Raw genomic sequence first — 69,582 nt, forward strand, 5'->3', positions numbered from 1 at the left:
TTCCGGGTCCTGTCAGCCTCCCGTGCCGCGAACCGGGCCGCGAACCGGGCCTCGCAGCGCTCGCTCCTCCGACTCCCGCGAGTTCCAGTCCCGGCTTCCAGCGCCGCCGGCCCCGCCCTCCGCCGCGCGCGCGCTCCCCGCCCCGCCCCTGCCCCCGCCCCCCCCTCGCGCAGCCGCCCCAGCCAATGAGGTTCGGGGCCGCGTGCGCAGATTCAAACGGCGGCTCTTGAGGGAGGCTAGGCGCGAGATTCGGCGGTGCGGACAAAACCCTGCAGGAGGCTGCGAGTGCTGCAGAGCTGCTCGCTGCGGGGAGAGGGCGGGGGTCGGCGCCCGTGACGGAGCCGCGCCGGGCCGGCAGCGCCGAGGCGGAGGCGGAGGCGGCGGGAGGGGCGGGCGGAGGGCGGGAGCACGCCTCCTGACATGGTGAGGGCATCCCTGGCCGGGCCGGGCCGCGGCTAGGAGCAGCGGGTCTTCGGTCCGCCCCCCTGTCCCCAACCTGACCGGGCCTGCCTTCCTCTGCCGGCCACCTGAGGGAAGGAGCGGGGGAAGCGGCGGGAGGGTCTCGGAGAGGGAGCATTCGCCCGAGGCTGGAGGAGGCTGACCCGCGTCCCCGCCTAGCCCGCGCCTATGCGGTACTTGAAGGATGGCGAAGAGGTCGCGCAGGTGGGTGACATTCCCCCGGCCCGGGCCTAGCGGCCCTATCTGGGCCCCGGCTCTCTCCCTGTCCTTTCCCGCTGGTCCCCACTCAGGCCCTCTCAGGCCTGGACATGTTCCTTTCCGCTGCCCCACACCCACTTCGGCCGTGCTGGCCGGAGCGCATCCATCACGACCGGAGAGTCAGGGCCACTGTGTGTGGGGGACCCTAACAAGTGCTCAGGTTGCTCCTTTGCCCGGGCTCTCCCACACCTCGCAGCCACTTAGAGGAGAGGTTTCTTGCCAGGTAAGTTTGTGCACGTTCAGGGGTTACGCCACCCCAGAAGTGGTCGTGTTTGCCTGGGCGACTAGAATCTGGCTTACCTAGCCAATCACAACAGCATCTCCGTGACAAACCTGGGTGGGCAACATTCTGGGACATCCTCTTGAGAAGGGGACCTGCTAAATCTTCTGTCATCCCCACACTGCTGTTCTGAGCTTTCTCTCTCAGTAGCCGCTGAGAAGATTTTTACGTTGTTACCATCGGCTAAACTTGACCGTAAAACGATGTGTTGAAGTAACTTTGTATTCCGAATGTTCATGTTTGTTTCTGACTATATCTGGGTTGTAACAAGTAGGACACAATTTTCTTGTTGTTAATGAAAGATGTGCTAGAATGTCTTCATGAGCCTTTTATTTTATACCGTTGTAATAGCTACCCCTAAATTGTGTGGAATAATCAGATGACAAAAATCTAGTGTCTCGATTTTCAGTATTAAGGAAACCTGAAAAGGATTTGGCAGAATTTCCAAATATCTCCATTTATCTAGATCCATAGCCTGAGAATCTTAGGGCTGTATTTCCTGAGTTGAGATTTAGTACTGGGAGTTACTACAGAGTTAGATTTAAAATAGCTACACACAAAATACTTTGCTTTATTCATTTAAGCATCTGCCGTGTTTAAGATAGTTCTACAGATATTAACATAAATTTAATAAAGACATAATTGCCTTCTATGTATTAGCTGCAGAATAGGTTGGTCATTGCAGTGGAACAGATGTGCATACACCCACAGGCCCTGCCACTGTTATCATTCTGAGTTAGATAGTTTAAGATTTTAGCAGCATCTTTACTCAATAGAACACAGTAGCCCTTTCCCCCCAGTCTGAGCAACCAACAGTGTCTACGGATGGTGCCACTTTTGGGGGCTAGAAGCCGGAGCATGCAGGTAAGAACTGCTGATCTACAACTTCAAGGACAGAACATTCCCATCTTCAGAAAACATGCAGATTTAAAAATAATTAAAATTGCTGGAGTAATGCTTTAGGCTTTTTGAATTTTGAAGTCTGTTTTTAAATGAAGTAAAGTGAAAAGTGAATGTATTAAGTTAATAAGAGAACCTTGTATATACTTGCTGTGTGTCATTATCTACTTAGAATCATTGTTAATCTTACATGAAACAGTATCTTGGCTAATTCTGTCATCCTCATTTAGTTAAAAGTTACTGTTAAATACTGATATATGAATGTCACATTCTTCTCAGATTTTTTTTGTGTTTTCATGTCACAGTTGATCTTGCTTTCTAATAGTAGGCTAAGGAGAAATGATTTAGCAATTACTTCTAAATTATTTTATTACCAGTACTGGGAGTTTGGCCTCTAAACATTAATTTTACTGTTGACTTTTATCTCTTGCCAGTTAATTAAAGTTTAATTGAAACACTATAGAGCGGTGTAAAGAGTTGTGTGTGGAGTAATTGTGCTGCAGTGAAACTGCACTTCTCCGGGGATACGGATAGAGGATGTGGTGAGAAGTCACCATCGCTGGTGTGCTTCTTTGGGTTCTCGTCAGTGGGTCCCGTGGGCTGTTAAATTTCTTGTAGTAGAGGATAATAGAATGTGAAATATTTGAGGGTGAATATTATTCATTAGGTCCTCTTCTTTTGACTAAGAATCTTAGTGTAGATGAGTTCAATTTATAACAGAAACAGGGTCATTCAATCATTCAGTACTTTGGGATCTCCAAATACAAACTTTTATTAATGTGAATGGAAAATTTTATAAGGATATAGACATAAATTCTTATAGTAGACTCTTTCTATGTGATCTGAAAAATAAGGTCAGCTAAGAGCAGAAAATGTTTACCCTAAATATGAAATAACTGAAAGATATTGGTTCTTTTTATTTTTTAAGAGCTGCAGGGTCTGTCACTGAGATTTGCATATAGGAAGAGGTCATGTAGTATTGTGGCTTAAAATAGTTTTAGAACCCAGTGGCAGTTTTAATGATGTAATTTAGAGATAATTCTTTTATTGGGATATCTGTTAACAACATGCATTTGATTTTTAAGCATTTATGTAAAATAAGTGTAGTTTTATTTTAGTACTTAAATTTTTATCTTTTCTTTTCATGTGTATGCGCACATGCATGCATGCATACATACCTGCTAAGGTGTGCAAGGTGAAAGGGCAGTTATCTGGAGTTAGTTCACTCCTTGTGCTATGTGTGTCCTGAGGGTCACACTCAGGTTGACAGGCTTGACAGCAGTTTAGTTTAGTTTTTAAAAGCTAATTAAACACTTAAAAATAATTACAGTAATTCTGATGCTACAAAGCCTACTTACTAGGTACAGGTTAAGATATTTATACTTAAGATGACCAATGATTAAATTAAAATGATAAGATGAAAACTAGATTCTACACAGAAAGTTTTTTTCCTTGGTAGTATGCATGCATTTGTGTGTGTGTGTGTGTGTGTGTGTGTGTGTGTGTGTGTGTGTATGTATGTATGTATGTATGTATGTAGCAACTTCACTGTTGTTTCCAGAAACGAGTGGAAGTGAATGTATGTAAAACTATGAGAAAGGATTTTTTTTTAGTTAGCTTTGTCTTTAATTAGCAGTATTATTTTTGGAAAGCAGATATAGTCCATTTCAGTTTTTATTTGTTAATATAAGGTATTTGGACTTTTTGGTCTGTAAGGTAGCTTATATAGCTTTAATGTGTATGTTATTTTGAGAACTTTTGTTACCATTCTTTTTTGTTTAAAAATATACTTCTCTAAATGAATTATAAATATTGTCTATTGTCTTTGTTTATTGATAGTTATATAGAACTCTTTTCAGTATGTATTTCAGTGTTTGTAATATTAATGCCCAGATTATCTGAAGTCAAACTTTGTCTTATACTAGTTTGCAGTCTATAGGGGGAAGCCTGTCGTCATGCATGCAGTACATAATATTTCCCACTGGGTGGCCTGATTTCACTTTATTAAATCAGCTTGGTAAAGTCTCATAATTTGAGTGCAGCTGAACTGAAAATAATTAAATATACAGTTGCCCTGACTTCAAAAAGTATAATAAAGATGTTTTTTGAGACAGGATCTCTCTATGTAGTACTAAGTAGCCTCAAATTCACCATCTCACTATGTAACCTGGGCTAGACTTGAATTCATTAAAATCACCCAGACTCAGCATCCCAAGTATTGAAATTACAGATATGAGCCATTACAGGATATGAGCCATTATGACCAGCCTTGTATTTTTTACTGTGACAACTATTTGAGATTTGAGGAAATTTGAATTAAAAATGTGATCAAGTTGAAGCAGTTTTACTAGAACAAATTCTTTAATTTCTCTATTTTTTCAGTAAAAATAAATTATATTTTTCCTTTGTTTAACTCATATATATTAGATTATGTTATTCTGTACGTCTCCCAAACATTTTATCTTAAAAACCAAGTGTAATTTTTTTGTGTTGATTCACAAGTAAAGTCATGACTATTATATCCTATTAGCTTAAACCCCAGTGTAAAATTACCTTTAACCATTTTCCTAGCCTAACATGTTACAGATATTTTTATGCTTCTTTTTACTGTTTCATAATTATCTTTATCACTTTATTTAACTATAAAACAGTTTCTAGTCAGTTGTGGCAGTGCATAGCTATTATATTAGCTCTTGGGAGAAAGGAAGGAGAGTCATTAGTTCAAGGCCAGCCTAGATTACAAAGTGAATTCAAGGCTACCTTGAGATAGTCAGATGTGTCAAAACCAAAAAGAAAATAACAGCTAAGTATTAAACACTTTATAAAAAGAATTTTTCTTGACTTAAATAAGAACAGTAACAGTGATTGTGGAAAACAAATCTTAGCTTGGTGAGCCTTTTGTTTTATAACTAGTATAATATTTTATCTACTTCCTTTGTCTTCTAAGTTAATCATGCTATAGTAGAAATAATTCATTTATTTAGCTACATAGTAGAAAGCTCAATTTTACTGAATCATTACATATCACTAACACTGATTTCTGCAGTATAAAAATGCCCCCAAATGCTGTAAAATGTTGAAAAATGATTAGCTCTGTCTGTAGTTTCTGACTACTGCTGTTGTAGCATCTTTTCATTGTTAATGGTGAAAGTGGAACTTTGACAAGGTTACATATGAAGATTAATTCTTTTCCTTTAAAATTATTTTTTATACTTGTGTATGTATGTTTGTATGTATGCATGTGTGGGTCTGCTTGTGCTGCAGTCAGAGAATAGTCCTCAGGAGCCCTTCCACACCATGTGGAAGTCTCTTCTTCCATTGTGTGGGTCTTGGAGATCAAGCTTAGGTTGTCAGGCCTACACAACTGTCTCTAAATCATCTTGCTGACCCCATCACTCCCCCTTTCTCTTAGTAAATTATAAGCAAAGTTAGGCTTTTTTTTTGTTACAGTTAGTGAAATTGATACATTTCTAGGCTTCTTTGCTACATTACTAGAAATTGTATTATGCTTTCAACAATCAAATGTACATAGAAATAACTTGGGGCTAGGGATGTTGCTTCATGGTATGATGCTTGTTTAGCATAGATGAAGGTTCTGGGTTTAACACTTATCTCTGAAAACAAAATCAACAAAAGAAGTCCATGTACAAAAAGTTTATGCTAAAATTAGGAGGTGGATTAGTCAAATGCTAGGAAAGTCCCAGTGGTAGAGATGATTCTAAGAATCCTACTTTAATGTTCCCTTGTCTTTACCCTCACCCACTCAGCCCAGCTTCCTGAATGCTGAGTAGACGATATAGCTCACTGTCTGAAACTGATGACCATGTTAAGTGTAAAACAGAATACAACCTTGTGAAGAAATAGAAATTTCTCACAGAGTGTGCAGGTAAAAATAAATAACAGAGCTTTAAAGTGAACAAGGTTTTAGAAAAATTACTCCGTGGTGACTAGTGTTTTTGACCAAAGTAATATTTATGTAACTCATATCCCTGAAATATTTTGATAAGAACCTTCAGGTGGATTTTGTACAGATAAGATGTGGTATAGGTATTTTTATGATCATTAAAGATCAACACAGGCACATTTCTAAATTAAAATTTGTTTTGGCATTGAGATAACCTAGTTAAAAATAGTTTTGAATATGTTGTGATGGAAGCTCTTATGACCAGAGAGGAATGAGGATGAAGAGAACTTATGAGAAGCATGCCTGACAGTTTTTTGGGGTGTCAGGAAGTGGTAATGTTGTTAAGGCATTTCCAAGAAAGGTTAGGCTAGATTTAGATACTCTCAGTCAACCCCTTGTGTGCTGAATTTCCTTTAAAAGTTTTTTTTAGCAGGCTCTACTTCTTAAAATTCTACCACTCAGAGGTACATTTGGATTTGAACAAAAAAGAATGTCTTCCCCATCTTTCTAGAGCATTGGTTCTCAACCTTCCTAATGATGCAACCCTTAAATACCCCAACCACAAAATTATTTGGTGCTACTTCATAACTGTAATATTGCTACTGTTGTAAATATCTGATATGTTACCCCAAAGGGGTCATGACCCTCATGTTGAGAACCACTGATGTAGAGCCCTCTCCCTTCTTGTATATACTTTGAGATCATACTGGTATTGAGGAAGGCAGATGTTTTAGATGGACTGAAATGGAATACTGCAAATTTTGTAGTGTAAAGCAGTTAGAGGAGGAGGAAGACTAAGGAAATCATTCATTGATCTTACAAATATTTGAATGGCAGTGTTGTGCTTGGTTTGGGAGGTGAAAATGGTAACTAACCTTGGTCTTTACACTGTTGAGCTTACTGTTTGGTTGGGAAGGTTGGCAAATGTGATTAGCATTAAGATAAGAAAGCAGATACTCTGTAAAGTATGGTTTGGGTCATTGTCCAGCTAAGGAGCTTACTTAGAAACTTGAAATTCTTGGACCTTGAAGCATTTCCATGTTATTGTGTGCTCCTGGTTAATCCCATGATATTTCTGATAGTAGATCTTGGCTGCTAGTAGTAGGTATTTTTTTAAACTAAACCTGTATATTGGTTTGAGGCATAGTTCCACAACAATATTAAGGATTAGCAGATTATTGTTACAATAGAGGCATCACAGCTAACAGACTAGAAGAGTTTGATGTTTTGTCTGCCCCAATATGAAAATTTTTGGTCAAATGGATTTGACAAATGAGAGGAAATTAGGAGTTCCTACAAAGGGTGTGTTATACGTGCATAAAATCTAGAGCTTGTCTTTTAATTTTTTTAAGATTGAATTTGTATACTATATTTAGATATTAAAAGTCATTTATATATTGCATTAAATATACTGAAATCTTCAGACTTGATATTTGAAATCAGAATAAATTTTTAGGAGTTAAATTTAGCAAGAAAAAATAATTTTAAATACCATTTGATGATCAATTTACATACTACTGAACCATCTTTTCTTAAAGGTAAATGATATGATAGTCATCTTACAGTCCTGAGAAGTTAGTATGTTTAGGGTTGTAAACTTATAGCTTGAACCTTGTTCTCATTTCTAAAGGCACTTGAGGTTTGCCTTTTTAACTTCCAGTTTCTTACTATGCTTTCTCCATTTTCCCAATGTGTTATATAACTAAAGTGGCTGGATAGTAAACTGTAGAACTCAACCGTGCCTTATTTGGTGAGACTTTGGGAAGATGTTACTTTTCTAAGTCCAAGTTTTTTGTTTTGTTTTGTTTTGTTTATTTGTTCTTTTTAAACCTCTGAGCATGGCAATACTGGTAATACTCCTCTCTTATAGTTGTGGTTTGTTTTCTTTATGATTTATTTAAATTCTTTTTAGACAGGATCTCACTATGTAGCTACACTTGCTCTGGAACTCCCTATTTAGACCAGGCCAGCCTCAAACAGAGGCTTCCATCTGCTTCTGCCTCCAGAGTGCTGGGATTAAAGACATGTACCATCATGCTTAGCAAGGTTTCTTAAAAAATATTTTGTGTGTGTGTATATGAGTGCTTGCCTGTATGTGTGTGTGTGTGTGTGTGTGTGTGTGTGTGCACACAAGCACTGTGTGTATTCTTGGTGCCTGGGGAGACCAGAAAAGGGTGTTGGGTCCCCTAGAATAGGTGGTTGTGGGTTCTAGGAACCAAATCCAGGCCCTTTGTAGGATCTGCAAGTATGCTTAACCCCTAAAGGATCTCTGTAGCCCCTGTTGTGAAATTTTTAGAGGGAAATTTAATAGACTGCTATAATCTTTGGTACTTGAAAAGTTTTAAATAAATGCTAGTGTCATTTTCAGATGCTCATTACTTCTCAGCCCTCTGACTACTCAGTACCATCTACTCAGATTATCATAGAGCCTTGCCTCCTTTAGGGTTCATTCTTGAAAATTCCCTTTTCCTTATTTCACTCCATATCAACCCAAGCTCTGATTTTTTCACTATATCAGTTTTCATGGGTCATCTCATGTCCTCAACTATTTTAATTTTATTCTCTCTCTGTATGTGTGTTTATATCTGTGTGTGTACACATGCACACATGTTCATGTGCTTGTAGAGGCCAGAACACAATCTTGGGTGTTTTCCTCAATATATTCCAGTGTATTTTTTGTGATAGTGTCTCTCACTGAACCTGTAGCTTGTTGATTTTCCTTTGCTCACCTGTCCTCAAAGCTCTCCTTCTTTTCCTCAAATAGTTATTCTCTTGCTTTCGTGCTACATATGTTCCGGTACCCTCTATTGTTCCCATCTTCTCCTTTAGGACTTAATTTTCTAAACTTTGTTTAATCTTGAGACTATATTGTTTATTCTGAGTAGCTTCTTTAGTCACACCTGCATATATAGACTTAGAGCTTGAATTTAATAATTTAAATAAAAATTTTGAGCTTACATATTATATTATTTTGTAGTGAGGATGAGGATGACGACCTTCAGTATGCTGATCATGATTATGAAGTACCTCAACAAAAAGGACTGAAAAAGCTCTGGAACAGAGTCAAATGGACAAGAGATGAGGTAGTTACCTGGCAAAATTTACTAGTCTCATATTTATCAGTTAATACTATTATAGTTATGAACAACATTATAATAAAAACAATGTGAGAACAAATTATCAACTCACTTGTACATTCTTTTTTTTTTTTTTTAAATGTATGACATTGTGAGGCAGTGGTGGTACAGCTTTTAATCCCAGGGGAGGTGGATGCAGGAGATCTCTGAGTTCAAAGCCAGCCTGGTCTACAGAGCGAGTTCCAGGACAGCCAGAGCTGTTAACAGAGAGAGAAAGCCTGTCTCAAAAAACAAAACAACAACAACAAAAGCAAAAAAAAAAAAAAAAAAAAAAAAAAAAAAAAAAAAAAAAACCCAAGCCAAAAAACAAACCAATGACATAAACAGCTGGTTCTTTCAGATTTACTGAAACAGTATAGTAAATGGAGGAATTTGTGTGATAATGACTTTAATTCTTCTCAAAATGAGTACCAGACATGACTTGAGAGAGTGAGAATACTATCTACATGCCAAGGGTGGGGAAAAATTTTTAATTTTTATTCTTCTCTTAATAGGATGACAAGTTAAAGAAGTTGGTTGAACAGCATGGAACTGATGACTGGACTCTAATCGCTAGTCATCTTCAAGTAAGTGAGATGCGAAGTGTATTTCTATAATATTTCTGTAATATCAGGTCTTACTTAAGGTATTAGTTTACAGATTCTTTTTTTCAGAAATGTATTTGTATTAAAACATCTGGTTAATATTTTTCTGGTGTGTTTGTAGTTGTTTGCTAATGGCTTAGAAAGTAATTTTCTAGAACAGGTTGAATACCTCAATCCAAATATCTGAAATCAGAAGTGCTTCAAAATTCACAGCTTTCTTGGGTACTGACCTAGAGCCAGAGTAGAAGGTTTTACACTTGGCTAAATGTCGTATGTCACAGTAAAAATGCCAGGTGTACTTAACATGTATAAAATTATTAGATTATGTGTATAATATGAAGCATAAATAAGTTTTATCTATAGACTTCTGTCCTATCTCCAAGATATATTATTATATATGTAAGTGTTTCACATTTAAAAAGAACCTGAAATCTGAAATAGTTCAAGTCTCAAGAATTTTGGATAAAGGATACTCAATCTGTACAGCATTTATCCAGGGGTCTAAAAAGACTACTAAAAAAAATTCAGAAGTGGCATTAGGTTTGGGTAGGACTTCACAGATATTTGTGATAATTTTTTTAATTTAATTTTATTTTTTATGTATTTTGGAAATTGAACCTAGGGCCTTGTACATTTAGGCAAGCACTTTACCACTAATCTACATCTTAAACTGTTATATGTGCTAAGCATGTAATTTTATAAAATATGAAAGTAGTTTTGCACGTATTCATTTGTTTCTTAGAGCATTGTGGGTAGTTAGATTACCTGTATTTTAAATTTCAGTGTTGATTACTTTGGTTTCAGAAACGATGTTACCTGTGTTTTTTCCATATTATCATAGTCTCTTTTATTGTAACTTGAAAGCTGAGATCAAATAATGGAGGAAGAAAATAGATTGTGGAGTTAGCTGAAAATGTATTCAAATGTCAGTTGTGTTAATTTAGAAAAATTATTTAGCCTCTTTGACCTTCAGTCACTTGCTTCTGTAGTACTGTGAGAATTAGACATATAAGAAGGTGTTCAATAAAAGCAAGCTAAATTAGAAGTTATGTATGCTGGATTTAACATAGAATTGATACAAAGTTATCTGAAAGTCATTTTGAAAAAAGTAGTAGTCTTAATATGGATCCGCATTGATAGACGAAAGCCATAAATGAAGAAGCTCAGTTTAAGTAAGTTAATGAAGTCTGGCATTAACAGAGAAGATATTTTTATATATCCCTTATATATTTTTAGATTTTTGTTTCTCTCTCTCTCTCTCTCTCTCTCTCTCTCTCTCTCTCTCTCTCTCTCTCTCTCTCTCTCTCTCTCTCTCTCTCTCTCTCTCTCTGTGTGTGTGTGTATGTGTGTGTGTGTGTTTGGTACTAGGACTGAACCTGGGCCGTGTGCATGCTAGTGGAGCATATACCCCAGAGCTGTATCTCCAGTTCATTTTCTCTCGAAAGTGTCAACCTTTAACCTACTGAGCTGAAGTATAATGTATATCTTCTATAAGAATGTTTAATATTGATTGATAATTTGAAGGGGCTTCATTTACAAATATACTTTTTTAATTCCATATAGAGTTTATTGATACCTTTAGGGTTGTTTTCTTTTAAGCTGTTACACTGTATGAGTTTGACTTGCTATATCTAAAGTCAAATATCCACTTCATACAGTTTTCTGCCTATTGTCATTTATTCCTCAACCCTGGATTAATTTTTATTTTTTTGGATTTTTGAGACAGGGTTTTTTTTGTAGCTTTGAAGCCTGTCCTGGAACTCACTCTGTAGACCGGGCTGGCCTCGAACTCACAGAGTTCCACCTGTCTCTGCCTCCCGAGTGCTGGGATTAAAGGTGTGCATCACCACTGCACAGCTGAATTAACTTTTTATGGAGTATGTCTTACTATGTTATAAAGGATAGTATAGAGGTACATACTTTAATTTCAAATGTATTATTTTTAATTTGCAATCTAAACCTGTGATTAATTAAAGATACAGAGTTGGGATTTTAGGCATGTAAAATAAATATTACATAAAATAATAAAATAAATATATGTAAAAGTTTGATATTGAATATAGTATTGATTCATATTTTGTTTATATGGGTATACTTAAATTTGGGCTAATTTACTTCCTGGGAGATATTTATTCAATAATAAAAATGTCCAAATTCTTTCAGAATCGTTCTGATTTTCAGTGCCAACATCGATGGCAGAAGGTTTTAAATCCAGAATTGATAAAGGGTCCTTGGACTAAAGAAGAAGATCAGAGGGTAACATGTTCATGTTCATGTTCTGAAAAAAAAATTTAAGTGTTTATTTTTGTGTATGTGTTAGGGCACATGTATGTGCATGCATGCTCATGCCACAGCTCATATGTGAAGGTAAAAGAATAATTTGTGGTAGCTAGTTCTCTCCTACCCAGCATTTGGGTCTCAGTGGTCAAACTCAGGTCATCAGGCTTAATGCAAGAGCCATTGAACCATTCACTTGCCCATGTTCATATTCTTTGTGTTCACTGTGTATGTAGAATATATGAGTAGATTATTTATTATTTATCAGATTTATTTTTACTTATTGTTTGTTTATTTTTCAAGACAGGGTTTCTCTGTGTAGCCCTGGCTCTTCTGGAACTCACTCTGTAGACCAGGCTCTGCCTCCTGAGTGCTGGCATTAAACATTTGCACTACCACTGCCCAGCTAGATTTATTTTCATATTAACTTACTATAGCACATAAAGTATGATTATGTGTGTACATACATGTAGAGGCCCAAGGACTGCCTTGGGTGGTGGTGTTCCTCAAGACAGTGTCACCCAGCATTCTTTATGAATTGGGGTCTCTCACTGGCCTTAAACTTGACAAGTAAGAATAGGTTGGTGGACCTGTGAGCATCGTGGATCTGCCTTTCTGCCACCCTGTTACTGAGATTGCAAGTGGATGCCACTATGCTCAGCTTTTTTTAAAATGTATTTCTGGGGATGGAACTCAGGTCTTCATGATTGCAAGGAAAGCATTTTAATAACTGAACTATCTTCCAGTTCATACTTTAAGTTACTTGGTACTGTTCTTTGGAGGCTGTGCTGTATATAAGAATAGAATGTTGAATGTCTTGAAATATAACTCCCACCCCCTAGGCAAAAATGAGTCAAACCACATGTAATAAATACAGTCTTTTTTGAGGGCTTTATTTATTAAAGGAATAATGCTTTATTTAAAGTTTCGTTTAGCCCAACTTTATAGTCCACAACCCCAGACGACCTATACAACAAAGAGGGTCCCTTAAGAGAGAAATACATGAATCTGCATAGGAAGTAGAAAAAGACATCTCCTGAGTAAACTGGGAGCATGGGGGTCATGGAAGAGGGTAGAAGGGAAGGGGGAGGAAGGGAGGGGAGTGGAGAAAAATGTATAGCTCAATAAAATCAATAAAAAAGTGACTTAAAAAAAACAACTGAACTGAAGCAAAAAAGAAATACTGTCACTATGAATAGGTCTAGAAATAAATAGTATGTGCCCCCAAAATATTTCTCAGACATTAATAAAATGTACAAATCGTAAGGATTTTCATTTTCAAAAAAAAGTTTGATTTAGCAACATTTAAGGCATAGTTTCCTGTCAAAATTTAATGAGCATTAAAAATGGATTTCAATTTTCTTTTCACATTTAGTAACTTAATATGTAAGGAAATCATTCTTAATTTTTCCTCTTGACTGTAAATGAACCCAGGATTAGAATAGAAACATCTGCCTTCCACTAGGAATTGCTCTTTAATTCAAGCCCCTTAAAGCTTGCTTATTACTAGTATACTTGGGGAATTAGAGAATTATTAGTACCCATAAGGGCAAACAAACAGAAAGTTACTTCATTAGTCTCAGGACTGGCTGGTTTTTCTTGATGACCAAAGATAAGTTTTAAAATGTGTGATCTGGGGCTGGTGCAACTTGTGGTTTGCTATGCAAGCTTGACAACTTCTGTGCAATCCCTGAATTCAAAGTGGGAGGAAAGAACTGCCCCCTGAAAGTTGTCCTCTGTATGGTTTGTGGGTGCCTACACTCATACTTGTGAATCATAAACATGCAAATAATAATGAATAAAGATGAGTAAATAGAATACAATGTGGGATCTTCAAAGACATTTAATAGCTGGACCTAGTGGCACTGGCTATAATTCTAGTTACTCAGTAGGTCTAGATAGGACATTGCAAGTTTAGGCCTGCCTGGGCAACTTAATGAGACCCTGTCTCAAAATAGAAAGTAAGAAAAGGGCTGGGAATATAGTTCAGTGATAGAGCACTTGTTAAACATACCTAATATCGTGAAAACAACCACAAAAACAATAACCAAAGCTGCACGTACGTTTAATCTTTAAACCTCATTTCCAAAATATGACAAGTAGAAACATATCATGAAAAAATAGATATTTGTTAAACTATCCATCAATATAGAATGATTATGATGTGATATTTGACAATGGGTCAAAATAGCAGTGAAGTAGGTCAGGCTGAGGAGATAAACTGTTATTCTAATTTTAGGTAAATTAAAAACAATTTGAAATGTAGGAGAAAATGTGCAAACTCTATTTTTTTCAGTTTGATAAGGAGAAAATGAAAAACCAGTAATTATAAATCTTTTCTGCTTCCTAGTGGACTTATTTGACTTTTAGTTGAAGCTTATTTTCTCTTGTTTTTTTTTTTTGAAGATGTAAGAGTAGAAAAGACAAATCTCAAAATTTTGTAGTTTTTTGAATTAATTTTGTAAGAAAATAGTTTAACTTATGAAATTTTTGATTCTTTGGGAATTGATTTTTGATCTTGCTGTATGCTGAAGGATTAGCTGGTAATAAATTTACTTTTTGTGAACTTTATTTGTAGCTGAAATTTAATGTATTTATGTTAAATAAAATTCTTAATTTGGAGTTTTTTTTGTTGTTGTTGCTGAGGTGCTTAGATCAGACCCAGGCCTTTGTGCACTCAGCAAATGTTGGGTGACTATCCCAGCCTTGACATGCTTGAGTTACAGTTTGAAATTCTCTCGTGGTAATGGTTTTTCAACCTTTGTTTTTGCTTCATAGGTTATTGAGTTAGTCCAGAAATATGGACCAAAAAGGTGGTCTTTAATTGCAAAACATTTAAAAGGAAGAATAGGCAAGCAGTGCAGAGAAAGATGGCATAATCACTTGAATCCTGAAGTGAAGAAATCATCTTGGACAGAGGAAGAAGACAGGATCATATATGAAGCACATAAGCGGCTGGGAAACCGTTGGGCAGAAATTGCTAAATTACTTCCTGGAAGGTGCTTATATAGACAAGTGTACATTGTTTTTCTGTGCCTCAGCATGTTCTTTACTACCTTACTGTTGAGTATACTTGCAAGTACCCCTCTCCTTTATTTATAATTCAAATTTAGACTGTATAATATAAGCATTCATTTGGGACTCTTTGTAATAAATCTGTGATAAGGAATATGATTGGTTTGTGCAATAAAATGTTCAGATCTTTAAGTTATGTAAACAACATCTACTCCACAAGTCCTATTTTTGTATTATTGCCAGTCAGGCAGAGCCTTTGTACGAGTTGGTGAAGTGAAATCTAAATTAGAGATCTATTTCACATTAGGTACTGTGCACCAGACTGGGGATTGTATTGATTGAAGAAACTTATTGTGAAAGTATGTTAAGGAAATTCAGTTCTTAATTATGGTATACTTTGAGCTGTGAAAATAGCCCATGTAACTGAAGTAGAGCATTTTCCTCAAAGGCAGTGCTAATACACTCTTCATTCTGCTGCTCAGATACTTTCTGGCAGTTGCCAGCACATACAGCAGACCAGCTACCTTAGATAGCTTCATATCTTACTCAGACTATATGTCCTCATGCTGTATAGCTGTAATCTCTGTGTAGTACTTCATAGTAACAAATATGCTTTCATATGTATTCCTTCGTAATCTTTGTATACTTTGGAATTATATGAGCGGGAACATTAATGTCTTTGTTTCTTTCATCATTTCTAACCCTGGCCTGTGAACTTCTGATACAATCAGTGTTTTATGCACCATTTATTTTCTTTGTTTAGGCCCTGTCTTGGGGTTTTAGCAGTGTAGGTTCCAGTGTCTGTCCTATGCAGGGTGGGATTCTCGCTACAGGCAGCACTGGGCTCACCTTTATAAAAAGAACCTTGGATAAAAAGAGAGCTGATGAGCCATAAATTCATAAGTTCTGTAAATACAATACTCTAAGAAATGGTAAAGAATACTTGCAATCTGTAATTTGTATTTTTCTTTCCTTTTTTTTTTATTAATGGAATTGAGGATTGTACCCAGGACCTCATTTATGATAGGCTGCTAGACAAGCACTTTACCCCTTAGTTTTGTTTTTTCCTTTTCCTTTTCCTGGAGTGAGGCTTTTGTACTTAGTATGCCTTTTACCCAGAAGGCTCTTCTTTTTCTGTTTTTATTTGAGCAGGTTCTTACTGTGTTGTCCAGGCTAGTCTTGAGGTCCCATGCTACCTCAGCCTCCCAAGTGCTGGGGCTGCAGGCTGATGGCCTCATGCTGGATGTTTTTCTGTTCTTGTACTGCCAGTTTAGTCTCGACTTAAAGATCTCAGCTTCACTGTCATCTCACCAGAGGTCTTTCCTGTGCCCCTAACCAAAATTACCCCACTTACTAACTTCTCATCCTATTTTAGTTATCCATACTGCAATGATAATTTTCCTATTTATTTCTTTGTCTTCCCTATTGCCGTGCTTTCAGTAAGAATTTAAGCTCTGTATCAGCAGGGACCTTTTAAATACTTATTTCAACAGTTGTAAAAGTGTGTTTTATGGATTTTGTGTATGCTAGACAGTGCTAAAATTTTTGGATTCCCTTTAAAAATGATATACTTTCATTTCTTAGGACTGATAATTCTATCAAAAATCATTGGAATTCTACTATGCGAAGAAAAGTGGAGCAGGAGGGCTACTTACAGGATGGAATAAAATCAGAGCGGTCGTCATCAAAACTTCAACACAAACCTTGTGCGACTATGGACCATTTGCAAACCCAGAATCAGTTTTACATACCTGTTCAGGCACATATTTTTAATATCTTTATTATTTAAAAACAGTTTTTTTTAGTTGCTATATGGGAAAGGTTCTTGGTATTTTAGGACAAGTAAAATTTATATTGGGCAGTGACACAGATAGACTTTTAAATTTCCAACTGAAAAAGTAAGCCATAAGTTTGACAAATATTTCAGTATAAATTTCATTTAAAATTTCCTTTTATATGCGATTTTCACATTAAGAAATGTAGCATATAGCAATATTCTTTAATGCTTTGTAGTTATGGTCCAGCGGACATAAAGATGTGCTTTCACATCTACTGTAGTTTCTCCTCAAACGTTGTTCTGTGTAATTGTAGTATTACCTGACTCACAGTTTAAAGGAGCAGTAAGACATCACTTAAACATCCCTTTGGGGAACAGTAAATAGTTGGTCTTTGATCTTGTTCTGCTTTGCTCTTCACTTGGGTGATTTCCGTTTCTCTAGAGGTTACTCAAGTTCAAACTGATGAGCTCTGTCTTGTCCCTTAGAGCATGCATTTACCCACCTGTAAGAAATTTGGCTTTATCTTTTCCTGGCTGTGTCTTATGTGTTTATGATGAGCAATTCTTAGTTCTGTTCACATAAAATATTAAGACTGTCAGGACTAAGCACCTAATGAAAGATAAAACGGGGCATAGTGTTAAAAAGTCTGCTTCCTGAGCCTCGGGTTTTATTTCATTTTACTTTTTATGAGCATCACTAAGTTTTGTTAGACATACTTTTAAAAGAACCTCTTAACGTACTGACATCTTCATTTACAAATAGGAAATTATACTGAAACCTCACCTTAAGGTTTTTAATGTTTTGTTTTTTTAACATATTTTCTTCAGAGTCCTAGATTTCCATAGCATAAACTATAAGGTTTTGCTTCTGTCTTAGAAAAATTACCAAAGTTTTTTGACTTACAGAAAGATAATTTTATAAATTAGTTGTTGCTAAGGAAGTGTTTGACAATATCAACCAAAATATGTTGGAATGATAAGGAGTTTTTTAGTATTTTAAGAATTGTTTCCTATTTAATAATTTAGAAAGCATTATACATTTAAAATTTAAACTATTAAGAAGATAATTCTAGCCGGGCGGTGGTGGCGCACGCCTTTAATCTTAGCACTCGGGAGGCAGAGGCAGGCGGATCTCTGTGAGTTCGAGACCAGCCTGGTCTACAAGAGCTAGTTTCAGGACAGGCTCCAAAGCCACAGAGAAACCCTGTCTCAAAAAATAAAAAAAAAAAAAAAAAGAAGATAATTTTAATTTTTCTTGAGAAGTGTGACATGAAGAAAAATACATTGGTTTAAAATATTGTGGCATATTTTCATTGGAAAGTTTGAGAAAAATAAATTTCTAATTTATTGGAGTTACCAAGTTGAGTGATACATGATTCTAATTGAGTATTGTCAAAGTTAAGTTCTAGGTTAGAACAATGATTTTGCATTAAATAATGATTTAGGTAGATCCTTACAGAATATATACCAATTATATTTATTTGTATTTGATTGCCAGATTTTTTACAAACATCTCATATATTTTACTAATGCTCACCGAATTCTAATACATTTATACTTTTTTTAAATTTAGAGATTGACATTAGGTGGTGATAGGAGTAGGAACATGATTTATTATCTCCTGTAGTCAACCCTCAAAAGCTGACTTTCAAATATATGCGGTAGGGAGGTAATGTTGTAATGAACTGATTGACTGATACAAGTAGGATTAGAAACTAGGTGTGGTGATAGACACCTGTAATTTCAGTTCTGGGGAGGCTGAGGCAGGAGGATCAGAAGTTTGAGACTAGCCTCAGGTACATAATTAACGCCAAGCTGTTTGGGCTGCATAACAAAACCCTGTCTCACAAAAACAAAAGACAAAAACACAAATCTAAAATATAGATTTTTTTCCCCTACACTTATCAGTATATTCTAGGGATAGGCAAAACAATTATTAAGTAAAAAGTATTGTTTTGAGTTTTCAAAGTTATTAGACAATATCCAATTTCTAAATTTTTATTAGTTTATTTTTTTGGTTTTTTTGTTTTGAGATAGAATCGCACCATCAAGCCCTGAGATCTTACATAAGTTTGTCTGCCTCTGCCTCCTGAGTGCTGGCGTTAAAGACATGTGCTACCCTGCTTAATGTTCTATTTCTTAATGTTGACATTTTATCACAGGCTGTCTTGGCATAAGATTTTTTAAAAAATGTATAACCTGTAATAGCAATGTTTTACTTACTCTTTAGATCCCTGGTTACCAGTATGTATCACCTGATGGCAATTGTGTTGAACATGTTCAGACATCTGCCTTTATTCAGGTAAGTTGTATTTATAACAAAAATACAAAGGAAGACAGTTATCATCCATTGCTTACTTGTAATCCCAGTTTTTAAGATGAGGCAGGAAGATTGCCACAGCTCAAGACAAGCAGAGCTACGTAGCAAGTAAGTGTCAGGTCAGTCAGGGCTACAGAATAAAACCTGTCTCAAAAAGTGAAAACAACAAAGATCAAACAAATGAAAACAAAAATAGAGGAAGCCTAGTGATATGTGCAGATCCGTGATCCCAGCACTTGGGAAGTTAGGGGCAGGAAGATGTGAGTTTGAGACGAGATTCTGTACCCATCCCTCACTAAAAAAAGGAAAGAAAAAGAAAGAAAGAAAGAAAGAAAGAAAGAAAGAAAGAAAGAAAGAAAGAAAGAAAGAGAAAAGAAAGCTTTTGACATAGTTATAGAAGTTTAGTACTCATTTAATTTTCTATTAAAGAGAACATTGTTGGATTTTTTGTTTTGTTTTTTACTTTGAATATTATAAAACTAAAGGAAAATGTATAAATGGATTTGAAAAATATAAAACCATAAAAGTATGAAGTGATTAGCAGCACCAGTGTGGTAATTTGTTCAGTCTTGTAGCTTAAATCTTTCAAACAGCTGCTGAAGGTATAAAATATGTTACAAGGGAATTATCTAAAATGTTCCAAATGTATATTTTTGATACGTAGTTAATGTAATATGCTTTTTAGTTTGTTTAGTTTTTTGCTGTTGGTCACATAGCCCAGACTGGCCTTGAACTTGACAAGTACTCAAGAATGCCCTTGAATTTGAAGTCCTCACATTTGCTCCTCTCTAGTGTTGGCCACCATGCACGGTTTTAGGTGTTGCTGGAGACATAGGGTGTTACCATGTAGCCCATGTTAGCTTTAAACCTGAAACCCTCCTTTCTTTCTGTTTCTAGAGTTGGGGAATCACAGGTGTGTACTACCATGCCTGAAATAATGTCTTTCTTTCTTTTTTTTTTTTTTTTTTTTTTTTTTTTTTTGGTTTTTTCGAGACAGGGTTTCTCTGCAGCTTTTTTAGAGCCTGCCCTGGAACTAGCTCTTGTAGATCAGGCTGGCCTCGAACTCACAGAGATCCGCCTGCCTCTGCCTCCCGAGTGCTGGGATTAAAGGCGTGCGCCACCACCGCCCGGCTATGTCTTTCTTTTTGTACATTTAAGTTTCCCCAATTTTTTTTACAAAGTTGAAAATATTTGCCAAGTACCTTTTTAGATTCTAGAGATATTGTGATACATTGATTTAGTATCATGAAAACGTTAGTAGCATTTGGATTTAGTAGCATTAAGCTTTATTATAGGTTACATAGAAGAAAATAAGAAGGAAAACATTATTTTAAAGCAATTGTGATGGTGCCTGTTTTTCTCTTTTATTTAACTTATTTTAGCAACCCTTTGTTGATGAAGATCCTGATAAGGAAAAAAAAATAAAGGAACTTGAGTTGCTTCTTATGTCAGCTGAGAATGAAGTTAGAAGAAAGAGGCTTCCATCTGTAAGAAATGAATTTATATGCTTGTATTTGATTATTAGTCCTTTATATTAATTCTTTTATGCTTTTTCTTAGTTGTAGAGTGTTTTCAATGTGACTTCACATTTATTTAGTTATTTGTTTGTTTGTTTATTGTTTTTTGAGAAAGTCTGAGTAACAGTCCTGGCTGACCTGGAACTCACTTTTGTAGACCAGGCTGGCCCTGAACTCACTGAGATCCACCTGCCTCTGCCTCCCAAGTGCTGGTATTAAAGGAGTGTGCCACCACTGCCCGGCCAGCTGTTAAAGGCTAGGCTCACAACCAAAAATATAGGTGACTTTACATTTTAATATAAACACTTTTTTTTCTCATTTTAATTTGCAATTTTGAGGTTGCTTGATTATGATTTACATCTCTTCCAGCCTGTTTTACAGTGTTCTGTATTAGGATACTCAAAAAAGTTCTTAAATAATAATTGTTAAAGACTTAAAATCTTTGATTTGTATTTTTTTCTGTATTATATTAAGCTTTTAAAGACTTGACATTCCATGTAATGATGGGTTAAATTGAAAAAGCGTATAAAATGCAATAGGTAGAGAGATTTAAAAGCACTAAAATTTTATTTTCTTTGAAAAAATTCTGTTTTAGTCTATTTAGGATATGAATTCAATAAATTGGAAAAAGTGATAATAACAAGCTGGGCTGCAGTGGCACATAGTTTAATTCCAGCACTCAGGAGGCAGAGACAGGCAGATCTCAGTGAGTTGAGGCCAGATTGGTTTACAGAGTGAGTTCCAGAGGACAGCCAGAGATACACTGAGAAACCTGACTCGAAAAACAAAACAAAACAACTTAATTATAACAACACAGCAGGGAACATTTAGATTTTATATTCTCTAACTCTTTCATAAGAAAAAGGTTGATATGGTTGTCTTTGATTTGGTTCATCCAAATAAGCTGGAGTATTAAATTAAGATAAGATCTAGTAGAATTAAACAGGCAATGCTAGATGGAGTAGAGAAAAAAGATGTACTTTATACTTAGGTGAGAATTTTGGACATTTAAATTGATATCTGGAGTATTTTTTATATTTTGAGAAGAGTTTTCTTAAACTGGGCATACAGCTCAGTGGTAGAGCATTTGCCTGATATGCATCAGATCTTAGGTTCAGTTTCAGCACTGAATAAAGTTGCTTTTCTTCTCCTTGATTTCAGACTGAATGAGAGGGCAAACGTTGAGTTACTGGGAACTCAGCATCACTCTGATAGAATAAATTGACATGTTCAATTAGTGTCATGAAACAAATGATATTGTTTTACATTATTTAAGGGGGAATTAAAATAACATGTTAATTATTATAAGTAAGGTTTTTACTGTAGGAAAGGCAGTTTTGTTTTGAAACAAACTATCAGTAAATAGGAAGACTAGAAGTATGCTTATTTTAATGTTAATTTTAGTTTTGCTAAAGAAGAGACAAATAGTTATATATAGAGAGTCCTTATTTGTAGATGATTATGTCATGTTTAAGCCATTCTAAAAAATTTTGGAATGAGATGTAGCACAGTGGTAGGAACCTTGTCTTATGTTTGAGGCCTTGGACTTTGTCCCAAGTGCTTCAAAACTAAAGCTAAACAAAACAATTATGAAAAAATTCAAGTACTTTTAGATTTAAAAATTTTATTTTTTCCATTTTATTTTTTTGTTTATGGGTGTTTTGCATGTATGTATATCTATGTACTACATACATGAGGCCTCAGGAGGCCAGAATAAGGTATCAGATCCCCTAGAACTGGGGTTACAAATGGTTTTGACCTGCCATGTGGGTGCTAAGAATCAAACCCAGGTCCTTTGGAAGAGCAGCCAGTGCTCTTAACTGCTGAGCTGTCACTCCAGTCCAATCCCCCCTCCCCCATTCCAGACAGGGTTTCTCTATGTAACTAGCTGGCCTCAAACTCGGAGAGATCCACCTACCTCTGCTTCCTGAGTGCTGGGATTAAAGGCATGTGCCACCACCCCCTGGCCTAATTTTTGGTTTTTTAAAAAATAGTATGTTGGAGGCATGGAGGGGAGGTGTGGGGTGATTGAGAAGTGAACAGTGGGGGAAATGATCAAGATATATACATGTATGGTGTTATCAAAGAATAAATATTTTAAAACTAATAACAGTACCTTAGCTCAGGATGCAGCATACCTGTCTCATTTAATAAGAAAAATATATTAGATAAATTAATTCACATTTTATATTAAAAGGGAAAAAATTTCTGACTTCTTTTTAAAACTTCATATTCATCATAAGACTTCACACACATTGTTTTTAACGTTTGTGTGATTATAGTGACTACTATTTTACTGCATTCCATTATGCTTCACTCAGCTGAGTGAATTGTAGAGGTCAGAAGTGAGTGTGAGGTCATCTGGAAATGAGATATAGATGGTCTGAGCCCACATGTGGCTTCTGTGAGCTGAACCAGAGTTTCTCTGTGTTCCAGCAGTTGCTCCCAAATAATAAATAAGTGCGCAGACACTTATTAGTAAATATAAATGCTCAACCAATAGCTTAGGCTTGTCTCCTCCAGCCAGCTCTTACAACTTTACCCATTTCTGTTAATCTATGTGCTGCCCTGAGGCTGGTTTATCTCATCTATGAACTTCCCATACTGCTTCTTCTGCATCTGGCTTGAGACTCCTCAGACTCTGCCCTTCTTCCCAGCATTCTCTCTGCTTAGAAAATCCTTCCTAGCTCTCGGCCAATCAGCTTTATATTAACAATGAAAGCAACACATTTTCACAGTATACAGGAGGATTATTCCACAGCATTTCCCCTTTTTATCTTAATACAAAAGGAAGGTTTTGACTTTAACATAGTAAAATGATAAACAACAAAAATGGTTATCAAGAATTTTAGTTACACTATCCAGTCCTTTTGTATTTGGCAAATTTAGAGAAAATAGTCTGTTATTAATCTTTCTGAGTCTAAAGTTTCAAACCTTAATTTATTTACCTTTTTATCATAACTAAAGAAAACTCTAAGTCTGATTATTTAGTCCTTAGCGCCATTAAAGACCCCAGAAAGGTGTCATGTTGTCTAACAACAGGGACATCTATCTGTCTAGACAGTCATCCAAAGTTCTTCTGTACATTGGGGCATCCAACTTTGGCCTACAGGCCTAGTATATCTGACAGACACTTTTGGAAAGCAAGGAATTTTGAAGGACTGTCGTGCTGTGTATTGGCAAAGTTTGGCAGTCACTTTTTTGTGTCCTGCTGGTTTAGTTTTGACTCTGTACTGTCAGCAATTGAGGCAAGGGCAGTTTCTTTGCCCAAATGGCTAGCTTTTGCCCTAAAGAAAGTAAACTCCATATAGAGGTTCTTTGATACCCATCATCCTTTTTTGAAGTAGATTGATAGTATTAGGAGCAGACATGTCTCAACTGCCATGAAAAGTCTTAGGTTAGTAAACATATTAAATGGCATATTCTGTAGGTCTTAGAAGTGTTGGAAGACCATCTGTTGTTCATCTAAATATATCTGTATGACCTTGAAAACATACCTAGCATGACTATGAGTTTGACTATTATAGATGACTATTAATCTGTATTTCTTAATTAAACATTATATCTTTAAATGAGCTGTATAAACACAATACCCCAAACAAGAGTCAGAAGATGCATAAGTATAATAAAATTAACTTTAAATTTGTACCAGTTTACCAAAATCCATACTAATGTAAAATATTTTGAAGTTAATAGTTTTTTTTGGATTAAAGTAGAATCAATAATCTTCCTTTTTTATTGTTCCTGTATCATATCCCCTTTTTGCCTTTAGAAAGAGATCTTAGAACGTAACTCTTTTGTTTAGGTTTTATTCTTCCTATGACCAGTAACAACTTGTAAACAACCCCCTAAACAGTGATAAGTATTTATAATCCATTGAATAACCAAAAGCCACCAATACCCCCATCTTGGGAATGTGGGTGTCACTTTCTAGACTACTTCCTGTTGTTTGTGAGTGCTGGTATCTTTGGTGAAATCTTGAGAAAATCAGAATAATTGTTAAGTCTTGGCTGGATCATCTCAGCCAGCAGTTTTGAAGCTGTTTTGAATACTGGATCATCTGGGTCATTTTTATTGGTGTCTGGTCCTCTTGCTTTGAAGATACATAAGCTTTTAAAGGTATGCATTTCAGGTATATACTGTGCATTTTATACAAGGCAGCCAAAGATAATTTTTTGTTTTATGTTTGAGCAGGTAATGTATACATCATGTGTCTTGTAGTTTTTCTAGGTTTGGTCTTTATGTCGGTAGTCAGAATTTTTAGGAGGTCTTCTTTGATCAAATCTGATCATCTTTAACCTTTAATGAATCCATAGTCTTTTGTTTTCTGTGGAAAGCATAACCTCTTCTGCAAAGTAACATCTTTTGACTTCCATTTTGAAGTCAAGACATTTTTAAAATATATAAATTGGTTTAATCCAACAGTTTTCATAATCCAGTGTGTCTTAGCAGCTGTCATTTCTTCATTAACAATCAGAAAATCTAAAGACAATACAGTAACATACAGAATCCAGACTGTGCATTTCCCATCTTCATGTGGCTTATATTTTTTTAAACTCTATTCTTTTTTTAAGGACTTCATTATTTTTAAACTATTTTTAGAGACCCTTTTTCCCATCTAGATCTGTCTTTACCCCAAACCTGCCATATAGCTCATGCTGACAAGGCTTGCATGGGTGGCTCAAGTCCACAGGCAGCTTCTAGGAGATGGATCCCTGTACTGAGGGCCAGGATGAGAGACACAGGACTAGGAAACCGCATTTGGCCCAGTTTTTGTGTGTTTAGAACTTTAAGCTTTCTCAGGTCTTCTGTGGATGTAGGTGTGCCATGTTTGAATGCCATTTGTAGGCAGAGTGTCCCAGTAGCTACTCCCAAATAACCACTCAGAGACTTACTATTAATTATAAGTGCTCAGACAATAGCTTAGGTTTGCCTTCTCCAGCCAGCTCTGTTAATCTGTTGCTGCCCTGAGGCTGGTTTACTCCATCTATAACTTCCCATGTTACTACTTCTGCATCTGGCCTGATACTCTTCAGACTCTGCCCTTCTTCCTGGCATTCTCTCTGCCCTAAAACTCCTGCCTAGCTACCAGCCAATCAGCTTTATATTAACAATTAGAGCAACACATTTTCACAGTGTGCAGAAGGATTATTCTACAACAAATGGAAGATCAACAAGTACTCTTATCCACTGAGCCATTTTTCCAGCCCCGATTTTTAATAGTAGTAACCATTTGTTGAGTGATTCCTGTAAAATGGGAAGTATGTTCTTTTTGTTTTATTTTATCTATTATCTGTCTGTCTGTCTGTCTTTATTTATTTACTCATTTATTTATTTGGTTTTTCAAAACAGGGTTTCTCTGTATAACAGCCCTGACTGTCCTGAAACTTGCTCTGTAGACCAGGCTGGCCTCAAACTCACAGAGATCCTCCTGCCTCTGCCTCCTAAGTGATGGGATTAAAGGTGTGCACCACCATGCCTGGCACGAGCAGTACATTCTTTTTTTTTTTTTTTTTGGTTTTTCGAGACAGGGTTTCTCTGTGGCTTTGGAGCCTGTCCTGGAACTAGCTCTTGTAGACCAGGCTGGTCTCGAACTCACAGAGATCCGCCTGCCTCTGCCTCCCAAGTGCTGGGATTAAAGGCGTGCGCCACCACCGCCCGGCTTTTTTTTTTTTGGCAGTACATTCTTAAGAATATGTTTGATACTAGATATATTTAATTTTAAATAAAATTTAAAATTCCTCTTGTGCACCAGCCACATTTTACAGATATGGCTCCCATACTGAGTTGCTGAATATATAGAACATTTTCATGTTTCAGAAAGTTCCGTTGAATAGTGTTGTATGCATTGTAAGTTATCTTTTCTTTGTGATGCTTCAAAATCTCCTTATTTTATTATCATAACAACAGGAAACTAGGCTTGCAAAATAAATTGCCTGGGTTGTTTCTAAAGAAAGAAAGAAAACTTGTATAAGCCTGATATCAGAGTACTTAATCTGCAATGAGAACAAAGATAAGGAATAGAATATAGTAAGATGAAATAAATCACTTAGTTTTATAAGAACATAAGAAAATTATGTAGATTAGATTCACAGTCAGAACATGTTCTTGGAAGAAGTCTTATTTGAGGTCAGTCTTGAATAGAAATATTTTTTATTTTATGCGCATTGTTGTTTTGCCCACATTTATGTCTGTGTGAGAGTTTTGGAACCCTTGGAACTGGAGTTATGCATGCTTTTGAGCTGCCATGTGGGTGCTAATAATTGAATTCAGGTCCTCTGAAAGAGTAACCACTGTTCGTAACTACTGAGCTATCTCTCCAGCCCTGAATTCAGTCTTGAAATGCAGGATGATTATATTGTATATATATTAGCAAGATAGATGTATTAGGACAATATTTTAAATAGTAGATGAAAGTGTATTATCATCAGTCACATGGGATACCTCTTAATATTTAAAGTGCCTTTTAAATCAAGGCAACACTTTGTGTGAATGGTGAGTTAGGGAATGTTCTAGATAAAGAGAACAATAGTATGTACAAAGGCTCTCCAGAGGTAAAAAAAAAAAAAAAAATCATTCATCAGGGAGTTAAAAGTACTAAAGCTTGGTATTCTCATAAAGTGAGGGTTGTGAGTGGAATTGTGGAATGAAGTTTAAAAAAGAAAATAGACTACATTTTAGTTCTTTGTTACATATAAGTACTAGTTTTATTGGCAGTGGCTTTATAGTTGAAATTTATTTAGAAAATAAAGAAATCTAGTCAAGGAATGAAACTTAGTGGGAACAAAGTATATACTAATATTGAAGAAAGGCTATACTGGGTACTATATCTTTATTTAAAATAATATTAATTATGTTATTAAAATTTTTTATTTAAAATTTAAATTCATACCTATATTGAGAATGGCTAATAATATTCAATTTTCTTTTGTACTTTTAGCAACCTGGAAGCTTTTCTAGCTGGTCTGGTAGTTTCCTTATGGATGATAGCATGTCTAACACGCTGAATAACCTTGAGGAACACACTGCCGAGTTTTATAGCATGGATGAAAATCAGACTGTCTCTGCTCAGCAAAACTCACCCACAAAGTTTCTAGCCGTAGAAGCAAATGCTGTGCTGTCTTCTCTACAGACCATCCCAGAATTTGCAGAGACTCTAGAACTTATTGAATCTGTAAGTTTGAAATTATGAAATTAATAACATAATCTCATGTTTAGAAGCTTAGTTTAATATTTAAATAGACATTTACCTACTTAAATGCTAAGCATTGCCTAATTTTGATCTCTTTTATAGAGGTTTCTGACCAAAAAAAAATTAAAGGTTTAAGTCCTCCTCAAATATGTGTCTTAAAAAGATGTTTTAGAATTAAAAATTTAATTCATTATTAGATGAGTTATTTAAATACATTAGAATGTTTTAAACTAGGGGAAATATAAAGAAGAAATTTTAAATCTATATATTCAGACTTGATCGTTTGATGTATAGAAACACACATAAAATTTATGTTATATTTTTATCTTCTGTTATGTTATGATTCTGTCATTGGTTTCTTAACATATATATAATTTTGAGCAGTGTCTCACTGAGTATCCCTGGCTGACCTGGAACTCCATATATAAACTAGGCTGGCTTTGAACTTACAGAGATCTGTCTGCCTCTGCCTCCTGAGTGTTGGGCTTAAAGGCATGTGCCACCCACCATGCCTGGATCTTAAATATATTTCTTAAGCTTGAATTTTGAGGCTTTATAGTATCCCAGCATATGAGAGTTTGACAGTAAGACAGTTTATTTACTGAATGCATTGCTGTGTGTTTAGAGAACATCTAGATTTTTCCATATCATCAATAAAAAGTAATATTTATAAAGGCTTTGTTGTCAAATCATGACAGACAATTATATACTTGGCTAAATTGAATTTCTAAGTCAAAGTATATGTTCCATACATATTACTAAATCGTTATATAGTTTTGTAGTATTTTCCTATTTAATAGAATGATTTTATGATGAATTAATTCTTTTTAATAATAGCCTAAAATAATTTTTCTTTTTATGTAAAATATTCTGACAGAAAATTTCAGCTGAGTTAGATGAAACATTATCTTGTAATATTCCAAATTGTTATTATAAAAAATTGTAATGCTTTCTTCTAAAGTGTTCTACTTAATTAAACAAAGATGTTTAGACAAAGTTTGTTTTTACTGGTAAAAATGAGTAAATAACTTGTTAGAAATTATCATCCTAACATTTCTCAATGCTGTAGTGCCCTTGTCTGAAGGCCACAGCTTTCCAGATTTCCTTGTTTGTAGCAAATGCTTTCTATACAGTTACGACCATTAGTGGTCACGCCCTCTACACAGTGTGGCAGTTTCCCAGGTCAGATTCGGCAGGCTTTTGTCTTTCTGTTGTTGAGGCTTGCTATTGCAGGGAGTCTTGTTTGTAGCGGTAAAAGCCATGGAGACAGAGATGGAAAGAAATGAGCATTTAACTTTCCATCATCACCTCATTCAGATGGATTTGCTCGTACCCTTTTTGGGGAAACTGAAAATCTCCATCAGGAAACAGGAACTTCTGAGTAGCCTAGGTGAAGAATTTCCACTGTCCAGGAGAGTGTCACCTCCCACCTCACTCTCTATCTGCCTTCCTTTACTCAGCGACCCTTAGTCATTTACACACTGATGTATTTCTGAGGTAGGGCTTCCATGTCCATTTTTCTGCCTTACAAGATAAAAGGGAACAGTTTGTGGCCATTTTCTATTTAAACAGTGGATTTTAGATAGAAGATAAACAATGTGCCTGGTGAATGGAAGCATTTATTTAAGTGCATGGAGCAATTCTACACCATCCACATTAATATTTCTTTTACCTCTTAAGTAGGGACTGTCATAGAGATGATATGACAGAAAGGTTTATTTAATTTGTTTTTACACTTGAATCACTCATTTGAAATGATTTAAAAAATCTTTCTGTATTTTTCATTAATAAAATACACTAATGTAAAATGTAATGTCAAATATTCAGGGCATGTAATTTTCTAACATGGAAATACAATTGAATGCCAACAAATTAGGAGATTTCTTATTTTTATTTAAAATTCTGTTTATAATCTGAAGACAGTGAAAAGGGTGTAACGGGTTATTTAGAGTTTTTCTTTAGATGGTTTGGATTTATAAGCAATGCTGCATAAACAAATAAATTAATATAAAAAGGAATTATCCTGTGTTCAGATCTTATTTAATTAACTAGGTTACAGCTTAATGAGTTAAGAATTCATTTTTTTTTGTAGGATCCTGTAGCATGGAGTGATGTTACCAGTTTTGATCTTTCTGATGCTGCTGCTTCTCCTGTCAAGTCTACTCCAGTTAAACTAATGCGAATTCAACATAATGAAGGAGCCATGGAATGCCAATTTAATGTCAGTCTTGTACTTGAAGGGAAAAAGAACAGTTGTAATGGTGGAGACAGTGAAGCCATTTCTCTAGCATCCCCAAATGTTGTCAAGTTTAGCACTCCACCAACCATCCTCAGAAAGAAGAAAAGAATACGAGTGGGTCAGTCTCTAGGCAATGAACTTGGTGATGGCTCATTCAATGAAGGCAGTAATACAGCATTGAAACACACACCAGTGAAAACACTACCATTCTCTCCTTCACAGGTACTAATGTTGTCTCACTTATGTTTGCAAATGTAGACAAGATGAATTAAATTAGATCTTTAGTGCATTTAATAGCAGTAGCTTGCTTTGTTCACAAAGATATGTCTAAATGTATGCATGAGAATGGTGAATTCAGTGTCTCACCAAGGGTAGTATCTGCATTATAGTACCCTAGAATTTCAAGAGCTAAAAGGGACTTTTTCTTTGTCATATAGTGCTTTTTATAAGATTCTTCAGGAAACTGACCCCTAAAGGTAAAATGATTTATTTGCGCAAGGGTATCTAATACAGAGCTAAAACTAAGATCCAGTATGACTCTTTGATCCTGTATTGTTCATCATATATGTCCGGCATGCTGAAAACAGATCTTATCTGTATATAGCAATTTAGATTTTCATTTACATGTTAAGTTTTCATTTTTGACATTCTTTGGAAGAAATCCAGACAACAATTTATTCTAAGAATCTCATGTTTGGATATTCAAGATTAACTACTTAATTTTTTAGTAATGTTCCCAGAAGCAGATGTACACATTATGATTATTTTTGTTACTGTAAAAATTGTGTTATATTCCAGGTGTCTGTCACTTTTCTTACAGCATATCAGTTAATCTTTATAAAGACATTGGATGCCAAAGGGAATACAGTTTTGAAGTTCAGCAGCTGCTGCTTGCTGGAAGTGTTTTGATTATCTTAATTTTTTTTCTGTTGCTTTGATAAAATATCCTGACAAAAGCCATTTAAAGAAGGAAGGGGAGTTTGTTTTAGCCTGCAGTTCACAGTGACAATGGCAGGGATTTGAGAGAGCTGGTCACATTAACATCCACAGCCAGAAGAGAGCTAGGAATGCATGCTGCTGCTGCTTAGTTCCATTTCTGCTACCTGGAGATGGCCCCTTCACTTGTAGGCTGGGGTTCCCCACCTCATTTAACCCAGTTAAGTTAATCCCTCACAAATATGCCAAGGCCCATTTCCCAGGTGATTTTAGATTTTGTCAGGTTGACAGCACTAATTATCACACAAATGATAGAAAGTTTTATAAGATAAGTAGGGACCTTGAAGGTCAAATAAATCTGGGGAGGTCTGAAATGTTGTTGGAGGTATGTTTTAAGTTGGGAACACAGCTACTGTGATCTGAAAATGCTTGAGATAAGATAGTTTACGTGTACTACAATGTGAATAGTGTGTTCTCTCTCCAGCTCTCAAAGTTCAAAATTATTCCAGGGTAGATGAGGGTTTCCATTTCCAGAGCTTTTTATATTAGTGATTTTTACTGAGGTAAATTCTATGATAGAAAGCCAGTGGGAGGTGCTTATATCCTATGCCATTTGGCTTTTATCCTTTGAAAGAGTTTGATTGCTAATCCTAGGTGAGATGATTCAAGTATTAGGTGTGATAGAGCGAGAGTAGACTGTAGTTGTAGGTGGCACTTTTGAAGCAATTTTCACTTCTTCATATTACCGCTTCTAGTGTGCTAGTGACAAAAGAAAATTAGGTTTTTATAATAGTTTTTAAGTTAAGTCTCAGTACATTGTGTAATTTAGAGGGTGTACTCTTGTTTTGTCTGCTTGAAATATATGTGCTTCTAGGTAGGCGGGTTTGCCAGACAGTTAACTTTCAATAAGCTAGCAGTGTTCCTTCCCAAGACTTGTTCTTCCTGAGTAGTTGTAACAACAGTCTGAGTTCAAGATACTCTGAAAGAAAAGCACACTTAGCATTATTTATGAATGACAGTTCACAGCTAACTTTCTCAGTTACACTCTTGTACCAGACTGAAGATGTGCTGCAACAAATTGTTCTAAATTTTCTGTGCTGTTATAAACCTCACCATTTGTAAGACAACTGTTTCTTAAATGTTTTTCATGTACTGCCCTGTTCAGAGTGGTTCAGATGCTGGGAGGAAGCAGTGAACAGAATAGAAATTTCTTGTCATTATGGAGCTTAATTTCCATGAAGTAGAAAATACATGTAGTATTATTGAAAATCTTTTCCTAAAACAATAGAGAAGTCTTACCAGTTTGATATTTGTATAGGAATTTTGATGTTCTAAAATATTTTCTGTGAATTCTGTTCTCCTTTAAGTTTTTTAACACATGTCCTGGAAATGAACAACTTAATATAGAAAACCCTTCGTTTACATCAACCCCAATTTGTGGGCAAAAAGTTCTGATTACAACTCCTCTTCAGAAGGAAGCAACTCCCAAAGACCAAAAAGAAAATGTAGGGTAAGTCTGCATTAAATAATATTATGTTAGGGAGAGCAGGAAGCATAAAGTCAAGGGTATTTTAGTATTTTATTCAAGTAAATGGCACATCACATAATCTCTATGTCTATAAATTTAGAAGTTGGTTATTATTCTTTTTAAAGTCACAATCTCTTATTCTGTTCCTGTAGAATACTGAAAACTGGATAAATATAGCATAAAATTTTTATTTCAAGTAAAATATTCTTAGTACTTTTCCTAAGTCATTCTTCCTTTTAAAAAAATACTAATTAGAGAATGAACAACTTTAGGCAACCATATATTAATATCTCTATAATACTTTAGAAAAACATGTGTATATAAAAATGCAGTTTATGATTTTTCAGGGCTTTGCCTTCCTTAACATATGTGAACTCATATCATGAGAGTAATAAAAATATCTAAATGATTGACTAGGTTTAGAACACCTACTATTAGAAGATCTATATTGGGTACCACACCAAGAACTCCTACTCCATTTAAGAACGCACTTGCTGCTCAGGAAAAAAAGTATGGACCTCTTAAAATTGTGGTATGTATACTCTTTATTCTCAAGCTCTTCCTAGTTTTAATTAAAGAAAAAGTGGTGTTTATCATCTTGAATTTTTTAGCGTTAAAAAGTGTTTATTGAAACTGAAATAAAATTTTATCTCTTAATTTATTAATGTAATTTTGTGTTACTCTTACTTGACCTGTAAATAACCGTTTGTTTGACTCACTTTAAGTTTGTGTGTTCTCATGTTAACTAGAAGAAAACAGTTTCAGTGGCATGCTTTTTTCTTAGTGTTAAAGCATGTAGTTAGTAGTTTCATTGCAATAGAATTAATATTTTGATATATCTAATCATTTAATGCTGCTGAGGAAACTAACTGGTCAGGGAACCTTCTTAAAGTTCAGTCTCTCTTCTATGGACAAGTGATTAAGCACACCCAAGTTTTTTATTGTGAAACTAAAAAGACAATATAAATAAAGGGCTTGTCTCTAGTTTCATTATAGTGAGTACTTAGCCTTGTAGCTGTGGTAGCAATAGTTCATGAGTTAATACATCTGTGAAGTGTTTTAGTTATTTGTGTTCTCATAAATATTGTTATCTTTAAAATACCTCAGAAAAGGCCAGAACATTCTAGACATATGCAGATACTTTATGTTTATTAGAAATAAAGCTGTTACTTAAATTTTATTTCTTCAATGATAGTTTAAGTTTTGTTCTACTTTTAGTAATTTTAGGAGGTAGGTTCATTAAAATTAATATTCATCAATATTTTAAGCAATTATTACTATGAGCTGATTAATTAGTTAATTTGTATATCTATAGAAAGTAGAAGATAATTTTGTTAATATTGTAAAAGTCTAAAAGTTAAAGCAAAACCCAACTGTTTATTATTATTATTATTGTGGGTGTACACATGCTATGATACTCTTCAAGAGTTTAGAGGACAGCTTTGGGAATTAATTCTCTCTTTCTACCATGGACTCCGGGGACGGAACTTGGGTTGTCAGGCTTGTTGTCTTACCAGGCCAAAAGGCAGAATTTTATATACAAAGAGAGAGAAAAAAAAGGAATTTCTGGCAATTGCCTTTTAAAACCTTTAAAAAAATAATTTAGTCCCAGCCACTTGCCTTCTTGGAAGAAGACATTCGAGAAGTTTTAAAAGAAGAAACTGGAACAGACATATTCCTCAAAGAAGAAGATGAACCTGCTTACAAAAGCTGCAAGCAAGAGGTAATCTTGAGGATTGTTTATCTTCATTTCCGTAGTTAGTTAGAGGAGGTCTCTGTGTAACTTCCTGCTGCCCTTGCTGAGAGCTGTGACTGGGTGTGTTCCTCTGTGCAGCTCTTCTAGAAGTACTGCTTATGAAAGGCTTCATCAGGTACAGGGGACGTGGATATAAAGTTACCTTGTAAATTATTTTTCTTAGCATTCTGCATCTGTGAAGAAAGTCAGAAAATCACTAGCCTTAGAAAGCTGGGACAAAGAAGAACCAGGCTCTCAGCTACTATCTGAAGACATTTCAGATATACAGGTTTGTAAAGAATTCATACATGTTTTTAAATGTCTGTCTTAAATCATGGTGGTTCTCATTTCATATTCATTGCTTGACCAGATCATTTTAAGGAGAGTCACAGAAAATTTAGGATTGTTTTGCCTAATTCAGAGAGAACCTATTATCTATGAAGAATATACTATTTTTTAAACTTGTTTTATTTTAAGAGAAGTTAGTCTTTTGTATAATGTCAAAAAACAGTAGTTCACAAAACTTTAAATTTGAATTATCAAAATATTACTATAGCACTATAAGTTTATTTTGTGTAATTACCAAGATATTATTCTAATACTAGACATTTATTTTGTGTAATTACAAAAATATTACTAGATATTTCATCAGAGCCAAATGCTTCCTAAGAGGAAAATTAACAGGACTTCCATTACCTCTTACTCAGTAGTCTCTTGTCTCTACTTTTGAATTAGTTATTTTCCTCTTTCTTTTTTCTCTTAGTCAGAAAATATACTTGCAACATCTTTATTAATGATACCATTATTGGAAATACATGACAATAGGTGCAACTTGACTCCTGAAAAACAAGATATAAATTCAGCCAACAAAACATATACACTTACTAAAAAGAAACCAAACCCTAACCCTTCTAAAGTTGTCAAATTGGAAAAGAATCTTCAGGTATGGATTTATAAGTTTCTTTAGTGATTTTTGTTGCTGTTTAGTCAATGATCACTTTTAACTTACTGATCACAAATTATACTTTTTCTTTTAAAGTTTAAATTGACAAGTTTAAGAGAAACTCATTCATCAGTGCACATACCATTTCTACAATTAGAATTTTAACCAGAGATTTTTAGGGTTTTGTTGTTGCTGCTGTTGATTTGAGACAGGATCTCACCTTGTTATGTAGCTGACCTTGAAATCATAGTCCTGCAGCTTCAACTTCTTAAATTCTGGGATACAGATTTGTGCCATCATGCCTGGCTCTTTCATGATTTCTTTGTGTGTGTGTGTGTGTGTGTGTGTGTGTGTGTGTGTGTGTGTATAATGACATTTAAATCCACTTCTGGTATTTTTTACCTGTAAAATAAAAATGAATAGCCACATTCTTTGTTCCAAATTAGTAAGTAGGTGGAAGCATTTTCAGCATAATTTTTTGTTGATATGATTGTGCCCAGTAAACTCTGGATCAGAAGCTATAAGAAGCTATAAAACAAGAAATTCCCCCCATTCCTCTGTGGCCAGTAAATGGCTGCAAATGAAGGCTGGTGAAATTCTTATCTTGTTGTCTTAGGAGTTTACCCAAAGAATATGAATTGTTGGAGAGGAAGATTTCTTCTTTATGCCTCACTGACTACAGAATAGTTTCCCTGACATTGAGGCATTCCTTGAGACTATCTTTGGCAATCAGATATAGACAACCACCTGTCTGTCTTGGGCCATGGCTTTCAGAGAGTGACATAATGCATTCCCTTAATTGACTTAAAATGCTTTTAATTCCCAGTATTCAGTTAATATAGAGCTTCATATATACATATATATGTATATATGAAGTTCATCATGTAATAATTCTTACATATCATATAGAAGTCTTTATTCTTTGATAAGGAGAAAACAGGGTGCTCCTGTGGTTCACTTTACATCTTCCCTCTAAGTCTTTTCCTTTTTCTTGGTACTGGGGGCAAAACCCGAGTCTCCTACAGGCTAGATAAATACCCTACTAATGATCTACATCTCCAGCTCCTCTCTTTAAAACTTTTGGAAAATTTGGGGACAAAAGAGGTTTATATTTTTTTTCCTGTTATGATTCATTTGATTTATGGGGAGCTGTGGGGAACAAAACTATGCTATTATATATTCACCATAGGCCAGTGAGCAATATACACAATCATAATAATTACACAAAAATTGTCATAAATATTTTAGTATGTGTTAAAAATATAGCATCTCATATTAAAAGATATAATATTGTTATCAAAATATTTTATAGCAATTACTTATAAAATTCCTAGTCAAAGAATTGATTTTTAAAAGTCTAGTTATGAGGACTGGCAATATGGCTCAGTGGATAAAGGTGCTTGGTATTAACTCTTATGACCTAAGCTCCTGACTCCTGAGCTTTGTCCTTTGACTTCCACGTATGTATGTGGCGTGTTACGCGCGCACACACACATGTACACATGCATGCACTTTAATTATGAAGTGGTTTGGGTAGTTAATTTTACTAATTTTTACATCACTTTTGCTATTTCCTTCATAGTCAAATTGTGAGTGGGAAACAGTGGTCTATGGGAAGACAGAAGACCAACTTATCATGACTGAACAAGCGAGAAGATATCTGAGCACTTACACAGCCGCCAGCAGCACATCAAGAGCTCTCATACTCTAATTGTACTAAAGCTGATGCAATGCCCTACCCCCTACTGTATTTTGTGCCAAATTAGGTTGCAGATGAAACTTGTCTCAATTAATTTTTTTAAAGGTTTTAATACATCCCTACAATGGTTCGCATTTTTTTCTATATTGGACAGACAAATAATAAGCCACTTAAAGTAAGGGGTAGGTAAATTCATTATTTACTTTTTAAGAAATGAGAGTTTTAAAATTTGTTTTTAAAGAACACAATGGGAGAATAAGGATGTTCATGGGTATTCCAAAGCAAATTTTCACATAATTTCTTTACAGGATATATACCAGTACTTTCGCAAGGTTATAGTCTGTCATAAACAAGTTAAGTATGTGTGATCTCTGAAAGTCTGTATTTAGGACTCGGGGGCTTTATGAAGTACTTTTGCACGTGTGCTGATTTATTTAGACTACCATTTATAAAGAAACACAATAAGAAGGAGTCGCAAGGAAGCTAGAAAGTTGCACTACTAATTTTTGGTATTTTTCAGATACAATGAAATTAACTACAGTGTTAAGCATATTTATTTGAGCATAGTAATAAAAAAGCATTGAAAGTGGGCTTTTTCTTACTAGTAAAGAGTCAGTATTTCTTAAGTCTCAGAAGAGCTGAGAATTCTGTTGAATGTATTGTACAGTACGTAGGAGCAGGAAAACTGTGTAAATTAAAAAGATGTCTGTTTTTATAATTTATTTTCATTTTTAAAGCTTAAATGTAGATATTTATATATATACAGGGTGTCTAGAAGCCAGTGTTGTTTCTTGTCATTACAGCTAACGTAGTAAAGAATAACTTTGACTTTCAAGTATGAATTAGTTGTTATAGCTGCAAAGAATACAATATCTATACTGTATGTCACATCTTCCTAAATATTGCACTATATCCTTTAAATCATGTTGGTTATAAAGTAGTTCTAAAATGTACTAAATAATAATTTAATATTTTCTTTTTAAATTATATTGGAGGTCATAAATTAATCTGGTGATTCGTGTATGTGTTTGAAATTTTCATTTTGTTTAAAAAACAATATGGTACCTTGCTCCCTAAAACAGTCTGCACTTAGAAAGTTTATTCTATTTACTCAATGTTTCAGAATTAGAAAATATTATCTTTTATTTATACAAATATTTTGTCCTTTTATAAATGTTTTGTGTTTCCAGGTTACAACAGTTGCTTCAGTTGCCTGTTTAGGTGTTTGCACTTATTTTATTTCTTTTTGAAAGAATGTCTTTGCTTATGTGGTAGAGATTTTATGTAATTTTTGAGACATATAATGGTGTGCTGTCAACCTAAACACTGACAAGCAAATAGAATTGTACACTGTAGTTTGAATTATTTATAATTGACACACTCTCTCCCTCTCCACTCCTGAAGTAAGCTGCTATAGAAAGTAGCAGAATCGGCTGCTATGAGAGATGGAAAGAGCGACCACCACTTGCACTGTGTGAAAAGATAAGCAAATGATGGCAAGTTCTCAAGTTAACTTAATGGATTCAACTATTACCCAGCAGATTCTTACAAAGACCAAAACACTACTATGCCTCAAAACCAAACCAAACCAAACAGCTTAAGATTTTAAGAAATTCTATTTATCTGTTAATAGAAATGGGACTACTGAATATTTTAATGCCTAGTTCTTCAACAGTAGACCTAAAAAGGTTTTAAGCTTTAAATCCAATTGCTAGTTTTTGCATACTATATGTTAGTGAGAAGTAAAGAATATGTGTGGTGGTATTAAGATTATGCCTTCTTGATAACTAATAGGTAAAACAATTTGAATCTTCTTAGCATGTTAAATATGTTTTTTTTTCTAATTAATGAACTTCTCACAGAAATGTTGCTTTGTAAAACCAATGATTGTGGAAAAATCATACTATATCATTTCAGTTACTTTGGGGTAATAATAGTACATAATTCCTTTTAAAAATGTAGTTTTTAGCTGCATCGGATACGATAGTTTCCAATTGCCAAAGTAAAATATCTCAGATATGCTACATATTTTAAAACATAATTTTTCTTGAGCATTAAGTTAACAGAAATGTTAATATATTGTATATAAGCCTGGGCTTATGGAACGTAGTATATATTTGGATTGGTGTTGGTTGAATCCTCAAGTTAACTGCTTTGTTGCTTTTTTGTTGTTGTTGTTGCAAGATTTGTAATCATAAACATGCCAGGCATCTTAAGTCATCTTTTTTACTGTTCATTTGGATTCTTCAGTTTTCTGAAGATGCCATGCATACAGGTAGTAGCCATACATGCATGGAAACTGACTACACACATACCATACTGCATTTTATTGTAAGGTTTTCATATTAATGCAGCAATTACACTGACTAAATTGAGTTTTTTTAATATATGAGAACACTTTGCATTGTTAGAGAATCTTGCAGATAATGTTGAAATCTATTAACATCCAAATAAAGCATCTGTGTACAAGCTGATGTGGTATTGCTCATTCACTTTGCTTCTGTGTAATGGGTTTGATTGAACCCTTAAGACCTGAGTCCAACATTGCGTTCTTACCCTTTGTACTCTTAGAACTCCCTTTGCAGATGATTTCCCCTGTTAGCAAATGTGGCCCCTCCAGCAGGCTTCAAGTTCCTTTTACATTCCTTCATGTAACTTTTACTAACACTGGAAATAGAATGTTCAAAACAGATTTCTCTTCCCCCCCCTGGACCTGCCCTCCCTTTGTCAGGTTTCTAAGTGGAATTGCTTTTCTTTAGTTCATCCACTGACCCATTTCTTAGCTTCTTTCAACTTCCATATTGAAGTCTGCCATAAAGACTCTTTACATAAGGCCACTTGATCTATTTGAATTACTGCACATTGCTCTGAGCTCATTCTATAAAAATAATAACAAAGTGGTCTGGCATTAGAGTGTCACCTGGGAAAGGCCAAGGGGCCGCCAGTCAGGTATTGGCAGTAGTGCATAATCTTAGTGAGTTCATCACCATTACTTAGTTTTCTAGGCCTAGCAATCTGTTGGAATTAACTCACTGAAAATGAGTTACCTCTCAGTAAAAGGCTTACATAATTTTTTAAGATTGATATGCGAAACCAGAATTCTATTAGTTTGTACGTAACATAAAGCTACAGAGGAATAGGTACATTTTCACCACAGATGTAAACAGAAGGAAATGATAACCATATGTAGATGCAATCTATCTTTGGGGTTGCCTAACTAATGATGATTATTATTCATTTTCTAGATGGCTAGTTTCCACACTTCATTTTCAACCCTGTTGGTGACTTGGCTCTACATTTTTTTTGCGCTACTTTTTTTCATTCTGTGTTTGCAATGTTGCCCTCTTTGTCAGCTGTGAAGCGCCTGTGAAGCATTTCCTGAGTTCTCCATAGAATGCTAGCACTATCCTTCCTGTTTCTGAAGAGTAGGAGTTGCTGTTTACGGCTCTTTTATTCTGAGTCTGTCAGTGAGACTTAGAAAACTTGGTACATGTTGAGTCTTAATAATTAGTTTTTACCAGGAAATACTAGCTATACTCCCATAACAGGTTTATAAATAGCTTTAATTTCTTAGTTATTTACATAAGACAAGTTTTGCCTTACATCTAAGAAACTTTTGAGAATCTTTTAGCTCATTTTTTTATAACTGTAATTTACTGCTTGCTTTATCAGTTATAGAGTGATAAGACTGTTAGGTGGTCAGGTCTTTAATTTCTAATATAAAAAAGATGATAGCATTTGAAGAGATACTCATTCTCTCAGAAATGAAAATGTATTAGGTAGTGGAGGATAAGTTGAATCAAGAGAGATACTTTGGGATACTAACTTTCTACTGTTAGATTTTTGAAATGAGTACAGATATGTTCAAGGAGAACACACGAGATAGACAAGAAAGTACACTTGGAAAAGAAGTTAAGTGGCCAGTGTGATAGAAGACTTTGAAAAATGAGTATCTTGGTGCAAGTACTTTTAAAGCTATTGGATATGGCACAAATAATAAAAACCCAGAGCGAGATATTGGGGTTGAAACTGAAGATCAGAAAAGCAAAACAGCCAAACCACAAACTTACCTCTACCAAGGCTGGGCAACTGCAGCCTGAGCCCTGAGCCTCTGTCTTTTATATTCCTGTCTTATAGCCCCCTTTATTCCTGGGATTAAAGGTGTGTGACACTACTGCCTGGCCTCTAGTGGCTTAGTTTTACCCTCTGATCTTCAGACAAGCTTTATTTACTAAAAAATAAAATATGACTATAATTGGATTTGAGGGAAACTTAGTTCCATCGTGTATATACTGCACTTCTTTCTGAAATTCCTGGAACTAGTGCTTATTCAAGCACCAAGTACAGAATGTGTTTGAATCACATGGATTCCAGGGATAGAATTGAGGCAAGCATCTTTTTTACCTTCTGAGCCAACCTGTCAACTCTATTCTGATTTAACTACTATAATTTTGCCAACCATAGCTCAAAGGTTTAAGTATTCTGACAATTTCTTAAGTCCTAATACATTTAGTATTCAGCTTAACTGAGTACTTCCCATGCTCCCCTGCTAGGTTCTGAGGATACTCTGAGAAGAACATTGTGGTAGTCATAATGCTGTTTCATTAAGGTCATCAGTAACAGAGAAGCTGATTGTCTAGATGAAAGGGAAACTATGTAACAGAAATACTCCTTTGGCCAAAAAAGTGAGCTGGATCCAGCAGCCAAGTTTGCTATTACATATGATGGAATGTTAGGATTCAGTCCAGAGAGTGAACCCCCAGCCCAGCCCACCAAAGAGAAGTAGGGTTATATGGTTTCTTGGAGGCTTGGGCAGACTATAATTTGGAGTTAGTGTAGCAGCTGCAGCCACATGCCAGTTACTATGCTAAATCCTTATGTACTTAATTTAATTTTAATCCTTACAGCACTCGTTTGAGATAAATACTCTTATAATCCACTTCTGTGGATTTGGAGTAGGCTTATGCTAAGAGACTTGTCCAAACACGACGCTGAAGCTGGGCTTTAGTTGGCCATGATTTAGACTGATTCTTTTAAAATTCAGCATAGGGTGCAAAAGACTCCATGGTATATGATTCCATTTATAGAACTGTTTAAAGCCAGGCAAAGCTAATGTACGCTGTTAGAATTGGGATGGTGGTCACTCTGTGTGAGTGGGTGTGTAGGAAATTACAGTGCTCTTTCTTGCTCTACATGCTGATTTCATGGATATGCTCACAGCTTGTAAAAATACAAGCTGCAGTATTAATAGAGAAACCACTCCCTTTGTACATTATATTTCAGTAAGTTGTGAAAACTAATCCTGAATTGGATAAGAAGAAAATTAAAATGTTCTAGCACAACAAGATGGTACTATTCTACCTACATGCAACAAAGCCAGCACTCAGAACTTAATGCCATTACTCCCCGGTAGATGACAGGCTCACTTCTCCTACTAAACTAATTTTAAGTTTCTGCATGGTATAAATGACTTTTTCCAGTGTAATTACATGTTACATTTTTATGAATAAGAGCTTATACTGTTCCATTACATGAACCTTTGAGAGACTCCCATCCCTTATAAATTCTCTGCCGTTCCTGCAGATGCCCGTCTGTTAACTTTTCCCAGCCTTTCCCCTCAGCTTGAAGTGTATGCTTTCCTTCCCACCCCCACAGAAATGTCCCTACTCTCTAAATCTCTGCTCTCCAAATAGTCATCTACCTAACATGGAATACTACATGTCCACTAATACTTATACTTTGTCAGCTGTGTTTCTTTATAACACCATAGGTTAATATCTTGTTTATTTGGAGTTGATAGTCTCTGCCAATATCATGTGATTTGCTCATCTGATTAGCCCTTAGTATTTGTTCCTAAGGTCTCCATTCACTTAGGGTTGAGTGGAAAGTAGGCCTCTCACCAATTGTTGCAGACTTCTGCTTTTATCTGAGCCTTAATAAGAGAGAAGATATCTAAGGTTTACACTTTAACAATCTATTTTATTTAAAGCAATATGTTTAGAAAATTAACATGGGACTGCTTCACATATTATAAGTTGGGTATTTTTCTTTTCCTTTCTAAGTCTTTGAAATCCAATGTTTATCACACTTCAAGCTAGGACCAATATCCAGAATTTACAAAGAATTGCAGAAATTAAGTACTGAGTAAATGAAACAGCCAATCAACAAATGGGCAAGTGAACTAAGTAGACAGTTAAAAAATAAAAAGAAAGTAACACAAATGGTCAGTAATTATTTTAAGGAGTGTTCAGTATCCCTCACCATCAGGGAAATGCAAATTAAAACTACTTTGAGATAGCACCTAACCGTCATATTGACAACTGTGAACAAGTCTGACAAAAACTGTAGAGGATGTGCTGAGAAAGGGGTCCTTATTCACCATCGATGGGGTGCAATTGATACAGCCATTGTGGACGTCAGTTTGGAGATTTATCAAAAATTTAAACAGAATGACCATGTGACCTGCTATTTCACCCTTGGTCATATACCCAGAGAACTCCATAGCCTACCGTAGAGATATTTTTGTGCCTCTATGTTTGTTGCTGCCTTATTTACAATAGCAAAGAAGTGGAATAAAGCTAGATGTCTATCAAAAGAGGATCAGATAATAAAATTTTATATATTAAAAAATGGAATACTACTTAGCTCCAAATGGGAAAAATTTCAGGAAAACAGATGAACTTAGAATGTGTGATATTAAGTGAGGTCAAACAATTACAGAAAGAAGCCTACGTGCTCTCTCATGTGCAGAATCTAACCAGTGTGTGTGTGTGTGTGTGTGTGTGTGTGTTTGTGTGTTTGAGCAAATGTACATGTGGGTACAGTATAACATGAAGAAAAAAGGCTAAAAATAAGGACTTAACGCAGGTAAGATGAGTTATAGGACAGAATATAAAGTTAACTGCTTTTCTAGTTCTAATTATGTATAGATTTTGTTTTGGTTTTGTTTTGGGTGATTGATAAGTTCATAAAATACTGCAAGTGAAATTTAATCCATAGATCCAACACTTCTGTTCCAAATGCCTATTCTAATTGTATAGAAATTCATAGAGTTGTGTAGACTTTGGTTCTGGTTACTTTTAATGTATGATGTTCTTATTTAGTTGTAATTTTTTATAATGAAGTTTTTTAAATTTAAAAAAAATGTCTATTGGGAACATAAGGAATTCAGATCAGCCATATTTCGTGGACTTCAAGGCCACGTGTGATAAATGACTACTATATACTGGTCAATACATTTACAGCCATTCATGGAAGAGACGACTGTAATTCAGAAGAAATATTGCCTACTTTAGGTCACAACACATAATTTAGTAAGTTACACTGTCTTCTCCCCCTTCCTGAATCTTTTGAGTTTAATCTGAATTCTTCTCTTTCTTGCCTGTGACCTTGTGCAAGTTATTGGCTAAGGTTTCTCCATTATGAAAGTAGAGAAATATCACATTTTCAATCCCCTTCTTCTCCCAGCAGATTGTAAGGTCCCTGAAGCCAGCAGTTTGTCTTGCTCACCAGGACTTACCTAGTACTTAGCAGACAGCCAAAAGTGGCAGTGATGAGCAGATTAAACATCACTGCTGGGAGAGCGGACAGGCATAAACCTGAGTGCTAAGCAGGAAATTATTGGTGTTTCATTTGAGTTTGTGACAAAAGAAAAGATCTGTTTTTCTTGGGAGAAAATTATTTCTGAAGTGATGAATCTCAAACTGATTGGCCTGAGGTACATGGTTAAATAGATTGGGGAATACCAGGTAAAGACTTGGAAACAAAACAAATCAGTTCCATCTTTAAAGACCCTAAGGCAAGCCGAATGTAGGGGTGCATGCCTTTAATCCCAGCACTTGGGAGACAGAGGCAGGCAGACCTACAGAGTGAATTCTAGGACAGTCAGGACTACACAGAGAAACACTGTCTTCAAAAACCAAAAAATAAAAACCCCCAAGGTTAGGGTTGTGAGTGGAGGGACTGATGGAAGAGGGGATGGTATAAAGAGATTCATCATATAGTAGGCCTACCCTGGTAAGCCGTGTATGCTCTACGAAGAAGAGTAGATCAAAATTAGCATATAGGCAATGCATAAGGGGTGCTTAAGCCATCTAGAAGAAACAGAATTGACAGAAAAAAGCTGGATCATAGTAGGTCTCCGTGGAGGCCTCTGCAAACTCTATGGGGATCTCTGAAACTCAATGGCTCTTCCAGTTGAGGTGAAAAGACCAGGTCTTCGTTGCATGTTAGCTGTTAGGAATGAGATTTGCTCTTGGGCAAGGACACATACCAGGAGATGCGATTCCTTAAAATGTCTGTGCATTCATTAAAATGAAGACAGAATCAGAGGCAGGAGAATTTCTGAGTTCAAGGCCAGCCTGGGTTCTCTACAGAGTGGGTTCTAGGACAGCCAGGACTACAAAGAGAAAACCTGTCTTGGGGAAGGGGAGATAATCATCCACTTCAAAGAAAGGAAGTATTGCTGTGGGAGACATTGTCAATGATCTCAGAATAAAGACTGTGGTGTGCTGAGCTCTAAATGGGACATTTATCTCATCTCCGCCCAGGTTCAGAGAACATTATGAAATGAACGTGAGAACTAGAGGCTAGAAGCACGTGAAACACGTGAAACGTGGTCCTTTAGATTTAACATGGATGTTGTACCCAAGAACTCACCACCAGCTGTGGACTCCTGCACAAAAGCCCACTGATGTTCTACCATGGGTAGGGAGGGATCTTGGCACTCCCACTCTCTCTGGGTGCGAAGGACAGGTAGTCATATCCTCCAATAGTGTAGCCACTGCCAAGTTGCCCTTGCTTAAATAAATAAACCCCACCCATGCTCATGAAAGCAACCTATCGATGTCCTTTGTGGTCCAGCCCCAAGGCCCTCTTTAGGGTTCAGATTGGATGCTACAGCAAGCGAAAGAACTTTTTTCTTAGGGTATCAGAGGGTGAATGAATGAACTCTCTCACTCTGTGCTTTTCCGAATCCGTCTCTTTATTGTTCTGCCTCTATTCTAATACTCCTGTCCTACTTCTGATTCCTCCCAGCTTCTTCTCTTGTATCTCAAAAACTCTTCTTCTTACAGGAACCTTGAAGTGATAAAAAATTATAAGAGCTACCTCTCATTGGTTAAAGCACATTCATAGGGTGATAAGCAGCTGCACCATTGCCATGGCAGCACAAGAGTTCAAGGTTTCAGGAGTAAGACCATGCAAGACCAGATGTTTGGGGGAGCACAGTGCTCGGTGACAAACTTTGAGACAGGTCTATTGTCAGCAGACTGACAAGCAAAGAATCGGCATGCTTTTCTTAGGGTGCTTTGTGCAGCAGCCTAGATTGGACATCTGCGACTCTAACCTTGTGCATATAGCTGTAACATTTTAAACTTATGATCTATTTACAAAAAGGTTTTAGTCTAGTTTGAACTTTCTCTGAGGTGAAAGTGAGCTAATTGTGTGCGGTTAGTCTGAGCAAAAGGAACAAAGCAGGCTTTTTAATGTCTACAGTCTTCATGGGACAAATAGGTCTAGTTATGAAACATGTCCTAGTATATCTTCTATATGTCAAAATCATGTAGTTTAATGGAAAGTCATCTTCCTGACCACGTACAGATATATGTGCCCATAAGATTGAGATATAATCATGAGGTTACATATACACATCACATGAGATTACATACTAGAATACAGGTATTGGGGAGCTATCAAGCCGCTTTAGCAAAAATGAGCAACAGCCTCCAGAGTTGATAACCCTGCAGGCCTTGTCTGGACAGAATTAAACCTCCACCAGTATCACTTCTCTGATGGGTTGACATCTGAACCATCAGTTGCCATAGGCTGTATATTTCCACAGCCTCCGACAGTAACCCTAATTAAACTCATTGAGGATTTAGATAAAACGCTGTAGTTCCCTGAGGGGTGGCAGTGGGCAGCGGGCCACAGGGGTGGCTGGGTTCCAGTATCCAAGGCCTCTGTGGGTCCCAGGTGGGTAGGAAGCAGCAGATGAGAGACCTTGCGGGTTGGTAGGGCAGCTGATCCCACAAGGAACCACATCAGTGAGAGACAGAGACAGATAGGCACGCCATGCAGAGAGAGGGTTTTGGGTATAGTTTATTCAGTAAAAGGGAAAGGAAGGGAAGGGGAGAGTGGGAGAGAGGGGGAGGGGAGGAAAGAGGCCTCAGCCACCTCTTCTAAAGAGAGATGGGGCAGAGAGAGAAGCAGAAAGAAAATCCACTTGCCCTGGAAGAAGGGGAGAGTGGGCGGGGCTTGTCTCTTAAAGGGACAGAACAGATCATTACATTCCTATCTCTTTTTTTATAATAAAAAGGCAGGAGGTTAGGTACAACAGGTTAAAGGAATTGGGACAGTGGATTGTCAAGACTGTTTCCTGCTTATTTGTGGGCATCATCTGGGGGGGAGAACCTGAGAAAGCAGAGTGCTGGTCACATCTTGGGGTAGCTGGTCTCTTTGTTCCTGAACGGTGTTTGTTGTACAGAAATGTCCAGTGTCTCTTAGACCTGTTTAAGGTATTGTCAGAGCAGAGGTCAACGTTAAGTTTAGGGGGAAAAAAATAGGACCAGGGAATTGAGAGGGGTTGTATCTGACCTGTTTAAAGTGGATCCGGCCCCAAAGCCAACACACTGGTCAACTTGTGCAGCTCTAGCACGGGAGGACTACCCTGGGTCATCTGATCACGTCTTTAGCTATGGGAAGCAATCAGAGATGAATGCCAGTGAAGGACTTAACCATAGCCACGAAGGCTGTGGTTGGGGGGCAATCCACTCCACTCCCCCCCCCCCCCATTTCTAGGAACACCAGGGCATTTCCAGGAGCTCAACGGTCAATTCCTCGGGTTTGGGAGAACTCAGCACCGAAGCTGCTGGTGAGCATAAAGGTCTGTGCTCAGGCAGATACCCGGCTCCGAAGCCCAGGGTTCCACGTGTCCTCAGCCGGCCCACCCGTGGGTGGGAGGGAGGGTACATGGGGAGAGCCTCATTGAGTCACAGAGCACCAATGTAATGGTAAATAGCGCCGTTCTCCAAGTGGAAGCAGTGGGCAGCAGGTGGGAGACCATGGTGGGCCACTAAGGCAGCTGGTCCCAGAAGAAGCCGAGGCGGTGAGAGACAGGCATGGATAGACACGCATGCAGAGAGAGGGTTTGGGTATAGTTTATTCAGTAAAAGGGAAGGAAAGGAAAGGGGAGAGAGGGAGAGAAGGAGAAAGAGAAAGAGAGAGAAACAGAGAGAAGGGGGAAGGAAAGAAAAGGCCTCAGCCACCTCTTCCAGAGAGAGAGAGGAGAGAGAGAGAGAGAGAGAGAGAGAGAGAGAGAGAGAGAGAGAGAGAGAGAGAGAGAGAGAGAGAGCGCGCGCGCACACACACACACACACACACACACACACACACACACACACACACACACACACACACACACGGGAAGGGGGAGTGGGCGGGGCTTGTCTCTTAAAGTGACAGGACAGATTGTACATTATATAAAAAAAAAGAACAAAAGGAAGGAAGACTTGGGAAGAAGGGGCTTGATGGGAGGGGAAGGGAATAAGGACAATGTGAAGAACCATGTTTGAAGAAAATAAGTTCTCTAAGAGAGCAAGGAAACACAATGAGCTGCCAAGAACATGAAGGGCTTGTTTCAGGTAGATAAGCATGAGTCCAGGCCCTCTACCAGGTTCCTAGCGATGCCCTGGTGCTAATACAGGTCCTTTCCCCTTTGGCACAACCACAGGCAGAAGAAGCCCTGCCTGTGATGCATGCCTGCCCTGCCCTTGGCAGCATCCTGTAGGATAAGGATGATCCTGGTAGCAGCAGAGGAAGCAGACACAATGCTCACTAGCTAAAAGGACAACACAAAGGACAGAGAAGCAAATAGTGTGGAATATTACATTATCAAGAGGCATGGTTCATGGGTGAGGCAGGATAGTTCTGTACCATAAGACACTTTGCTTTTTCTCAATTCCCATCAACCCTTAAATACCCGTGTACTAACGTTGCTTCCATTGTGTGTGTGCGCGTGTGTGTGTGTGCGTGCGTGTGTGTGTGTGTGTGTGTGTAGAGGAATCTGCTTCCCTTCTAGGACTCCTGCTGGAAGAATGCAATCAGGCCAGAGGCCACAGCTACAGCAGGCACAGCTGCATACCTGGTATGATCTTCCAAAGTCTGTCATATCTCATTTTGATTCCTTTGGATGTAGTCCTAGGAGTAGTATAGCTGGGTCATAAGATAGTTCAAGTTTTAGTGATTTTTTTTTTAAGATTCTTTATCTGGTTTCTACAGTGGCCACACTAATTCACACCCCTTCCAACAGTGTGTAAAGACTCCTTCTCCCCACATTTCTCTCAGGGTCTGTGGCACCATACTTTTGTCTTCTTGATGATGACCATTCTAATGGGGACAGGATGAAATTGTAAAGTCATTTGAAATTCGTTTTTTTTTTTGATGACTAAAGATTTTGAACATTTTTCATACATTTATTAGCCTCTTGTATTTCTTCTTTTGAGAAGTGTCTGCTTAGTCTATTTCTTAATCTATTGGTTGAATTACTAGTCCGTTGGATGTTAAAAGTTTTAGGATTTTTAGCAAAATCTAGGTACTAATCCTTTATTGGAGAAGTAGCTAGGCAGATTTTTCTCCCATTTGTAGGCTGTCTCTCCACTCTGTTAATTGTTACCTTTGCTGACCAGAAGTATTATTCATTTATTTATTTATTTATTTATTTATTTATTTATTTATTTATTTATTTGCCTTCCTGTAGATCGAGCCCGCCATTCAGAGCATGTAAAGCTGTACCCACTCACTGACTATACACTTCAGAAACTGTTCAATTAGATAGAACCTAGGGTGTCAATTTGGGTCAAGCATCTCAAGAGGTAAAACCTAAGTTTTGCCATAACATCAGAGGTAATAAATCAAGTAGGTGTCTTTTCTACTTTCACAAATTTTAATTTTAAATTAATTTTAAATTTAAAGATTCACAAATATTAAATTTAAAGTTTAAGATAATGTGTTTCTGTCTTTATAGAGTGGGTAACTGATAGACATAAACTATAAACATTACCTGTTTATATATATTCAACGGTCTCATCTCCAAGAATTTAAAACATATATATGACTTACCTCTTCTTTCTCCTTCCTTCCTTCCTTCCTTATTTATTTATTTATTTATTTATTTAATTATTTATTTATTCATTTATTTATTTTTGAGGCAAAGACTCCTGGAACCTAGGCTGGACTCCAAAGACCTTGAAGCTCTAATTCACCTCCCTCCTCCTTCCAAGTACTGAGATTATAGGCATGTGCCCCTCAAAGCGAGTTCATGATGTGTTGGGGATCAAATCCAGAGCTTTTTGCATGCTGAGTAAGCCCTCTGCCAGCTGAGCTATATTCCTAACCCTGCTCTGTTTAATATGGGGCGGGGGGGATCAGCACAGAGACATCATGGGGGGGGATAGGCAAATTCACCTCCCACTCCCTGGCTTACTTCCTCTGTTACCCCAGGCTGTATGTGGCTGTTTTCCTGCCCTGTCACCCGAGAGCTGTTTGGGTTAATATTTTCTATCCACCTTACAGTTCCTCCCTTGCATTCCTCCTGTGATTATTACAGAAAGGACGCTAACTCCGGACTGTGGCTGAGGTAACTGTAATTGCAGTGGCTTTTAGTGGACTGTGGGGTAATACCTGAGTGACAGCTTTCACTGGTCACTGCCAAGGTTTTGTTTTCCTTTTATTTACCTAAAAAAACAAAAACAAACAAACAAAAACACTTTGCATCGTTTTCCTACGTTTTTAAAACAGTCACCAGAGGGAAGTATGTTTCTGGTGAGGAACAGGAAATAGTTAATGGAACTTTTGTGGGTTGAGCCCAGAGGCTAGAGCATCCCAGCAGCCGGAGGGAGAAAGTGCACGGCCCAAACCGGATTTCTGTGTAGCGACTGTAAAAGCAGATCAGAGCCTCTCCGATGACTTGAGGCCACCAGAGAGGCCAGCCCTGGGCAGTGTGCACCTCCAATGGGGCGTGAAACACTGTCTCCAGGCTTTTGTTCAATATGCAGACCAGCGTGGGCAGGAAACTCACTGGAGATGGCTCTGAATTAGACGGCAAAGTTATGAAAGGCCCGTCTGCTCACAGGCCGGAGCCGTTGAATCTCTCGAGTCTTCTAACCTCATTTCTAGATGCGTCAATGCTCTAGGGGGGAATCAGATCCTATTAGGTATTGTTTTCGGAAGGAATAATCAAGGGCAAGACCCAGATAAGGCATTGCTTTATTGAATTCCAATTTTGGCCGTTCATCGCTAGTGACGCATGGGTGAAAATGCACAATACCCGCTATTCTAAAAAAATCCACTCAAAGAGATGGAAGAAAGGAAGGTAGAGACTGCTTGCCAAAAGCTGACAATAATATATCGGAAAGGAGCTGGTCTCTCCAAGGAGCGGAACACACTGCTGGGTGTTTCTGAGGCCGGATTCACCACCTGGCCTCTGGGGCAGGAGATCGCTAACTGGCCTCAGCGGAGTTCCCAGCTTTCCAGCACAGCTTTCTGCTTTGCATAGGCGTAACTGTTAATTTCCCAGTCCTTTTGATGAATGAACCAACTGAAGACTGGAACTGATTCCAGCTACTCAAAACCATATTGCTGGAAGTGAATTTATTATTAACTGTTGCTAAACCGTCAAAGTCATCACTTGCACTGGTCCCTGTGAGTGCTGGGAGTCTCTGGGTGCGGAAGAGAAATCAGACTGCAATCACCCAGAGGGTCCAGCTAAGCATCACTGGTAAATTGCCTAAAGAGATCTCAGAGAAGGAGATCTTAAATCTTGGTGTCTCTAGATGTGTCTTCTGATTTTCTTTGCCACTGAAAAGCAATAGTAAACCCTACCGCTTTTGTATTTTTTTTTTAAAAAACAATCTTTTCTTATTTTGCATACCAATCCCAGTTCCCCCTACTTTTGTAATCTTGAGAGAGAGCTTCCACACTGTAATAATGCTGGGCCACACAAAACCTTCCCGTGTCGGGAGTAAGCTACAGAGATGGCTTTGAATTTAGGTCTTCTGATTCAGAAACCTAACTTTACGGACTTTGTAAAAAGAAAACCGTATAAATAGGACATTTTGTTGAAAGTATGAAGGTGGAGTATGGGGATTACAACAACAAAAACCTCTGCATCGAGGCAGAGACGAGAAGGAACGTTTTCAAGCTGAGAGCAGTATGCGAGAATCTCCGGATTAGTGATCGTTATGCCTTTCCTCTACTGAAATGGCAAATGAACGATATAGACAAGCTTGGAGATTCTTACATTTAACATTTTTACCATTACAATACATTATAAAGCTAAATTTTTAAAGCTTATGTGATTATAAAACAAATTCCAATAAACCTTGTGAACTTGAGATGTCGGCGGAGAGGCTTATTTGGGGTGCAGAAACTTTTCAAGGTGAGGATATAATCTTATTCAATGAAAGTCGATGGTTGTTGGGTATAATTTGAAAAAAAATAGATACACAACTTTTGTTAGAAAGGTACTAAAATTCGTGACCTAGGCACTCAGGTAGATGATTAGGTGGAAGCCCCACCTCTGTCTCTCTCCCCAGACCCTGCCTGCTCAGAAAGCCCACCCAACAGTGGCCCTCCCCTCAGAAAGCCCAACCAACAGTGGCCCTCCCCTCAGAAAGCCCACCAAAAGTTTAGTCCCCTCCCCCAGGGCTGCTCAAGACCACACCTTTAGACTAGTGAAGATCTCAGAACCAGTGCAAAACTTGTATCTCTTGATATAAAGTCTGTTATAGTTTTTTCTTTTTAAAATGTTATTAGCATATATTGATTATGTATACTGGAGGCGATCACAAAGGAAGAGAGAGGGAAAAGGAGAGTAAGGGAGGGAATATGGGGATGGGCAGCTAAAACTAAGGGCTATTTGAGAGGTTGTATGGAAATACAGTATAGGCTCTTAAAATACATATATGAAAGAAACTTAAACAGAATTTCCAAATAACAGGGGAGACAAAGCCCCAACTAGACATCTCTTGCCACCAGATGAAACCTCCTGTGCTGGGAATGAATCACATCTTATCAAACTGTTGGCCAAAGGGGCCCCACGGGACCCCCAAACAACCCAGGCTACTGCTAAAACTGTTGATTGCGCTCCACAAACTGCTGGTAAGGCCCGATTGCCAAAGACAACATCTACATATCTCATTGAACATGGAGAAGTTGAGCTGGCACCAGACTAGAGCATTTACCCCTACTGACCAATGTTCACAGTACTGGACGGTACCTTGCAGGCTACCAGAGGAGAAAAGTAAACATCAACCCAGCTACAAACCCTGTGATCTACTATGGTGTCCTACCTATAAGATACATGAGCACAATAGTGGCACGGATGTTGTGACCAGCCACTGTCTGGTGGGATTTAAGCCCCACTCCAGGAGACGAATGCATGGCCAACATGGCCTGGGCGGCCAAGAATCTGAGACTAGAGAGGCCATAGACTAATTACTACTGTTCTGCTAAAGGAACACAGTAACAACATGACTCCTAATGATGTTCTGCTCTACTCGGAGATCAGTCTCTTGCTCAGCCATCATCAGAGAAGCTTCCTTTTGCAGTAGATTGGAACGAATAGACTCACAACTGGACAAGGCGTAGAGAGTGAGAGAAGGAAAACTTACTTGTCTCCAGTGGACTCTGTCCTAGGATTGCTATTGATAAGATGAAACCATGAAAACTCACTAACCAATGACACCACGAGGCCTACAGTAGGGAGGCATCTCTTCCTCTATAGGCGGTGTGTAAATTGGCGGTGTACACTGCAGGACCCATGGGAGAGCGTCCTCTGCCCATAAGTGGGGTGTTACAGCCTGACTGGATCTGGTTGGGGTGACTCAGAAGCCAGAGAGGACAGAGGCTGTTCTGAGCAGCCTTTCACAATGGGTGAGTGGGGTGGAGAAAAGAAAAGAAAAAAAAAGAGAAAGAAGAATCTGAGGGACCCTGGGCTTCAAATCATGGGAGAACCAGCCCTGGGCCAACCAAACAAAATTGTAGCTAAGGGAAGCAATCCGGAGATGAATGTCAGCGAAGGGCTCAACCGTAGCCTTAAAGACAGTGTTGGGGGTTTATTATGGTATTTTCATGTATACATATGATGCTTTTTTTTTTATCACCATTATCCCTGTTACCTTCTCTTGTTCTTTTACTCAAGCCCTTCCCTCTTCCCAACTAGTCTATCTTTTACTGCCTTCCCCTACTTCTGTCTTTCTGATGACCCAATGAGCTTCACTGGGGTTTCTTACAGGATTCTGGGTGAGTGGTTATTCATCAGAGTATAAGCACTGTACCAGTGGCTACACTACTGAAGAAATTATATCCTCTCCCCAGTGACAGTTAACTGCCCATGGATACTGAGGAGGGGGATAGGGCTCATGAGCCTTCCCTTTGATCTACCATTGTCTTTCTATAGGTCTTAGGGAGGGTGGTGGTTCAAGGACCCTTCTGTCTCTTGTGTGGGTCTTGAGCTGTTAGTTACAACCGTATAAGATTAAGAATGCAATAATCATGTCAAGTCCTACTGACTATGTTTGACCTCATTCTGCTTCCTCTAGTTTTTACATTCTTTCTAACCTTTCTTCTATGATATTCCCTGAACCTTGGAGGTGGTGATGTAGAAGCCCTGTATATGGCTAAGTCTCTCATTTTGACTGTTCAGATGGCTAAGGAGCCAAAGGCACTTGGCATGCAAGCCTGATAACCCAAGTTCAGACTTCTATAACCATGTAAAAGCCAGACATGGTGGTATGTATCTGGAATCTGAGCATTCCTACAGTGATACGGAAACTCAGTGGCCAGCTAGATTGGAACACACAGCGTGGTTCAGAAACAGCAAGTCCGGGCAGTGGTGACACAAGCCTTTAATCCCAGCACTTGAGAGGCAGAGGCAGGTGGATCTCTGTGAGTTTGAGTCCAGCCTGGTCTATAAGAGCTAGTTCCAGGACAGGCTCCAAAGCTACATCTCTGTAGCTTTGAAAAACAAAAACAAAAACAAAACAAAACAACAACAAAAAAAAAGAAACAGCAAGAGAGACTCTGTCTCAAACAAGATGGAAGGCAAAGATTGTTTTCTGACACACATGCATGGTGGCATGTATATACCCTCACACATGGACTTGCATATATACATATTATATGCACAAATGTATGCATAAGTAAACAAATGAGTAAATAAGAATTTTTAAAAACAAATCCCTTATTCTCAGCACTTTGACCAGTTTTAAGTCACTGTTGTTATTGCTGCCTACTGCAAAAAAAAAATGAGATTCTCTGACAAGAGACGATGATACCAGCAATCTCTGGGTATAAACATCACCAGTTAGAAGGCAATTTAATGGGCATGTCAAGTCCATTCAGTGAAAGAACAGCAGTAGCTTCTCCACTGGGCCAATGACATCCCCATGCAGGTGTACAGTACCACATGTGGAGTGGGTCGCAGTCTAATCAGAGAGCAGTTGCTTAGCCCTGGTACTGACTTGCCACTATTTAACCAGTGGGCACATTTCCTGGGTAGTTGGTAGTGGCGTCCTCGGGGTTCATAGCCAAGAAAGACTCTTGGTGACAATTGTCCCCCAGAGGTCCTAGCCCTCTGACATCTCTAAGCCCTTAGATTTTATTTTTATATTTGTTATGCATGCATGTGCGCGCATGCATTCACACACACACACACACACACACACACACACACACACACACACACAGAGAGAGAGAGAGAGAGAGAGAGAGAGAGAGAGAGAGAGAGAGAGAGAGAGAGAGTTAGCATTTGCATGTGTTTACCATGGAGCAAGTATGAAGGCTGAAGGACAACCTTTAGTGCCAGTCTTTCCTTTCACTTTGAGTCAGGGACTCTGATGTTTTTCTGCTGGGTGCCAGGCTCCCTGTGAACTCCCAGGGATTAGCTTATCTCTGCCTCCCACTTCCCCATAGGAACACTGTGATGACAGACACTCCTGTTGGCTTCTAGGTTTCTGTAAGTTCTGGGGACTTTGTAGAGGTCAGTGTTCAGGCAGATGGTGTAGAAAAAAATACCCGGTTCTGGATCCCAACACTGGGAGAGGGGTGGGAGGGCCTCTCCCCTTTCCTCCTCTCTGTCTCGCTCTGTCTCTCTGTCTCTGTCTCTGTCTCTCTCTCTCTCTCTCTCTCTCTGCTCTTCCCCCTCTCCCCTTCCATAACCCACTAAATAAATACCCAGCTTCACTCTGCATGGTGTGCCTATCCATGTCCATCTCTCACCCTCCACATGGCTTCCTGCTTGGGACCCTGCTGCCTTCATGGCCTGCTGTGGTCTCGGGACCTGCTGCCCACTGCCGCTCAGGGACCTGCAGCATTTTACTTAAACTATTACAGACTTGAACTTATGTTTTCATTCTTGTGCAACAAGTGATTTTACCCTCAGGCATCTTCCTAACCTGTTTTTGAAATTATCAAATGAAATTCAAAACTTAGGGTACCATTTAAGCTTCTTAGATGAGAAACTTTACCCATATAACTTTTTGCTACAGGGTCTTAGAACGATCTTTTATTTCTTTCTGGGTACATTCTTGTATTTTTATATTGTTCTTGAATGGCATGTCATGAAACATGCCAAGATTAGCCTTATTTCCATTCTTTCCTTGGCACCTTGATATGAGAAAATAAACTCATATCCTTATATTAGTCAGTTTCACAATATTAAATATATAAGGACACAACAATGCTGTATTTCAATTTAAATTACTAGCACTGCAGTCTATAGGAGCCATCCATGAAGAGCTAAATATGAACAGTCACCCAAAGGAAGTTCTTTACTTCCAACCATTATCGCCTGCCAGTGTAGGACTCAGCCATTGATACGTTTAAGAGAGGCCTGAGTCTCAGTAGTTTACCCTGAAGCAATACCTGGTTGCCAGAAGAACCACAAACTGAGATTACCTGAGCACCACTCAAAAACAAACCATCCAAAGGAAATGCCTAACATTCCAACTGCTGTATATAGGATCACCTGCCAGCACACCTCACCAAGACACCCCTAGACAAATGTCAGATAATCAGATGTCCTGAACCTCAGAAACCCCTCATCCCCACCTTTATTTACTACTATAAAAACCCAACTCTAACTGAGCTTGGGGCTCTCATTTACTCCAATACGTTGGACATGAGGAGAGAATGACTTTGCAGACATGCATAAAATAAAGGGTCTTTGCTTTTACATTCGGGACTCAGTCTCCTTGTTGGCTTTTGGGGGTCTTCGCGGATTTGGGCATAACACAGTCAGGATGGTGTTTCGTTAAGTTCACTGGTGAAAGGAAAGAGGCCGGTGTTTTAAAGCCTGGGATGTTCCTACAGAACACAGCCATGGTGGAGTTCAAAGGAACACAGCAGCTGCACAGAGTTTCCTCTTATAATCCAGAGAAAATGGCTTTAAATGACAAGGCGGGACCTCTAAGTGAAAAACCACAAGACTAGTGGTGGGGATGTAATGGTGGTGTTAGGTAGGAGGAGCCCTGGGGCAGCATGGCTGTGGGCCGTCAATTAAATCATCAGATGTCAGCTATCAACTTTCCCCTGCAGCGTAAGGAGAGAGCCAGCTCCTCGGTTATGATTTCATTAAAACATGAGGGGAACATGTCCAGGAAAGCGCTTTCCAAGGGCAGCGCTCTCAAGAACACGGCTATTGCGTAATTCCCATTTATTTTCCTGAGAGTTGAAATTGTTTCCTGAAGCTGATGTAAGCTATTCAACAATAAAGTGCTGAGAAAAAAGAGAAAAGGAGTTAGGACATACGTGCTTACGGATGGAGTGAGAGGTGTTAGGAACTTCGTTGCATAGAAGAAACTAATGAGGGGCCTGACTTTGATTACAGGAACACAGTTGAAACAAACCTTGTGGTGTTGTGCGACAACTGTAAATTTACTGAAAACCGTTGAACACTTGAAGTTAATGAACTGTATGGAATGTAAATTATACTTCTGTGGAGGCCCAAAAATGTGAGCCTGTTTCCACGTTGACCAAAGGTCAGAGAGTTGGAACTTTCCTCTAGTTCCTTTGAGGTTTTGTGCTTCTACCTCAAACAAAGGTCCCACCTAGAGGTTGGTCAGAGAGTTCTGCTTTTCCCAAGGTTATTGTCCACAGGTGTGGCTAATAGCTAGCCCTTGTGCTCCAGGAATAGAGAAGTAGACCTGTTCCTACCTCAAACAAGAGGCTAAGGATCCAACTAAGTTCCAGTTCCCTTATGGCGATGACTTGGGATTCCACCCATGGAGTGGTTTGCCTACGGAATGTTTTGGTTTAGGCCGTGAGCAGGGCCTGTTTTTTTCTAGCAACAGAATGTTTAGCTACAAATGTAGCCCTCGACTTTCAATTGGTCTGTTCATTTCCTTGTATCATGTTAATGCAGTCTTTTGTCTTAACCCTACCTTTTGGAGTCAGGGTATTTTAAATAGTTGGAAATTAAACGTGGGCAAAATTTCAGTACTCACTGGAATTTCCTCCTGATACTAACCTTTATGTTTCTCTGTTTTATTATTTCATTTGTGTCTTCATATTTTTTACTATATTTCTAAATCCTCATACCTCTACCCTGGCGAGAAGTATTTTGTTGTCGAGGCTGGTCCCCGACATATTTCAATAAAGTTATTAAAATAATTGTTTGTGTAGCTGGCTCAATAGCCCAGTAGCAGAGCTCTTGCCCAACATCGAAAAGAACCTGGGTTTAGCCCTGGCTTAAATCCTCAGCAGCAAATACCCTTCCTCCTCTTGCTCTTTCTCTTTTTCCCTCCTCCTATTTCTTCTCCTCTTAGTGTTGTTTGGTATATATAAAGAAATTGTAGCAGAAGAAGATAAAAGCAAAAAAAAAAAAAAAAAGATGCACAATTCATAGCCAGCCATGGTGGCTCATGTCTCCAATTCCAACTCTTGTGGGTCAGAGGCAGGAGGACTGCCATGAATTCAAGGCCAGACTGGGTTGCATCTTGAGTTCCAGGTCAGTCTGGGCTACAAAGAACCTGACTCAAAACAAAAACAAGAACACATAGCTCAACTTCCACTTGTGTAAATTTCGCAGAGCTGTGGAGAGGCAGCGAAAATCAAGAGCAGCAAAGACTGTTCTGAATGTTTGGAGCAATAGAACCACCCCAACCTCATTCGGCACTCAGTGCACTGACAATCCCATCTGGGTGCTGAGGTACCAAAGGGGCCCTGCTTTCATGGGAGAATGACTCAGAAGTCCTGGTTAATTTGACAACAAATATAACAGAAGTGAACACATAATGTATCATCTAAAATGGGTACAGTTGAAGCTCAAAATAATAGTGGCTCTATTAATAATGATGCTGGAGCAACAAACATAAACAGATCATCTGCACAATCTCTCTAATTCCAAATGGTGTCTAGCAATAAAGCAAATGTTTGCTTACAGCTCTTGGCTGTTTTCTAAGCAGGATTCGGAGCCAGAGGGTACAGCTTCATGGCAGGGCACTGGCCTGGCACCCATGAGGCCTCAAGTTCTGATCTTGGCACTACAAAACCCCAGACTCTGTGACTTCTTCAGTTTCAAAAAAGAGATGCCTCCCATCCCTTTTCAGCCCTTCTTCTTCATGCAGCACAGATTTATTGAACTTCACACTAAGAAGCCAAGGGAGTGCCTGGCAGTGGTGGCACATGCTTTAATCCTGGCACTCAGGAGACAGGGGCAGGTGAATCTCTGTGAGTTCGAGGCCAGCCTGGTGTACAGAGCTAGTTCCAGGACAGCTAGGGTTCTTACACAAAGAAACCCTGTCATTAAGAACTAAAAACAAAACAAACAAAACAAAATAAAACAAAAAAACGAACTTTAAAAGACTTTTTAAAAAATCCAAGGGATAACAATAAAAAGAGTGAGCATTGTGGGGGCCTCAAGGAACTCTGGATCTCGTTTCAGAAACAGATGTCCTTATATAGTTACAATTCCTGTCCTCAGTGGCGGTACTCTCCTAGCCTTCTGTGGGGTGTGTCCCCCCAAATTAAGTCTTAAAGTCAGAACAAGTTTCAGGCAGGGCTGGGGAAGCTGTTCCCAAGGAGGTGAAGGGCAGGCGTTAGGACCCAGAACTCTGCCTTGAGAATCATGCAGGAGGGCAGCCTTGCTCCTGCCAGTACGTGCTGGTTTGGAGAAGGTCCCATAGGGTACCAAGAGGAAAACTCCCAGAGGCACCCACTGACTTGTGAAATGTGTGATGCCCACAGAACCAAGCAGTCCCTTGTGTGGCTGTACAATCCTACCCACCTGGAATTCCCTCTCTGGACTCGGGACGGTTCGCAAGCCCTTTACTCTTCCAGTCCCCATTGTAGACATGCAACAGTCAGAAACACCTCATTCCTATCCCAGACTTACTCACCAAATCCCCTGGGCCATGCCCATCTTCGCTCTGCTTCTCTCTCTGGCAAGGGTGGACACCCCACCTGTGACCCAGACCACCCTTCCACCCAGCCTGCTCATCCTAGCGTCCTTGCTCCCCAGCATCAGGTCCCTGCTCTCTCCACAGGGCCATTGGGCCATTTTTGCTAATCCCCAACTGCCGCTTCTAGGCGGCTCCTCAGGACCAAGCTCCTTTCGCGCACCATCCCTTGCTTTGGTAATGGCCTCTCTCTCTCCATCTTTGACTGACTCCCTGTAGGTGTTCCCAGAGCCTTCACCCACTTGGCCTCTGGGATCCCTGTGTTCTGCTTTCTCTCCCCCTGGTCACTCTTGTTTGGTTTCATCTTGTCTCTTTCTCCTTCCACGTCTAATTTGAAAATACTTGAGGCCCCAGGCTGCTTCCTGGGCTCCCTTCTCACTTCCACACAGAAAAGAGAGGCAGTGACGTGTTTGTTAGCAAGAGAATTATCTGTTTCCACAGGTGATGCCGTTCAGTCAGTGGCTTTGTGTGACATCTACATGAAAACTCAATAGTCCCTAGAGTTTATTTCTTAATTTTTTCCCTTTTTTGTTATACAAACAAAACAATTTTAATTATAGAAATATATAAATGTCATAAAATACAGATAACCAAAGTCAGGGAGAGCAAGCCAGACTTAGAAATAATCACTACCTAGAAATAATCACTGTGAGCATCTTGATTTTATACTTTTTGTACATTCACACACACACATATACATATATATATACATACACTTATATATGTGTGTATACACACATACACCTATCTATATATATATACACACTTATATATGTGTGTGTATACACACATACCTATATATACACTTATATATATGCATGTGTATACACACACATATATTTATTTCTTCTTCTATTTTGTAGTGATATGCCCTGTGCATCTCCTTTAGTACTGGCACTCCTCTGGCGCCATCTTTGATCATGTAGACTCTATTTTACAGTGACAATTGCTCTGTGATGTATGTGATCTGAACGATTTCCCCCTCATTCCCTTGCCTCATACTCGTTCTTCCCACCCCTTTCTGTTTTAGGGATGAAATGCAGGGCATGGCTCAGAACCAGGTGGGTGCTCTATCACTGAGATGGGGCCCTAACCAAACCCAGCCCTTATTAGTTTGTTTGTTTGTGCTTTTGGTTTCTGAAGCAGATTCTTCTCTGTAGGCCAGACTGGCCTGGAACTCACTATGCAGCCCAAGATGCCCTCAAACGCTTCCTTCAGCTTGGATTTCAGGCACCAGCTACCACACTTGGCTCTTTTATTCTAAGTTTTTATTGTGTTTCCAAAGTTTTGCTACTACTACTACCACACACACACACACACACACACACACACACACACACACACACAAAACAGTGCTGCACACAGTTGGCAGCACTCAGTAGACCATTGTGTGTTCTATGCCCAGGAAGTTCCTAGATTGGACTCCTGAGCCAGGAGTGCACACATTGGAGTGCCAATGCCAGAGAGGGTCCTGGGTCCCCTGCATTGCCCTACAAACGACCAGTGGACCAGTTGAACAAACGACGTCCTTTGCTCAGGCCTGAGGCTGACCAGCTGTCTTCAGTGCGGCCGAGGAGCGGGGCGGGACCCAAGGTCTTTGTCTGTTGGCCTAGGGCTTCCAGCGGGTGCACGCCTGCCAGAAGGGTGTCGCGTCCGCTTGGCGCGAGGCGGCTGTGGCCCGTGTTGCGCAGCAGCCGCCAGCCTTTGTAGATTGCCAGACACCAGATGGAGCGGAATTAGGGATGGCACCCGCGGGTCAGATGGCAGGTGTCCCTGCGGACCCGCTGCTGATGCTACAGGCATTTTGGCGGGAAAAGAAAATTAAAAATGAATAAAGAAGTAAAAGAACTATTTTCCCTGTGACAGGCCCTTTGAACTAATGTCATTTTGACTTTGTGTATGCTTGTGGGGAGGAGTTGTGGCTCAGGACAGGCCCCTTCCCTTCTGAGATAAAGGCCATTTGCCTGTGCGATCTGGGCCAACAAATGCGGGGGGGGGGGGGGGGGGGGGAGAAGGCGGAGTTTCCATCTGGCCTCTGAGGGCAGAGACCGGGGCGATGTTTGCACTCCAGTGAGCACCTGCTGGTCCCACCGGCCATTGTTAAGACGCTGAATGCAGAAAGGGTTTCAGGGATGATGGATTACAGATTCACGCTGAGTCCAGGGCTGTCCCACAAACTCCGAGGGTGTGTGCTTGTGTAGATAGGACTCTGGCGAGAAGCGAGAGACACTGAGATCTGCATGTTTTTCCCAACTACATCTGGACCAGAGTTTTTGGCCAGAACAAGACTTGACAGGAAGCAAGACATGGGCATCTCCAGGGCAGGCTTTTGGTATGGCTGGAGAGGTGGGTAGGGACCAAGAGAACGCTGCTGTCTGTGGCCATGTATTCTGGCTGCTGTCTGTAGCCATGTACTCTGGTAAATATGATTTACCTGGGCCTGGAGCTGACCGCGGTTTAGACAGAATGAGCAATGCACCATTTGGATTTGAACAGGAACAGTCGGCTCTAGATCACACCTCCTTGGGGCAGAAGAAACTCCTTTTCTTTTATGAACTCCATCCCACTGATAAGTCCTCATCAGGTGGGCGTTTCCTCTAGAAGGCCCATTACATATGCAAAGGCGATCTGGTCACTGTAGCATGCCTCATCTTCTCCTTCTTTCCTCTCCTCTTCCTCCATGCTGGTGATGTGTTTATTGTTACTGGAGAGTAACACCCAGTTCAAGAGATACAGGTTTTGGTACTCGGTGCCAAATCACTCCTGGTGCATGAGATCAGGGAGAGAGAGAGCTGCAGTTGCTATGAGAGAGAGGACTAGGAAACCAGATGAGTGTCCAACAGTGAGTTCCTACTTTGAAGCTAGCTAAGAGAGACTGCCTACCAGGGAACCTGAAAAGCCACTTGTGGCGTCTTTGTCCCCAGTGAGCCTGCTTGGCTCCTGACTGCCCTACTGACTGTGCTTCTGAGATACTAGCCCAGATATCATGCTCAGGTGTCTCTGAGTGTTTGGGCAACACCACTGGTCCTTTTAAAATGGTAAAATCTGTGCATGGTGGCTCCCAGCGCTTGGAAGGCTCAGGTATGGGGGTTGCTGTGATCTTGAGGCAACCCTGGACCTCAGAGTAAGACTGCCTCAAAAACAAACTAACCAGTAAAACCTGTGTGGGCTGAGATGCACCAACGTCACAGAGGTACGCTGGGAGTTTGGAGAGCTGTCTTCTGCACACACTGGATCCCCCATTCATTGCTGCATCATTGCTACGTGCTCTGACTGCGGAATCAGTCCTTAGTCGGTCGGCGCTTGCCCCTCCTCTTCGTTCCCATCCTCCATCGGAGGTACTCCTGTCTCTTTATTGGCAATCAGAAAGGGGTCACCCCCAACACAGGGTCGGGCTCAAGCTGGAACAAGGCCTGTAAAGCTCACGGTAGCGTGGAATAAAGAGATGACCGCGATGATGAGGATCATGGTCTTCTCAGGACTTCCCAGAGGACTGGCCACTGTCCTCAGTCTTCCCTTCCTAAAATTAGCAGCCGTTTTTCTAATCCCTCAGGATACTGATATCCTTAGGTTATCTGTCCCACTCATGTTTACCTCGCCAACTCTGAAAGACTCAGCAGTAGCCACTCGCCACCCGTGAGATAAGGCTGCTCTGACTGGCATATTCTCTACGTGCGGAAAGCATACTGTATTAGATTACCAAGACTTAGTGAGAAAAAGTAAAACAACCTACAGACATATTGTATTGAAATGATCACATTTTGTATACATTAAGGTAAATTAAATCAATTTTTATCTTTCTTTTTAAAGAGTGTGGTTTCTGAACAATTAAGCTTATGTATGTGAAATAGATCCTGCTACGGAAGTTAAAAAAAACAAACTGCCTGTTTAATGTCCAGCCCCCCTCCCCAAAGCTGGATAGGGAGAGTGGCAGGGTCAGCTGGGGCGGGGGTTGAGGTGAGAAGACAGCGATGAATACTCTCATCTGTCTTTGCCTTGTCCCCGAGAAGCTCAGTGTTTTCTGGGGGCCACAGTGAGACTCTGAGCTCAGATGAGCCCAAACCGTTCTGAAACCGCAAGCTTTGGCTCCGCGCCCTCTTTTCAGCACAGGTTATTGGAGAAAGCCCAGATCAAAAGGTGGACTGGTGTGTGCTGTTCTTGTTTTGAGCGACGAAGCAATTAGGCGCTCACTGCAGAGTCTAAGGTGGCCTCAGCCTCCCCGTCCTCCCGTCTTAGCGTCCTGGGTACTGCGGTTACAGGGTACACATACCACTATTCCTGACTCTGCCAACAACGTCTAATTTGGATGATTCGATAATTGAATCTAATTATCATCTTACTTAACCAGCATCTTGTCTTTCCTTTATTAATTGACATCAAAGCACAACGAGGCTGAAGCCTTGAAGGGCATTTGGCAGGGGGAGCTCTGAGGCCGTGTGGAGAAGAAGGTGTCCTTATTTCTCTTTCTGGGCAGAGATAAGCCTTATGTTCCTCACCGGGAAGGACCTACCTCCCACATACAGTGATTCTCCACAGGAATTATGAGCAATGAGGGCTATCTCCTTTCCACCACTGGGAAGCAACTGAACGGGTCTCACTTCGGTCCCATCCAGGAAGTGACGTCACCCTAGTCTCTTTGTACTTTGTTCTAGGCCCACTGGAATCAGGGGCTGTTTCTTAAACTGGAATCAGGGGCTGTTTATTTAAAGCTCTAAATAGTTGACGATCTCATTTCATTTCTGTTTCTAGGGGTGAGAATAGGCACCCTGAGCACTCCTTGAGAGTTAGAAAGGGGCCAGGGTGCCCAGACTGCAGTAAGTGCCACGTGCCCTGCCGCTCTGTGTAAGTCCGCTTCCAGCCGGCCTGCCGTCCACAGTGCGGCCAGAGTCGGCCACTCCTAGAAATGACCCCAGCCTTACAGGTATGGCTGACAAAGAAACTCCCCCTTTCAACGGTGGGAGGTTGTCAGACATTCTCCTTCAGTTTCATATCTGATGTATGTTTTCACGACGGCAATATCCCAAGCTTGCCTTACTGCAGTCGATAGGTCATTTGTGTTCTGTGTTAAGCCAGCCAGCAGAAGGACTCACTGGACAGCTCTATCCAGACGCCAAGTTTGGTGACTGATATTGTACAGCGAGCACATGACCTTTGGAGTCGTCCCATTCCATAACCAGATCCCCTCAGCTCATCAGAGAAATTATTCACCTTCCCATTCCTCAACTGGCCCGGTCTTATCCAATGGGGATGGCAGAAGTCATAAAGCCAGCACAGCTGTTTGACAGAGATCCCGCAGAGCTGAGACCCATGGTGGCCAGCAGGCCACCTTCACTTTTCCTCTCCACCTGTTGCATAAGTGGGAGACTTTTAATATTTGTACTATTTGGGAATATTGGATTGGTGGAAATTTTCTTATGAATCCTTTTATGGTACAAATGCCCTTTTAAGTTAAATTGTTTTTGTGGTTCTGTCCATAGAACTCAGGGCTTCAAACATGCTAGGTAACTGCTCTACTCCTGAGTTATAGCCCCAGCCCCACACACCATAAAAAATATCCTCTGGGGGCTAGACAGGTGGCTCAGGGGTGAAGAGTGCTTGTAGCTCTTGCAGAGGACCCACGTTCAAGTCCCAACACCCATATCAGGCAGCTCTAGGGGATCCAGCGCCTTTTCTGGGTTCCACATGTACCTGTACATAGCACACACACTCACAAGCATGCGTACTTAAAAGTGAAAATAAAAATAGGTTATTTTAAAAAATGCCCTAGACCAGCGGTTCCCACCCTGTGGGTGACGAACACTCTCCCAGGAACCGCATATCAGATATTTATATTATGATTCATGAAAGCATCAAAATTTCAGTTCTGGTGGATGTAGCAACAAAAATAATTTTATGGTTGGGGGTCACCACAACATGAGACACCGTATTAAAAGGTCGCCACGTTAGGAAGGTTGAGAACCTGTGCTCTAGACTCTGCCACTTCCAATATTCGCCATCCAGTCAAGCTTAACCATTCTGCTTCCTTCCTGAAGCCTGCCAGGGTCTCTGAGCTAGGACTCTGGTATCTGAGCATCTTCCCCCTTTGCTTTGTATTTCCCTTTTGCTGTTGCTCCCTTTCGCTCTGTCCTTATGATGATCTCTGCATGCCCTCGATGATGTCATTAGGTGCCTTGAGTATTAGCTAGTGCAACGGATTTAGCTGCTCTCTAGTTATTGCTCAGTGGACGTGTGCACTGGAGTTGACACCTGGCTCTGTATTCCAGTGCTGATGTGGCCAGGCAGCAGGGCAGCTGCCCGACAGGTGAAACAGAAATCTGAGCTTCCATGCCACCTGACCACCTCAAAGCACCAGGCGTTGTTTCTGGGCACCGAGTCTGCTGGTGAGCTGCCAACACGGTCTGCTTCCCAGCGAGGGCTAATTTTTCTCTTCTCTTTTCATCTTTGCACCACACACCTGCATCCATCTCAGGGGTGTAATAGGTGAATTAGAAATACAAGATGCAACGGAGGGAAAATTAATAATTTTGAAAGATTATGTGGTGCTTAGACTAATCTTACCATAAGAGCCATTTGGTTTTGATCACTTTTTGCCTACTTATTTTTTTAAGGACTACATTGAAAATGAACTTAAATATCTCACGAGTTTGATCCCAGCACCCCTCCACCTTGAGGGTGAAGCACACTGCCAGAGGCGTCTCAGGAAAATGCAGATCCCAGTTCGGTAGCTCTGGGCAGACACTGTAATCCTGCGTTTCTAACAAGCTCTGGTTCCCCGAACTGTAACTCAAGAAGCAAAGACCAGGCAGTTTTTAAACTGCGTGCGGTTACTACATTTTCCAAATTGTTTTTCTCATTTTAATAATTTCCCATAATATCTTGTCTGTGCTGTTGTGAAGGCCTGGGTTACTGATTTCATATTGTTGGAGCTATGCCACACTCTAGAAACACTCTTGAAAGGAAAGCCATTTCTTCCCTGTTTTCTCTGTATTCTTATAACCTTTAGGTTGCTAAAACACAAGAGGGCTTGACAAATGCCTGCCCTCCGAGTGAAGTAATGGGCAAAACAAAATTACAAGATGCTCTACCAGAGAAGCCCTGCCTAGCGGGAACTCACCTCCTCTTTTAAAAATAATTCAACTTTATTTTATGTGCACTGGTGTGAAGGTATAAGATCCCCTGGAACTAGAGTTACTGACAGTTGTGAGCTGCCATGTGGGTGCTGGGAATTGAACCCCAGGTCCTCTGGAAGAGCAGCCAGTGCTCTTAACCAATGAGTCATTATTCTAGCATGGAGGGTGTCATTTTTATGAGCAATTTGATTGGACCAAACATTATTTTGGATGCTGTGAGTTTCTAGTCACACTTTGGGATGTGTCACCAGATACAATATGCCATTTAGTGTATGGTAGCCCCTCTACAAAGGGTTCTAAGTGTCTGCCAGTTTCTTACTGTAATCTTTATAATTACTCAAAGATAATTGGAGGACCCATGAAATAAATACCTAGATTCAGTTTCACTGTCCTGTTTCTTCATTCTTGGTCCTTTTCGGTGACTTTTCAACATCTTGACACCACCTATGGCGTTGCTCCTGATGGACGCCACCTGCTGGTAGTCATTCACAGTTATCTCTCTAGGGCGCCACCTGCTGGTAGTCAGTCATTCAGAGTTCTCTCTCTAGGGGGATATGCTCAGGGCACTCCGCCCTTCATGCTTCCCAGGACTCCCCACTGCCAATCACAGGAAAGCACAAGGCTTAGCATAGCCCTCTCAGCCTTACTGGCAGGGTTCCACTGAATACTCTTCTCGCTTTTCCAGAGAAAACTGACTTATTAGCCAACCAATGCTCTCATTCTACTAGATGCACCATTCCCCTGAGAGCGTTCTGAGGCCCCATTGGTTTCATGTCACTCTTTGATTTGTCTAAAACTTTTTCTGTTGTGTTACCAAGCAACCTCTTTCTCCTGGCACGTCACCATCCCAGCTTCCCCTGGGCGAATGAGCAAGTCGGTCCTCCTCCGCAGCCCGGCCCCAGCCCCTCCTGTGTCCCTGGGTGCATCACACCACACTGTCACCAAAGCCTCATCTCTGTCCCATCTGCCTTTTTCCCTGTGTCCTCAGTACCCAGCGGGTGTTCAGTGCACAGAGGATGAAGTCACCAGGGAGGCACTCCAACTGACAACTCTATTCTTGTCAATATTTTCCCCTCTTCTTCTGACGACCCAGAAAGAATTAACATTGATTTGACACCCATTGTCATCAACCTTCTGCTGAGTTCCCTAGCTTTTTGTTATATTCTATCTTTTCTTTCTTTCTCTCTCTCTCTCTCTCTCTCTCTCTCTCTCTCTCTCTCTCTCTCTCTCTCTCTCCCTTTTTTTTCTCTTCAAGGCAGGGTTTCTCTGTAGCTTTGGAGCCTGTCCTAGAACTAGCTCTTGTAGACCAGGCTGGCCCGGAACTCACAGAGATCTGCCTACCTCTGCCTCCTGAGTGCTGGGATTAAAGGTGTGCGCCACCACCGCCCGGCCTCTAGCTTCTTTCTGTTGCTGTGGTAAAACCCTCGAACAGAAGTAACTCAAGGGAGAAACGGCTTGCTCTGGCTCGCAGCTCAAGGTCCAGTCCATCTGGTGGGGCACAGACAAAGCAGCAGAGGCTTGAAGCAGCTGGTCACAGTCCATCCACAGGCAAGAACTAGAACGATCAATGCTTGCTAGTGTTCAGCTGGATGTCTCCATTTTATACAGTCCAGGAGCCTCTGCCCAGGAAATAGCCACCTCCATAGTCTAGGTGGGTCTTGCCACATCAGCTAATGTTGATAATTCCTCACAGACAGGGGAGGTTGATAGCTAACACTAACCATCAACGTACTTTACAATTTCTTGGTGCACAAGTACTATATGTGGTATGGGTCCACACTGGAGCCATCAGCTAAATGCTGAAGTTCTGGAAGTCTAAAGCCTGCTGTTGTGTTCTGACTGTGTGTGTCTTCTTAGTAGGGGTGGCAGGTTGCCAAGGGTGCTTGAATCACTCATTCTTTAACTAAGATTTTAGACTCCGTGGAATCCCCCTTTCTGCCGTTCTTGCCACAAGGACATGACTCAAGTGGAGGGCACAGTCAGATGGGAGGTCACGGACTCTGAAGGTATGACATGGAGGGCAGGGCAGGATTTCTAGACCACAAGTAGCCAAATTATTTCCTTCCTCAAAGGGGTTATTACCGGGCATGCTCATGTAGCCAATAGGGGAAAGCATTTTCAAAAGGTTTCTGGCTTTTGCTCTTCCCATTAGATCTAAACTCAAGTGATTTCACACTTGCTTGCTTGTGTTTCAGAGATGCTGCAGAAGTTAGGGAACTGACCATCCAGGATCAGAGCAAAAGCAAACACACTACGGCCTCTGTGACCTTGAGCAAGGGATTGAGCCTCTCTGAGCCTC

The 69,582-nt window shown here is 39.1% G+C and overlaps 1 protein-coding gene across 4 annotated transcripts; it reads left to right on the forward strand.

Annotated features, from left to right (window-relative positions):
* The first annotated feature begins 418 nt into the window (after nt 1-418).
* On the forward strand, nt 419-39,171 carry Mybl1 (MYB proto-oncogene like 1). Of its 4 annotated transcripts, XM_038348153.1 has the most exons (16): nt 419-663; nt 8,779-8,884; nt 9,433-9,504; nt 11,686-11,778; nt 14,578-14,798; nt 16,399-16,573; nt 18,822-18,893; nt 20,294-20,398; nt 27,369-27,602; nt 29,713-30,081; nt 32,163-32,305; nt 32,741-32,855; nt 33,930-34,046; nt 34,243-34,347; nt 34,822-35,001; nt 36,584-39,171. In XM_038348153.1, exons 1-16 carry the CDS (start codon nt 644-646, stop codon nt 36,710-36,712), a joined length of 2,256 nt encoding a protein of 751 aa, XP_038204081.1. In that variant the 5' UTR covers nt 419-643; the 3' UTR covers nt 36,713-39,171. The 4 variants fall into 4 exon arrangements, with proteins under 4 accessions (XP_038204081.1, XP_038204083.1, XP_038204082.1 ...); XM_038348155.1 differs by lacking the exon at nt 34,822-35,001; XM_038348154.1 differs by lacking the exon at nt 33,930-34,046.
* Nucleotides 39,172-69,582: the final 30,411 nt, after the last annotated feature.

Source organism: Arvicola amphibius, chromosome 11, assembly GCF_903992535.2.
Source record: "Arvicola amphibius chromosome 11, mArvAmp1.2, whole genome shotgun sequence".
Lineage (NCBI taxonomy): Eukaryota > Metazoa > Chordata > Mammalia > Rodentia > Cricetidae > Arvicola > Arvicola amphibius.

Bases quoted from the DNA above. Each gene is read 5' to 3' on its own strand.
- Mybl1 (XM_038348153.1), top strand. From the start codon at position 644: ATGGCGAAGAGGTCGCGCAG. The intron at 30,082-32,162 runs GTACTAATGTTG...TTCTCCTTTAAG, and splicing joins TACCATTCTCTCCTTCACAG to TTTTTTAACACATGTCCTGG. The intron at 32,306-32,740 runs GTAAGTCTGCAT...ATGATTGACTAG, and splicing joins GACCAAAAAGAAAATGTAGG to GTTTAGAACACCTACTATTA.